The sequence below is a fragment of the Pleurodeles waltl genome, chromosome 2_2 (assembly GCF_031143425.1).
Source record: "Pleurodeles waltl isolate 20211129_DDA chromosome 2_2, aPleWal1.hap1.20221129, whole genome shotgun sequence".
Classification (NCBI taxonomy): Eukaryota; Metazoa; Chordata; class Amphibia; order Caudata; family Salamandridae; genus Pleurodeles; species Pleurodeles waltl.
This window is the reverse complement of record NC_090439.1, coordinates 899,502,718-899,574,806: the sequence shown is the minus strand read 5'-3', so window position 1 is coordinate 899,574,806 and position 72,089 is coordinate 899,502,718.

Below are 72,089 nucleotides of genomic sequence, written 5' to 3'. Positions count from 1 at the left end.
ACAGCATGGGCTGACTCACTTCCTGGTTGTGATATCATCAGGCTGTTCCGGTTTTTCATTTTCGCAATTTGCGATTTTCAGATACCGAATCGCATATGATTTGCGATTCGGTATACGCTAATTGCAAATTGTGTTTGCGAATTTTAAGAAATCGCAAATACCAACTCGCAATTTTGATACATCCCATTTTGCATTTCTAAAATAGCGATTTCTTAAAATTTGCTATTTAAGAAATGCAAACCAGGAGCTTGATACATCTGGCCCTTTATTGCTATGTTTTTCATTAATTGCACATATAAACGTGTTTAAATGTAACTTTTTGGAACTGCACATGTCGAACTTCTGCTAGCATACTGGCAAAATGTATGAATTGTCAAATTCTATTTCCTCATTGATCTAAATCAGGCATATGTGATCAAACACAACTAAGCTGAACGTAGCTGACTACGAATTAAAAAACTGACTGTCAATGGATTGTACCACTCTGGCCTTTTACAGTAGTCTCATTTCTACAAGGGCCTACATTGAGTATAAAAAGCATTGGGGCATATTTACTCTCTGTTTGCACCGAATTTGTGTCATTTTGTTTTTACGCAAATTCAGCACAAACTTAACTTCATATTTATATTTGGATGCTAGACACGTCAAGTGTCAAAATATTGCAGTTTGCACCATTTATTGGATATGAGATGCAAGGTAGGGGTTCCCATCTAAAAAATGGTGCTATCCCCACAGCCCCATATTTACCCCCTGTGCTAAAATAACGTGCGGGTGGGAGGAGGGGCTAAATAATGGTGCAAAGCTTGTTTTGCACCAGTATTTAACGCCTGGGTCAAACCAGGCTTTAGGAGACCCGTGGACCCATTTCCATGGCTAAGCGCCATGGAATGGGCCGAGAGGTGCCCACCCCAATTTCTAGGAACACCCCCATGCCCACCAAAGGGACACTGGAGGATGGGGGACCCTTTCCCAGGTAAGTAGGGTAAGTATTTTTTTTTTTTTGCCATCGGGGACCCTAATTTGGGGCCCCCTGCATTGCACAGGGAGCCATGGCAATGCCCAGGGGGCACTTGTCCCCTGTGCCGGCCACTCAGGTGGTGGGCATGACACCCTGTCTTCCTAAGACAGGAGTCATGTTTTTGGTGGTTGTGCACCAGGAAATGGCGCTAGTCTGGTTAGAGGCATATTTTTTTTGCCTCTAACCAGGCTAGCGTCATTATCTGACGCACAACCCCGTCCTTCCCTACCTACACCCCCACCAGGCTAGCATCTTTTTTTAAGATACTAGCCTAAGTTTAGCGCCAGCTTGCTCCATTCCTCTAGTATGGCGTTCAGCTGGCCCTGTGGAATGCTGCAAGCTGGCACTGTACTTTTTACCCCAAAATGCATTTGCGCAGTTTTACAGCAAAAAGTATGAATCAGGCCCTTAGATTTACATGTACCCAAAAGAAGAAAATGGGCCCAATTCACACAGGAATTTTCTGCCTCAAATATGTTTCTAACAGAAAATACCTCTAGTTACACATGTACGAATTCACAAAAGGATTCTTGGAAGGTGTAAATAGATTTAATATTGGAGATTTCACTCGGACAGTGAAATCAGCTGTAATAAACCCCACTGATGGGGTAGGAAATGGACGTTACCAGAGGTATATTCTTGTATGTTTGTTTGCAAACAAAAATGTATGCTTGTGGACATCCCCAAACTCAAATGTGACTCTCACGTCCTGTAAATGGTCAGAAATGGACTGTACATAAGGCGTTTGAGTAGACATGGCACGAATCACTCTCAGAATTGTGCTTAGACTGGCTTTCTCCAGCAGGAAATATGTTTTCCATTGGAGGTAAAAATGTGTGTTTGCACCGAGGGCTTAATTACCCCTGAGGCTGGAAGAACTAACATGACGTTCTCACTGGTATGTCTGGAAACTATAGTGTGTTGCGCAGCTTACCAAGGATAATACTGGGAGTGTTTGTGAATTCCTTTGTGAAGCAGTGAGTCTGACTCTATCTGCAAATATACCACTACGTGCAGTTACTACTTGTTTTTATAACCTCAGCGATTACAACTATTCAGAATACCATTGAAAAACAAAGTTGTGTTCCCAGTGGATCTATTCACAAAAGAAAAGCAGACATTTGCTACCATACATTTATGCCTAATTTTCAAGTAAATTTACATATTTTTCAAAATTCACAAACGACCACAGAAAATGTTGCCCTTTTCCAAGAATAGATATTAAGTTATTTTGTGAACTCCAGGTTTCTCAAGTACAAAAGCATTTTAAAATGTATAGATGTTATAGGTGTGTAATACTTTGCAAAAGTCCTTTTACACTTTAAAGTGGGGTTTTTCCACGGGGAAAATATTAGTTGTCCACATGAACAAACATCATAACCCCTAACGCTACCAGGTTTGGGGGTATCTCGCTGCCATTCCTAAACGAGAAAGAGATTCAATCCTCTTCTGGACAAGAGAAAATATCAAACCATAAATGAAGGAGATTGCCTGGCAAATTCCTGCTCAGGTACTTCCACAACATAGCCCAGGGAGCACATATGTTCAAAGTTGCATCCACTCATGAAGTTATTTGTGAAAACATCCTTTAGTGAGCATCAATTCACATTTTGGATTTAAAAAAACATGACTTTACGCTCATAATTGGAATTTGTATGTTCCTAAATTCAATTTAGCACAAATACCTCTGAGTGTATAGCTGAAGTAAGGATCTGTATAGGCCATGCGTTCGAAACTGGTAAAAGAGCCACTACGTGGCAAAGCATTCCTTCTGTCATTGTTTCTCTATTACATGCATTACTCTATTACTATGGGCCTCATTATAAGTTTGACGGGTGGCGAAGATTGCCTGCCAAACTCATAACGCCACTGCACCGCCATTGCAGGCTATACCCGCCGGCCCTAGTTTGAGTTTCCCGCAGGGCCGGTGGGCGGCCCACAAGCCCAGCAGGGAACAGGGCCATAACATTGCAGCCGGCTCGTAATCAAGCCAGCTGCAATGTGGCGGTTTGGCGGGTGCAGCAGCACCCATCGCGCATTCAATGGTCCGTAATTCAGGCATGGGCAGTGTAGGGGCCCCTGGGGGCCCACTGATGCCCCATCCCGCCAGCCTTTCCATAGCGGTGTAAACCACCATAGAAAGTCTGTTTTTTGGGGACTCATAATCCCCATGGCAGCGCTGCCCTGGCAGATTACAACTGCTGGGACCACCAGGCTGCAGGCTGTGGCAGCGGTGCAGCAGGTGCAGCAGCATCCATCGCGCATTCCACTGCCCGTAATTCAGGCAGTGGAATGCGTAACGGGGCTGTACATGGGGGCCCCTACACTGCCCATGCCAAGTGCAGGGGCCCACGACGACCCCATTTTGCCAGCCTTTCCATGGCGGTTTAAACCACCATGGAAAGGCTGGTGGATGGGGACTCATAATCCCCAGGGCAGCACTGCTTGGTGGATTACAACTGCTGGGACCACCAGGGCTGCAGGCTGGTGGCAGCCTGGCAGTGTCAGCGGTTTGACCGTGGTTGCTCCGCCACAGTCATAATAGGGTGGTCGGACTGCTCTGTCAGTGGCCCTTCGAACGCCATCGCGAGTGTGGCGGTCTTGAGACCGCCACACTCGTAATGATGGTCTATGTCCTTTAGATCACTGGGAAAACAAACGTTTAGAGAATATGTGCCAGATGTAAGTGATTTATCTGTCACAAACCCTACAAATTGTTAAATTACCAGTTTTCAGACACCTAAATTGTGTTTTCTTATGTTCCAGACACATTCCATCATTCAGAAAAGTTTTCCCAAATCACAAAATTGATTTAGAAATCCATACCGAATCGTAAATTGGAAGGAGCACATTTTGGGCATTCCTTTCAATCAGTAAGTCAGTAATGTGTGGATCAATGGCTTGCAATGGTAATTCTGGTTGCAAATCATTGATCAGTTAGCAACTCCCAAGCTGGGGAGTAACTGTTTTCAAAAGGGGAGGGGTTCAATGGACCACTGCAAGCTGTCACTGTTGTTTTTTAAATTGACAAAACTTGCTTTAAAAGCAGTCCTTTAAGGAAATTGGGAGGCTTTTGAAAAGCAGTTTTGCAATCATGAGGATGACTGGTGGCCTGCTGTCTCTTGCTGGGTCTGGTGGCTCAGTGGACTGATGTCCCTCCTGGAAGAGCCTGTGTTTGATCTCATTGTCACAAGTTCACATCCCAGCAGGTCCACTCAGACTTTTGTTCTTTTGAGGTCGATAAAATTAGTACCATTGAGTTGGGTATCAATATACATCTGTTATTCAGCACCAAGATACCCTTCTCAGTGAACGTGTGCTTTACATATACTTATGTTATGTTATCCCACTCATTGTAGATAGTCATAGGGGATCTCAAATTGCAACCTTCCTACTGAATAATAATTAGGTTGTTCCGAGATCACCTTGGAATTCTCCCTACTCCAGCAATTCCCTGTTGTGCAAACTAGCCTATGGTAAATCGAAAAGTCCACAGCTTTCCACAATTCAAAGTATTAACTCCAAAAAGATTAACAGTCAGGTTAATCCCATTCCATGTATTGAGTTTATTTCATGCTGGAAGTATGAATGATGTTGCCAGAGTATTTGTTCATCAAACTGTACAACAACAGGAAAAACTAGACATACGAACACATGGCATTGCCACCTTGGACAAATGCCCAAGGGGTGGCAATAAGACTCTATTCTTGAGACAACTGGAAAGCAGATGGATAGTCAAATTGCGCACTGTAGAGGAGCGGCTTAATTAAGACAAAGACCGCCATGTCTTCTTATAAGCACCGGCTCGCCGTTCATTACCTGTCCATGTTATTTGCAATTTCTCTCAGCAATATATGCCTAAAATGTCAACATATGTATGTTATCTATAACACATTCTCAATCATTATATTGGCATACGCCCCCTTTTGTAAACAGGTTTGACACATTACTGGTACTGTGCATTACTTAAATTTTTTCTTCTGTTATGTCTCTCAGCACGATGTGCCCGTGATATCAACATTAGGTTGTTTTGCAATTTGTTTCAATTCTCAAATTGGTATTATCTTTATTTTGGACAAATGTTTGTTGTGGTTAAATATCTCCTGACTTATGAGGATACTATTTAAAACATGCCCTCAATCATCGTATGGGCACACGCCCCCTTGTTAACATGATTGACATGTTACTAGCACTATGTACTGCCCGCATGTATTATTGACAACTTCTCTCATCACGATTTGTCCACAATGTCAACACGAGTGTCCGTTGTAATCTTTTTAGACTCACAAACGGTATTATCCCTATTTTGGATGCATGTTTGTTTTCGATAAACTTCTTCGGACTTACTAAAATGCTATCTATAGCATCCCCTCAACAATTGTTTTGGCACACGCCTCTTACTTTTTTGAACAGGTTTGACATGTCACTATTATTATGTATTGCCTACCTGTATTATTTGTAACTTTTTTCAGTATAATGTACCAACAATGTTAACATGTAGTGTCCTATGCATTCTTTCTCAATTCTCAAACTAAACTATCTCTACTTGGGATATATGTCGTCTAAGTTACATCTACAGCCTTGAAAAAAGTCAATGATGACGAAACACGTGTCGGCTGTTTCTCCACAAAGATGAAAGGTGTTTTGTGCTCTCAAATCACCTACCAAATGTGTTTCATGAAATCAGAGGATTTTTGTCCTGAGACATCATCAAAAAATAAATGGATTTCACCTTGAGCTTACGATGTGCCGTGGTTTCTTTCTTTTCATATATGGACTGTGACCTTGTCTAGGTAACAGCGTACACACCTTGTGGCTGGGTGTATAACCATTTGAGCACTCCCCTTCTCCAAATAAGACTGTTTCATTGAGAACTCTAGATATCCAATACCATCAAATACTCTGGAAGTGCGCACCATTCTCACACGGCCACAATTGTTGACACTATTGTTGATAGAAGAATCTGGCAACATGATTCATACTTTCACCATGGAATAAACTCAATACATGCACTGGGATTAACCTGACTGATTCTTCTTGGAGTTAATACTTTGAATTGTGGAGTTCTGTGGACTGTTCGATTTATTTACCTGCTCCTCTGGTAGCACATGTCTTGTTGCCCTGGGATAGTAGGGCACACTAACCATTCAGCACCCATTCAGCAATATATGGTATTTGTAATATTGTGACACGCACAGGATGTGCTGTTGATTATACCATTACTACCTGTTAGGGAGTCTCTTTACATACGCTATGGGTATATAAGTTGGTTCGCAAAATCAAATTGGATTAACAAAAGGTTGGTTTGCAATTTGTGACCACGTTTTGCAAATCCAATCTCAGTACATAATTTTTTTAAGCGTTAAATAGGACCTGATTGCAACTTTGTCACTCATACCTAATAATTACATTTGCAGAGGGTGCAGTAATTCGCAGTTTTCCAATTTGTGACCGATTTTGGGTTGCAAGTGCTTGTCTGAACTGTGCAGGATGGGATAATGCTCGGTTTACCACACCAACTTCTACAAGCCTTAGCTGTCAGAACTCAGGTGAACAGAAACAGTATTAGGTGCAATCCCCACCCTCTTTGTGATCCCGTTTTGGGTTCCCGGAGTGCTTTCTGCCTAAACAGGATTAGCCCATTTGTAATCATGGCCAGAGAGGGTTGGCCTATCACGTCTCCAAGTAATCTATTAATGCAATATGAGTTGACAATAGTACTATGATAATACTGGGAGAAAATAAGGTTACACTTCACAATATCGATATTTGCTTGGTGTAAAATCGATTCAAGAGCGATTTATATTTAAATCAGGATGTAAACTCCAGCCAGTTCGATCGTTGCACGAATAATAAGAATTTATATTTCCTTTCAGACAGGTTATGGAATAAAATGTGTTCACGCTGACCGGATGAAACTGAATATTCGCAACTAGTTATAAAGGCACGCGACCACGATGATACCCCTCCAATACAATATCTGAGACATACATCTACTGGATTGCTCTTCATGCTGAGAAGTGGGCAGATTGATTATGTACAGAAGATTAACGGCAGATAGATATGCGATAACCCAGTTTTTGACTGATGCTCTCAGTAGACGAAAGGGATGTATATATTGACCGCCTATAACAATTGTTTACATTGGATTAACGATGTCAGTCTATTGTACACTAGACACACTTCGATCTGGCTTTTCGTCACTCCCCTCCGTTCTCCATTTTTTCTCTCTTTCGCTCTCACCCTCCCATCATCTCTTCGTATCTCCCTTCCACTGTTGACACGTTTCTCCTGGCATTCTTCATTTCTTGTCTATGAATTGTTCGCTGCTCCATAGATCCTACATCCATAAGTTCTGCCTCTTTCTTTCTTTCTCACCTCAGCCCTTTCTTCATCTCTTTCTTCTTCCTCCCTGACAGTCTCGATCGCTTCTTCGACTTCTAGTCGACCCCTTTTATTTTCACATTCGATCGTTCTCCTTTAATTTAATCGTTAAATCATGATTTTGTTATTTTTCATTTCTTCCCCTCCTATCTTCTTCCCACAGACTCCATTTCCCTACTGGCCATCTTCACTCCCTCCCTTCAACATCTTTCCTTCCTTTCATTCTTTCATCCTTTATTCCCCTCCTCCTTTGTATTCAATTTCTTCGTTTTTCCCTTCCTTCTATCCATCCATTATCTCATCCTTTCTTTGCTTCCTTCTAACCTTCATTTCGGCGCGCGTAGAATCTATTTACTCCCTCTATTTGTGATGAGTCCGACCTTCCTTGTACCCTGTCTTTATCACCTTCCTTCCGTATTTACGGTCCTCTTTCCTCTCTTGTTTCCATTCTTTCTTCGTCAGTCGTTTCCCTTTTAATCATCGACCTCCTTTCACAGTTTTCCCTTCCTTGGTCCGTCCTTTCTCTCTACCCACCTTCCTTATTTGTAACTCATTTCCTACCTTCCACCTCTGAATCCTTTTCTTCAATCCATTCGCCGTCATTCCTTCCTTAATCCCTTCTTCCTTCCTATTGATACCTCAATACTTATTTTTCCACTCCTCCGATCTGTCCTGTTTTTCGTACATAGTACCTTCTCTTCTTTGTTTCTTCCTTCAATCATTCTACCTTTCTTTTCACCCCCTTATTTATCTGCTGCTCTGTTCCTTCCTTCTTTTTTGGCCCACTGCCCACCCTTTCCTTTATTCAGCATCCCTCCTTTTTTTCTTTCCCGTCTTTCGTACTTATTTTTTCTTCCTTTCCCTTCCTTATTGTCTTTTTTCTCCCTTCTTTTCTTCTTCCCCTTTCTTCTCTCATCCCCTCCTTCATTCCTTTCTTTCCACCTCTCTCCATTTTTTTCACTCCTTCATGTCCTCCTTTCTTCATTTTTTGATTGCTTTTATTCATCCCATTCTGTTTGCATCCTTCAGTGACTAATTCATTTTATATTATTATACAATGCTATAAATGGAGTTGCATGGATCATAGGTTTCTGCATAGATGTGGTTTGAATTTTGTATAATGCAGATGTGTGTGCACATTTTAATGCAATCTTATTTGTGTAAATTATGCATTACCGCAAAAGCTTACTTAAAGGAAATGTCAGATTGCTGGAAAGTAAACTAGCTTGGTATTCTCATTTCTTAACAATTCACACTAGAAAAAAGTGCTCGACTACAAGAGCACTGCTACATGACTGACTCAAGAGCCCCATCTAGTGAGTACATGTGAATTAACAGCACAGCTACACACTCCACCTTGAATTCCAAACTCTAATTCCGGTGTGTCCTTATTAAATATGCCTTTTGCAATAAATACTATTTGCAGCTTCTTTCCGTTATTGATTTACATATCAGTGTAGTCATTGCTGAGATTGTTACGAGAAAATTACATCGATAATTTAATACATTGAACATCAGTTTAAAGTGTAAATAATGAAATGCCATCAACATGCCCAGTACAGTCTTTTCTAAAACAGGTTTTCAAAACATGAGAGACGCAATCCTAGTGCGCAGTCCTATTGACACAGAGTTCGAGTCTATCTTTTCTTAGACTACTGTGCCACTCCAGAAAGAAAGCAAACATATGCAAATCTGACCTAGTACAGCCTAAACTACCGGGCCATGTCTGCTCTGAATGGGAACACAAACAACCACAACCCCGCTGCAGCCTTTCTGGGCCTCATCAGTGAGGTTTATATTATAATGAAGAACCAGAGGTAAGCGGCAGCTTCTTCAGTTGTTTCTTTATTTACAAGATGCGGGTTTCATGTAATGCGGCCCAGCCATCTGCCTAATACCTTAAACAGGCCGTCCTGACAGGCGCGGTGGGAGCGCACACGTCTCTTCTCCAACCTCCACTGCGTCTCACAGTTCATCTCCAACCTCCCATGATTCTAGAACATGTTTGTTCTAGAATACAATACATCCCCTCCCTACAACAACAACAAAACAACACAACACAGCAAAGTGTGAAGAATAAACTGTGAGAAAACAAACAAAGGGGAAAATAGAAATTATACGCAAATGTTTTTGAAATACGTAAGTTACACATAGGCGGTCATTCTGACCCTGGCGGTCAAAGACCGCCAGGGCGGAGGACCGCGGGAGCACCGCCGACAGGCCGGCGGTGCTCCAATGGGGATTCCGACCGCGGCGGTAAAGCCGCGGTCGGACCGGCAACACTGGCGGTCTCCCGCCAGTGTACCGCCGCCCCATTGAATCCTCCAAGGCGGCGCAGCTTGCTGCGCCGCCGAGGGGATTCCGACCCCCCCTACCGCCATCCAGATCCCGGCGGTCCGACCGCCGGGAACCGGATGGCGGTAGGGGGGGTCGCGGGGCCCCTGGGGGCCCCTGCAGTGCCCATGCCACTGGCATGGGCATTGCAGGGGCCCCCGTAAGAGGGCCCCTACAAGTATTTCACTGTCTGCTTGGCAGACAGTGAAATACGCGACGGGTGCCACTGCACCCGTCGCACAGCTTCCACTCCGCCGGCTCGATTCCGAGCCGGCTTCATCGTGGAAGCATCTTTCCCGCTGGGCTGGCGGGCGGCCTGAAGGCGGCCGCCCGCCAGCCCAGCGGGAAAGTCAGAATTACCGCGGCGGTCTTTTGACCGCGCAGCGGTATTCTGGCGGCCCCCGACAGGCCGGCGGCGACCGCCGCCGGTCAAAGTCGGAATGAGGGCCATAGTCTTTAAGATAGGCAGGACTCTGCAATTTCCTACGAGCCTTCCTCAGCAAAGTTTTATCTTCCAACTCTCTGTCTCCGGGATTGCCTTCAACCTTGGTCGGGTCTTATTGATCATCTTGATTTTCCTGTACCACTCCACCCTTATATAGATCAACTCTATTGAGATTCCACACCCGATGATCACAGGTTTTGACAGCATTGGTAAACATCTTAATGACTCTCACTGGTTTAGATAGCCTACTCCCACCAATAGACAGTCCAGGGCGTTTTATCATAACCAAATCCCTGACTTCCACTTTGGTCACCTTGACTGCATGATTACGATCAAAACGGAATTTGCTTTTCCTCACTTAGGAGAGTTCTCTCTCTTTCATATAGATATTTTTATTAAGGCGACCCCCATTATCCAAAAATGTGTTCACCCAACCTGGTTCTAGAACAGCGTTAGGACACCTCCTGCGAAACAAAACAAATGGAGGTACCCCAGTGGTACCCCAGTATGTGGAGTCAATCTATATACTCCAATTCTCTTAATGACTTCATCTTTCCAGTTCTTGTTGTCATTCTTGGCTAGCGCTATGGTCTCTTTCAAAGTCCTATTGAATCTCTCAACCATACCATTGGCTTCTGGATGGTACAATGCACATTTTTTGTATTTGATCCCACACAGCTGAAGAAAGTCCTCCATCTCTCTGGAAACAAGTTGAACACCATTGTCTGTAAGAAGGGTTTCAGGTAAGCCTTCCCTTAGAAATAAATCTTTGAGAAAACTTATCACACATTGAGTCTCAATACCTTTAGAGAAATGAATTTCTTGCCAATGAGAAAACATGTCAATTACAACAATAATATACATTTCCTGACCACTTCCATGTACAGGACCAAGTATATCCAAAGCAATATCCCTCCAAGGCTTTTCAGGCCGATTTCTCAACAACATGGGTTGGACTCTCGGTTTCATACTCTTCTCACTCTCTGCACATTGTACACGTTCCCTCACCAGACGTTCAACTTGGATATCCAAACCAGGCCACGAGTAACTAGATTGCAATCTCTCTTTCATCTTAGAGATCCCAGAGTGACCCTCATGAACTAAGTCCAGTAGCTCTTTTCTTAGTTTGGTTGGGGGTACTAGTCTAGTACCCCGTAACCGCAACCCATCTCTGGTTGCTAACTGGTCTTTAATAAACCAAAAATCTTTACACAGGTATCCATCTTGCTGCTTGTGTTCCCATCCACACAAGATGAGATTAATTACACCCTGTAGAGTAGAATCATCTTTCAATTCATGGTGCCATCTCTCCTCTGAAATCACCTCTTGATTTATCTCGCAAACAAAATCTACTCATCATCATCATCATCATCAAAATACTTTATTCGATTGAATTCAACAATCATAAAAGCAAAAAATACATACTGATAGCATTGATCAATAATCGAAAAAGATAAAAGAAGCAAAGAATAAATCAAACCTTACCTAAAAATGAGGGCCGGATAACAGGTTATATTACAGAAAGTTAAATGAATTCTCATGGGAGGCAATATAAAATCGGTAAAACAATGTGCTTAAAACGGAAGCTATTATCCTGGGTAAAATACTTGTAAAAATTAAAAGACCTCACTGAGTTACCTAATAATGTGGTCTAGCCTTGATCACTGCACATAAAAATTAAGCTAGTCCATTACAAATCATAATTGATGGGAGGGACAAGAGATAAATAAAGGCTGGGCGACATTGCTTAAAATGCATTGATTTTAAAAGTGGGATCACAAACACTTTCCTCAAATCTGAATAAAATTTACAGAAGAAAAGTATGTGCATTGTACTTTGATCAGACACTGAATCACAAGGACATTTTTCCAAAGCTAAAGTCCAGTCATTAATAAGCGGGAAGCTAACGAGACGATGAAAAATCTCTAGTCTTAAGCGCATAAGGACAAACCGATGCCTTGGGTACAATACATATCTTAAGTATGGTTCACTGCCATCTATTTGTTGCAACATAAGGTTCCTCCTTACGCCAGATTTCTTTACCTCGGTAGCCCATCTCAAATCAGCCAGATGGGTAAGACAAATGTATTTCAGGTGTTTCCTGGAGATTTTTTCTATTTTGTCCGGAGTAAAATATAGCTCAGAATAGCCCAACTCTGTGAGGAAAATCTTTATGTAATTCAGCCATGGAATTTTCGACGAGTAAGTTAATGCTAGTGCGTCTTCTATAATGGCCCTATTCAGCCTAGCAGAATCAGAAGTCCATACTTTATGCCATAATAAGATTGGTTGAGTGCGAATTAAATCTATAAGGTATGTTGCCCCCATTTATATATGGCATACCAATGTTGAGGTGGATTTTGGAACACTCAGAACAGCCTTTAAAATATCATTTTCAGCTAGCTGTAAAATATTACAGTTCCTATATCCCCAGAGTCCTGCCCCATACAATGCAACAGAAACACATTTTGCATTATACAATGTCATCATGTCCTTAGGGGTCGCTCTACCAACCTTTTTGGATTTTTTTTTTATAGCCATAATAGTTTTTGTAAATAACAATTTCCTCGATTTTATGGCTTGTGACCATAGACCTTTATTATCGAACATGATGCCTAAGTATGAAAAGGTTTCTGTGTCATCTAGTTTCGCGCCTTTTAGCATGATCTGGGGTTTCTTTGTGGGGTTACTACCGCATGTCATTGAGAAGGTTTTAGAATGGTTGATTCTAAGGCCTAAGGCTTCCATATAAATATCAAAAATTATTAGTAGCCGCTGCAAGGCTTCTGGAGTACAGGCCATCAGAACAGCGTCATCCGCATACAGGAGTGCTGGAACCTTTTCGAGAGCCGACTTGTGGGAGATCACTGCAAGCATCAGATAAGACCGCCTCTAGTTTGTTGATGTATAAAGCAAACAATAAGGGAGCTAGAACACAGCCTTGACGTACTCCCCGCTCAATGGGAAAAGCTGAAGTACATTCCTCCTGAGGCCCATAGCGCACCCTGGCACTAGCTCCGGCATATAGTTCCCTGATGAAATGGACTATAGTTATATCTACCCCCATGTCCAATGAAATGGGCCACAATTTGCTGTGAACCACACAGTCAAATGCTGAAGTCAGGTCAACAAACACAAGGTATAAGGCTCCTGCCTTAGCCCTCATGTATTTGCCAAGTATGATATCTAAGTTCAAAGCCTGCTCCATGGTCCCTATCCCAGCCCTAAAACCGTATTGCAAGTCCGAAAGAATGTTATTTTCTTCCGTCCAATCACGTAACCTATTTAGAACAATACGTCCAGCAATCTTTGCAAGAGTATCAAGCAAGGGAATTGGGCGATAACATGCAGGATTTTGACGATCTCCCTTTTTAAAGATTGGAACAATAATGGACTCGGCCCAGGTCGGGATAAAGGCTGTGGCACAGCAGGCACGTAAAACCTGTGTCAGTAATGGGCCCCATAGTGAAACATTGGACTTGTAGATGTCAATTGGGACTCCATGTGGGTCTGGTGCTTTCCCACTTTTACTAGCGTTAATAGCGTCAGTAACCTCGTTCACACTAAATGATGGAGTGATGGGGTGGAAATCTAGTCTAGGGGGATTTGATTCCAGGACCAAGTTTTTTAAGGAGTATACACTGGAAAAAAAAAATCTACTCCTTCTTCACACACTCCATCATCCAAAGAAACTGAGGTGTTCTCAGAAACTAATATCTGGATAAGGTGTCCGCTATCACATTCTCAACACCAGGAATGTATTTCACTTCAAAATTGAACTCTTGGAGATCCACCACCCACCTGGAAATTCTAGAGGAAATGGAATCCACACCTTTCTTATCGAAAACCTCACACAAAGGTTTATGGTCAGTTCTGACAATGAAAGTGGATCCCCACAACAAAATTCTTAGCTTCTTGATGGCCCAATGTACAGCAAGCGCTTCTCTCTCAATCACCGAATATTTGTTTTCAGCACCTTTGAGACTCCTCGATAAAAACATGATGGTATTTTGGGGCCCACAACCACCCTGCTGTAATACAGCTCCCAATCCTTTAAGACTGGCATCAGTTGTGATAATAGATTTTTTTTTGTATCAAAATTTCTGAGACAAGGAGCCAAAGATAATTTCTCCTTGATTAAATTAAATTCCTTTTCACACACCTCACTCCATACGAAGTCCACTCCTTTCCTTAAAAGGCCTCTCATATTATAGGTGATCTCAGCAAAATTCTTAACAAATTTATGGTAATATTCAACCATTCCCAAAAACCTCATGAGCTCTTCTTTTGTGGAAGGGGACACCATCGCCTGAATTGTGTTAACAAGATCAACTTTGGGGGCAAACACCCTCACCTGTTATGGTGTGGCCTAAGTAGTCAATAGTCTTGGTACCAAATTTGCACTTCTCCAATTTGACTGTTAAATTGTGATCACGTACGCTCTTTAACACTTGTCTGACTCTAATATCATGCTCAGCATGATCTCTCCCATAAACAAGAATATCATCCTGGTATACACAAACCCCCTCTAAACCTCTCAGGATCCTCTCTATGACCCTCTGGAATAGAGAAGCCGCCGAGATTAAACCAAACGGAAGTCTGGTATACCTAAACGTGCCAAATGGTGTTATGAAGGATGTGAGATCCATAGAAGCTTCAGTACATTGAATTTGATGATATGCGGAAGCTAGATCGATAGTGCTAAATACTTTAGCATCCCCTATCATCATTAGCAATTGGCCAATATTAGGTAAGGGATACCTATCTACAACCACACATTTGTTCAACTGTCTGAGGTCAACACATAACCTGAGTGAACCATTGGACTTCCTGGTGGTAACTACTGGGGCCAACCAAGCAGTGCTTTCAACTTCCTCAATGATGCCTTGCGACTTGAGCCTATTCAATTCACTTAACATTTCTTCTCTGACATTAACCAGAACATCTCTAACCTCACTGCAGAAAGGAATAGAATCTGGAACAAGTTTGATGTCATGGCGATAATCTTTTAAGCAACCCAACTCATCTCTGAGAACACACGGAAACTCTTGAGACAAGGCTTGTTGCAAATTGAAATCAGTGTCCTGATGTGACACAGACTCAACATAGGAGATGTCTTTCAATATAATAGGATCAACACTGTTAGGATCCAACATAACTCCAAGGTCCTTTTGATGCCACCAGCTAATGATACCGTCACCCTTTTTAGACACATAAATCTTACCAGACGTAAAACAACCTTTGTATTCAATTAGACCTATGAAGTATCCATGTAGATGAATTACTTCACCCCCATAAGCACATGGTTTGATGTCAGGTTTAAGAAGAGTGACATTACCTTTCAGACAACGAGAGAAAAAAATCACTGGAGACAATGGTGATTTTAGCCCCAGAATCAAACAAAACTTGTGTCTCCATTCCTTCCACTAAAATAAAGTCAAGAGGGCCTCTATTTCTACCCACCTGAAGAACAGTTTGTCCACAATCAAAATCTTTTGAGATCAGGCCTTCATCAACATCAGTGTGACCATCATAGATACTTGATTTAGCCTTTCGTAACCTGCAGACAGAAAAGAAATGTCCTTGCTTCTTACAAAATGTACATACTGCTCTGAGAGCTGGACATTTCTTATCATTAGCAAAGTGTCCCTGTTTGTCACACCGAAAACACCTTGTCTCTCTCACAGTAGTGGAAGACTCCAACATTTTTTTTTTAGTATTGAAGCCTTTCTTATTATTTTCTGTAACAGCACAAACCACTACACTAGGGGAATCCTTTTTATTCACGTTCACACATTTTAAGGTGTGCTCAATTCTTTTTGCAACCATCAGAACATCATCCAGAGAGGGTTCATCTCTAAGCCACAACTCCTCCCGAACCTTCTCGATGTTACAACCTAACATGAACTGGTCCCTTATTCTCTCATCAGTGAGCGAAGCAAATTTGCGTGAAGAAGAAAGCCGCCTGAGATCTGTCACATAGTCCTCAACTGATTCACCCTCCCTTTTCAGTCTTTTCCCAAAATAATAACGTTCCAAGATAATGCTCAATTTAGGAAGATAGTGGATGTCCAATTTACGTATGCAAATTTCAAATTCATTAAGATCTATTGCTTCACTGTCAGGGATATCAGGAAGATGATCAAATACTTCCTGGCCTTCTGATCCAAACAGTGAAGTAGTAAAGCAGTACGTCGTTCAGCACTTAATGATGTACTGCATACTTTAGCATACCTCTCAAATACTTTCTTCCATTTTGCCCATTTGATAGGCGGTTCCCCCGGAGAAGACAGAAAAAATGGAGGCGCTGTTACATTTAGCATTTTCACAACTAAAAGGGCTCACTGCACACAAGACTATACAACTTAATAACCAATAGGGAATAAGATGTACTTAAAATAATATAAGAAACAGTGTATATCAAAGTTGCGCAATTATGCTGTGCACATCAGCGAAAGAAGAATCCAAGATTGTGCATGTTCTTGAGCAGAGCTGTGTGCATCAGCGTTGTAAAACAAATAGTATTATCTGAAATGTACACATGAAAATCAGCAAGCTGTGTACATCAGCGTTGAAGAAAAGGAAATGATTAAAAAAATCGTTTTTCTTGATGTACGTTCGTGTCACACAAAACCTCAGTTGGAAAATAGTCGTTACAATGTCTAGAAGCACAGAAAAAGCATCTAAAAAGACATGTGTCTAAAGTACGAAGTCCGTTGCTATGTAAATACAGCAACAACCACAGGGCATTTTCTCCAGAAACACAAAAAAAAAAAAAGCGGCAGGCGTCTACAGGGGCATGTATCCAAGGTAGGAAGTCTCCGTTGCTATGTAAACAAAGCAACAAGTGTAGAACGGCGAGCTTCTGAAAGACGTGAAGTGGGAGGTCTCTGTTGGCAACAAACACAGAACGCTCTGACGCGTGCGTGATCTCCGTTGCTATGTAAATATAGCAACAAGCACGGAGCACGAACGCGCTGACGTGTGCATAAGTGAAACTCTCTCATGCACAAATTTTAAAAAAAAAACAACAGGGTGGTGCGTGAGCATCACACTCGGAGAAGTGTGAATAAAACTTAAAACCTCACCTCACCCCCGGAACAATTGAAACGCGTCAAACTGCCGTCAGGAGCAGACGCCTCACCGCCGGAACAATTGAAAAACACCAAACTGTCGTCAGGAGCAGACGGCAAACGTTGAGGATGTTGGGCCGGAAAACTGCTGTATCCCACCTTCGTCGCCGGTGTTATAATGAAGAACCAAAGATAAGCTGCAGCTTCCTCAGTTGTTTCTTTATTTACAAGATGCAGGTTTCATGTAATGCTGCCCAGCCCTCTGCCCAATACCTTAAACAGGCCGTCCTGACAGGCGCGGTGGGAGCACACACGTCTCCTCTCCAACCTCCACCGCGTCTCCCAGTTCATCTCCAACCTCCCATGATTCTAGAACATGTTTGTTCTAGAATACAACAGTTTACCTTATATCCTCTGTCACACTCAGCCTGGAAACAATGTCTGTACTAGCTTAAAAACTGTCCTTGAGGAGCCCCTCTCCGTTTGTGATTACATTTTTATCTTGGAATCATACATCATCATTCTCATTTTATACTTTGGGCACAGGAAGAAAACGCATGATGAGCGCCACAGTATTTTCTCATGTTACGATCACAACTGCATTGAAAGAGAAAGAGCGGTTGAATTGGTCTTTAACATAGTGCGGTGAAATGACGGGATTTAAACCGCAGTTTCTCAGTGCATTTTCTACTTCCCGACAAATATGTATGCCTGCTAGACACTCTGCAGTTTAGCACCAGGAGCGCATTTTTTGCCAGCATTCAGGTGGCAGAACTGAATTTAGATAGCAGCTTGCGTCTTTTCGTCTTTAAAAAAAAAAAAGATGAGCATCCCACAGCGACTCATGTAAGTGTGTATACCTGTGAGCATATTATCTATCTATCTATCTATCTATCTATCTATCTATCTATCTATCTATCTATCTATCTATCTATCTATCTATCTATCTATCTATCTATCTATCTATCTATCTATCTATCTATCTATCTATCTATCTGTCTATCTGTCTAACTATCTATCTATCTATCTATCTATCTATCTATCTATCTATCTATCTATCTATCTGTTAGAAATGGGGTCTTTGGTTGACAGTCAGGTTACCCCTGTTCAAGCAAGGACCCTCACTCTAGTCAGGGTAAAAGAGAATTATCCTCAGCTAACCCCTGCTTACCACCTTGGTAGTTTGGCAGAGCAGTAGGCTTAACTTCAGAGTGCTAGGTGTAAAGTATTTGTACCAACACACACAATAACTTAATGAAAACACTACAAAATGACACAACACCAGATTAGAAAAATAGAAAATATTTATCTAAACAAAACAAGCCCAAAACGACAAACATCCGACATACACAAGTCAAGTTATGAATTTTTAAATGTTAAACTCAAAAATAGAACTTAGAAACAAAAATGCTTTGATGAGGTGTTTCCAACAAGCCAAGAACAGCGGCGCCGGACACGGAGTCGCGTAGACCCCCAAGTACAGTACCTTTGGTGAAGAGTGAAAAAAAGTCGATGCGCGAAGTCGGGGATCGCGGCGTCGGTGCAAAATGTTGAATTCACGCACTTCGAGCGGCGTCGGTCACGACATGGTGCGGCGACTTCCACGGAGTCACGGACTTCAGTGGGGCTGCAGCAGTGTCGGGCCTGCGAAGAGCGTCACGTTCCAGTGAAGGTCACGGCGTCGGGTACAGGCGGCGTCCCTGGATTCAGCAGTGACGTCGGTCCGAAGACGTCCGAAATCGATTTTCTTGGATTTCCACCAGCTTTCCTTTCAAGGGCCCAGGGACTGGATAGGGCACCACTTGTCAAAGCAGGAGTCTCTCCAGAGACTCCAGGAGCTGGCAGAGAGAAGTCTTTGCTGTCCCTGAGACTTCAAACAACAGGAGGCAAGCTCTAAATCAAGCCCTTGGAGATTTCTTCACAAGATTGAAGGCACACAAAGTCCAGTCTTTGCCCTCTTACTCTGGCAGAAGCAGCAACTGCAGGATAGCTCCACAAAGCACAGTCACAGGCAGGGCAGCACTACTCCTCAGCTCTTCAGCTCTTCTCCAGGCAGAGGTTCCTCTTGTTTCCAGAAGTGTTCTAAAGTCTGTGGTTTTGGGTGCCCTTCTTATACCCAGTTTCTCCTTTGAAGTAGGCCTACTTCAAAGTAAAGTCTCTTTGGAATGTGAAATCCTGCCTTGCCCAGGCCAGGCCCCAGACACTCACCAGGGGGTTGAGACTGCATTGTGTGAGGGCAGGCACAGCCCTTTCAGGTGCGAGTAACCACTCCTCCCCTCCCTCCTAGTGCAGATGGCTCATCAGGATATGCAGGCTACACCCCAGCTCCCTTTGTGTCACTGTCTAGTGTGAGGTGCAACCAGCCCAACTGTCAAACTGACCCAGACAGGGAATCCACAAACAGGCAGAGTCACAGAAATTGTTTAAGCAAGAAAATGCTCACTTTCTAAAAGTGGTATTTTCAAACGCACAATCTTAAAATCAACTTTACTAAAGGATGTATTTTTAAACTATGAGCTCAGACACCCCAAACTCCACATGTCCATCCGCTCCCAAAGGGAATCTACACTTTGATCAGATTTAAAGGTAGCCCCCATGTTAACCTATGAGAGGGACAGGCCTTGCAACAATGAAAAACGAATTTAGCAATAGTTCACTGTCAGGACATATAAAACACATTAATATATGTCCTACCTTAACCATACACTGCACCCTGCCCCTGGGGCTACCTAGGGCCTACCTTAGGGGTGTCTGACATGTGAGTCATGATTACAGAGCTACTTATGTGGGTGGCACAACCAGTGCTGCAGGCCCACTAGTAGCATTTGATTTACAGGGCCTGGCACCTCTAGTGCACTTTACTAGGGACTTACTAGTAAATCAAATATGCCAATCATGGATAAACCAATCACATACACATTTTGTAAAGGAGCACCTGCACTTTAGCATGGGTTAGCAGTGGTAAAGGGCCCAGAGTAACAAAAACAGTAAAATCAGAGTCCAGCACACATCAACAACCTGAGGAACAGAGGCAAAAAGTTAAGGGAGACCACGCCAAGGATGACAAGTCCAACACGTGTCCGCCCCAGCTGCAAGTGGGGAGCAACTACCCAACCTCATGGGAGTTCTCATCACTAAGGTGGAAGAACCTGGACAGACCATCAGCATTGGCCTGTTCTGTACCAGGACGGTGTTCCACCGTAAAGTCCATCCCCTGTAGGGAAATGGACCACTTCAACAGTTTTGGATTATCACCCCTCATCTGCATCAACCATCTGAGGGGGCCTGTGGTCGGTCTGAACTCGGAAGTGAGTCCCAAACAAGTAGGGTCTTAGGGCCAGATGTATCATACAACCGATTTGCGATTCTCAAATAGCGATTTTTAAGAAATCGCTATTTCAGAAATGCAAAAGGGTATGTATGATTTTTGCGATTCGGCAATAGCGATTTCTTAAAAATCACAAATGCTATTACCGAATTGCAAATAGAGAATCTGTCCCCATTCGCACCTATGGGCCTGTTGGGCCAAATCTGCGAATTGTTTGCATTTCCAAAATTGCGATTTCTTAACCAGAAATCGCAATTTTGGAAATGCAAAACCCCAGGATGCTAGGGGCCTAAGGCCCCCTCTGCTGCACCCCAACATTTGTTTTTGGGACATGTAAGGTGCACACATGCCAAAAGGGCATTTGTGCTTTACATGTACATTTTAAAAATGCATTTTAAATGCATTTTTTAATTTTGCACATGGTTACCACCAGGTTCAACCTGGTGGTAAATAGCGATTCCTAAATGCCCAAATCGCATATAGGAATGGCTTCACACATGTGCTAAGAAATCGCAAATAAGGAGTCCTTATTTGCGATTTCCTATTTAGAGAGTCGCAATTTGCGACTCTCTAAACAGGGTCGCAATTTTAAGGAATTGCTATTTTTGCAATTCCTTAAAATTGCGTTCAGAATGTCTTTCATACATTCTGAACTGGCTTTTTGCATTCGCAAACGGGCATTCGCACCGTTTGCGAATGCAAAAAACCTTGATACATATGGCCCTTAGCTTCTTCAGTGCCCAGACCACAGCAAACGCTTTGCATTCTATGGCACTCCACCTACGTTCCCTGGGTAGTAACCTCCTGCTAAGGAAGGCTACGGGTTGATCTAGGCCCTCTTCATTAAGCTGTGAGAGTACTGCTCCAATACCATTCTCTGAGGCGTCTGTTTGCACAACAAACTCCTTGGAGTAGTCAGGTGCCTTCAGCACAGGTGCTGTGCACATGGCAGCCTTCAGGGCATCAAAAGCGTTCTGGCAAGCCTCTGTCCAGATCACTTTCCTGTGGGGCTTCTTAGAAGTCAACTCAGTTAAGGGGGTAACAATGGTACCATATCCCTTAACAAACATCCTGTAATATCCTGTGAGACCTAAAAAGACTCTCACTTCAGTCTGGTTCTTGGCAGGCTCCCAAGCCAGAATCGTGTCAATCCTAGGCTGTAAGGGTGCCACCTGGTCACTCCCCACCTGGTGTCCTAAGTACACCACAGAACCCTGCCCTATTAGGCACTTGCTTGCCTTACTAGTGAGGCCTGCCTTCTGCAGGGCCTCTGACACTCTCCAGAGGTGTTGCAGGTGTTCCTCCCATGTGGAACTAAACACTGCAATGTCATCCAGGTAGGTGACACTGAACTCATCCAGCCTAGCCAACACCTGGTTGACCAACCTCTGAAAGGTGGCAGGGGCATTCTTCATCCCAAATGGCATCATTTTGAATTGAAAGTGTCCATCTGGTGTGGAGAATGCTGACCTCTCCTTGGCACCCTCAGTTAAGGTAATCTGCCAGTAACCAGATGTTAAATCAAATGTACAGAGGTACTTTTCAGCTCCCAACCGGTCAATGAGCTCATCAGCTCGGGGGATGGGGTGTGCGTCAGTCTTGCTGACCGCATTGAGTCTCCGGTAGTCCACACAGAACCTGAGTTCTGGAGTGGCACCCGGTGCAGCAGCCTTTGGGACCAATACCACTGGGCTGTGTCAGAGTCACCAGATCCTCGGGGTCTGTGCACGTTCCCAACACTTCCACCACAAGACAGCTCCAATACTCTGATTAGAATTATCACAGAGTCTAAGAGAGTCAAAGTGGGGAAAAGGGGAATAGGAAGGGAACAGCTGGGAAGGAGACCTGTATGAAGCAAAAAGTTAAAACACACAATATCAAGATTATGGGGGTCATTCTGACCTCAGCCGTAAAAGGCGCTTACCGCCGGTCAGAAGACCGCCACAACACCGCCGCGGCCGCGGTAAACCGCCACGGTCATTCTGACCCGCAACTGCCAAACCGCCGAAAACCCGACATCCTCAATAATCCGCCACACCAAAGGTCAGCGAAAAAATGGCGCTGACCAAACCTCCACCGTCACGCCAACAGAAATACGCCCATACCATTCCGACCCACAAATCCACGCGGCGGTCTTTCAAACGCGGTATTCCATTGGCGGTACACACCGCCGCGGTCAAAATACACACACCCATAGAAAACTCTGCCACATTGGTCACTTCGATATACACACACCTGATACACATACTAACACCACTCCCACACACCCAACACAATATAAAACACACACCCACATCACCCACAAGCCCCTACCAGCCGAAATCATTGCCGAAGGCTAGAGACAGAGCACAGAATAGAGAATCCCACAACACAGAGGCACACAAAACCATCACCCACACAGAATCCACGCACCAAACACCACACGCACCACACTCATCACCACAAACGCCACCCCACACCTCAACCACACCACCCCATGGCACCCCAAAGACACCCCAGGTTCAGTGACGCCGAACTCAGGGTCATGGTGGAGGAAATAGTCCGTGTAGAGCCCCAGCTCTTCGGGGCACAGGTGCAGCACACCACAATTGCCAGGAAGATGGAGCTATGGCAAAGGATAGTGGACAGAGTCAACGCGGTGGGACAGCATCCACGCAATCGGGAGGACATCAGGAAGAGATGGAACGACCTACGGGGGAAGGTGCGTTCCATGGTATCAAGGCACAACACAGCGGTGCAGAAGACTGGCGGCGGAACCCCACCTACTCCCCCAGAATTTACCGCGTGGGAGGAGGAAGTCTTGCACATCCTGCATCCTGAGGGCCTCGCAGGAGTAGGCGGAGGAATGGACTCTGGTAAGTCAAATCTTCACTACTGCTTCCCACCCCCACCCCACCTGCATGCCAAATCATACCCCCACCCACAACCCCACCCCCATCACACCAACACCTAGCAAAAGACTCACCATCACAACCCACCCATCCCAACACCTAGCCCTGCATGCGACCCCAAAGCATGGCCACCCATCACCAAAGCCCCCACAAGGGAATGCCTGCACTTGGGTACAGGGACACCCACCCATCACACGAAATCCCACACACAGAAGCAATAACCATACCTTTATACCCCTGCAGGACCGGAACGCCACCACACCGCCACAGAGGGTCCAGAGATGTCCATCCCACCCCCAGAAGAGGCCCCCAGCGATGACAGCAGCTCTGTCTCCCTGGAGCCAGACGACCAGCCCGGCCCATCGGGGACCTCTGGACAGTCGGTTCCCCACAGACAGCCACAGGCTACACCAGACCCAACCCCCTCTGGGAACACAAGCACAGCTCCCACCCAGCGGGCCCATGCCTCTGTCTCCAGGGCACGTAAATCAGCGGTGTGTCCACCACTACAGGGCACCCAGGTTGACCCACCACCCCAACAACAACAGGGACCTGGGGGCAGTGGTAGTGGGCACACCGGCCAGGGGACAGAGGCCCAGGAACACAGGGGAACTGGGAGGGCTGCTGTGCGACAGGGGGGGGACAGGCCCGGGGAACCGACTCTCCAAGAGGCCCTCTCCACCATCATGGGAGCATACCACCGCTCCCAGGAGATGATGGCGACGGTACTGGCCCGGTTCCAGGAGATCCAGGAACTGCAGGAGGAACGGTACATGGGGTTCAGGGAGGAACTGAGGAACATCGGTTCCGCAATGGGGACCATCGTCCTGGCCCTTACCTAGATCGTCACCACATTGCGGGACCATGTGGCACCCCAAAGGGCCCCTGTCACTAGCCCAGGCCAGGAACAGCCTACCACCTCCGCCGGCGCCAGTGGACAGGAGGCCCCCACACAACGACAGGCCACCAGAACCCCACCCCCTGCAGAAGAAGAACCACCCCGCAAGCGGAACCTGAGATCTCACAAGAAGACAGAGTAGGATTGCAAGACCCCCGCCAGCCCAAGATACCCCCTGATGTCATCCCACAGTCCCACCTTCTCACCCTGTCCAACCTTGAACTGCCCCTGCTCCATCCTTCCACAGGCATATGGACAATGCACCTGTGCGACTGAGAACTGGACTCTGCCATGGACATTACTCCACCCCCACCCATCCCCGCTTCCCAATCATTTACCTATATCTAGCACTTTAAATAAACCACTTATTCCACTTAAATAAACAGGAGTCTGCTTGTATTCATAACAAATGTATTACACATAACGGTTCAATAATGTCCAGTTACTTTGTGATGACAACATACCAATTTCAATAAGCTTTAGTCCATGGGCAAACAAAGCTGATGTCAGGCAGTGGGTCATACAGCTCTGAAAAGGGGAGGGAAAGTCACAAATCAGTTTACAGGAACTGGGGGGAAACACAGACAGTGGAGACGCATGAGGCCTCAAGTAAATATAAATTGGGGTGGCTGTTTCTTACCTGTGTGCTACTGAAAGTATTGTTGTATGACTGTATCCCTGTTGTCCGTGTCATCCCCGTCGTCTTCCTCTTCTTCACTCTCCACAGGCTCCACAGCTGCAACAACACCACCATCTGGACCATCCTCCTGCAGAAAAGGCACCTGGCGTTGCAATGCAAGATTGTGAAGCATACAGCAGGCCACGATGATCTGGCACACCTTCTTTGGTGAGTACATGAGGGATCCCCCTGTCATATGCAGGCACCTAAACCTGGCCTTCAGGACCCCGAAGGTCCTTTCTATGATCCTCCTAGTTCGCCCATGGGCCTCATTGTAGCGTTCCTCTGCCCTTGTCCTGGGATTCCTCACTGGGGTCAGTAGCCACGACAGGTTGGGGTAACCAGAGTCACCAATTAGCCACACACGGTGTCTCTGTAGCTGTTCCATCACATAAGGGATGCTGCTATTTCGCATGACATACGCGTCATGCACTGACCCAGGGAACTTGGCATTTACATGGGAGATGTACTGGTCAGCCAAACAGACCACCTGGACATTCATCCAATGATAACTTTTCCTGTTTCGGTACACCTGCTCACTGTCTTTGGGGGGAACCAAAGCCACATGGGTCCCATCAATGGCCCCAATGATGTTGGGGATATGTCCAAGGGCATAGAAATCACCCTTCACTGTAGCCAATTCGCCCACCTCAGGGAAAATAATGTATCTCCACATGTATTTCATCAGGGCAGACAACACTCTGGACAAAACCTTGGAAAACATAGGCTGAGACATCCCAGATGATATGGCCACGGTTGTCTGAAACGACCCACTACACAAAAAATGGAGTACTGACAGAACCTGCACCAGAGGGGGAATCCCTGTGGGTTGGCGGATGGGGGACATCAGGTCTGGCTCCAGCTGGGCACATAGTTCATGTATAGTTGCTCTGTCAAGGCGGTATGTAAGTATGATATGTCGTTCTTCCATTGTCGACAGGTCCACCAGCGGTCGGTACACAGGAGGATTCATCCTTCTCCTCGCAAGTCTCAGCGGACGGTGCCTAGGAAGGACAACATGGAGCACAGAGTCAAGCAACCCACAGGTTCGTACACACAGCTTGCACAGTACACGATTCGCTATGCATGGAACGGCTTGTATGAGTGGCAATGCAAGGCCTAGGCCTGTGTGACGCAGTAGAAATCATGCCATGTGGGCCCTTGAAATGGCGGCTGCCTGACCTGTGAAGTGTGACAGTGGGATGTGAGGTCACTGCGCTGGCGTGGCACACCGTGGCAGTAGGCGGTCGAAGACCGCGGCGCAAAGCAGCATTGGTTAACATTGAACCCTATGGGTCTCAGGAGCCAATGACGATGTGCGCCGGCGGTCGCGGTATGCACCGCCGCGGTACGCACTGCCGCGGTACGCACCGCCGCGGGCGTGACCGCCATTTTCTATCTGATTAATCACTCGAGACCTGATCATCCACAGGAGAGAACCTATACTGCAAGTGCTGCTGTGACCTCGGTCTGGGAGATACAATGGCTGCTGCGACTGGGGAAAGGGCCCCTGCCTTCACTTCCGAAGAATTGGAGAAACTTGTTGATGGGGTCCTCCCCGAGTATGCGCTACTCTACGGTCCTCCAGACCAACAGGTTAGTACACAGGGTGTGTTGAGTGGGGTGTATGTAAGATGGTGGGGAGGGGAGCGAATGAGGAGTGCAACGCACAACAGATGGGAACATGTGCCACATGGCAAGGTTGGGGAGGGGGGGCCACTCACATCTACCATGCTGAAAAGTGATGATATTTCCTTTCCCACCCTGTACATGTCAAATAGGTCAGCGCCCATCAGAAGGTCGACATTTGGCGTGCCATCGCCAAGGACGTCCGGGCCCTGGGGGTCCACAACAGACGGGGCACCCACTGCCGAAAGAGGTGGGAGGACATCCGCCGCTGGACCAGAAAGACCGCAGAGTCTCTGCTGGGGATGGCCTCCCAACGTAGGAGGGGTGCCAGCCGCCAATTGACCCCACTGATGTCCCGGATCCTGGCGGTGGCCTACCCCGATTTGGATGGGCGCGTGAGGACATCACAGCAGACACAAGGGGGTGAGTATCAGCACATTCTGCTATCTTTGCGCGCAGTGGAGGTGGCTGGGTGGGGGAGGAGGGCTGTGGGTAACTCAAGTCCAGGGTGCTTTCTGTAGGCTAGTCCCCTCCGTTAGCCATGTCCGTGTGCCCCCGCCCCCCACCTCTGTAGGGTGCCAAGTACAGCTATCCATGGTCCTGCATCACCCATGTGTGCACTTGTCGTCCATAGACCTGTAGGCCTAGTCACAAGAACTGAGTAGTGTACCCCGATTGCGCAGCGTAGTTCAGGGGGCTTCTGTGTCTGTCCTCTCCGCCAACGGTGTTGCCAATGCATGCACTCAACCTGTCTTCATTTTTCCCCCCCCACCCATTTTCTTTTTCTCCCTGTGCATGTGTGCATTAGCATCATCAGGCGGAGGAGAAGTGGCATCGGCGCACGAGGGAGCTGCATCTCACATGGCCCCGGAGGGCCATGCAACGGACTCCGAGTTCAGCAGTGAGACGGAGGGCGAGGGGAGCTCCACAACGGGGACCTGTGGAGACGTCAGCGACACCGACACGTTCTCGGAAGGGAGCTCCCTTGCGGCGGCGGAAACATCCATGCCCACCGCAACTACAGGTACAGCCGCCACCCAGCGCACCAGCTCCGCCCTCCAAGCAGCCCCTCAGCGTTCGCCCCGTGCCCGCTCGCACACCAAGGCGGGCATCTCCTTCGCCCCAGGCACCTCAGGCCCTGCCCCAGTTACCCCTGCTGCCCTCAGTGAGGAGGTCATTGACCTCCTCCGGACGCTCATTGTTGGGCAGTCTACCCTTTTGAATGCCATCCAGGGGGTGGAAAGGGAGGTGCATCTGAGCAATGCATACCTGGAGGGCATTCATTCGGGTCAGGCTGCCCATCAGCGATCGTTCAACGCTCTGGCCTCAGCACTGACGGCAGCCATTGTCCCTGTCTCCAGCCTCCCTCTTCTAACTCCCTCCACCCAGTCCCAGTCTCCTGTTCCTCAGCCTATCCCATCCACACCATCAGACCAGCCTGCACACACCTCAACACCCAAGGGCAGCTCATCCAGACATAAGCACCACAGATCCCACAAGCATTCACACAAACAACATCCAGATGCAGACATGCCAACAGTCACTACCACCTCTGTGTCCCCCTCCACCTCGTCTCCCTCCTCCCTCCCTGTGACGTCTCCACTCACACCTGCATGCACACCACCATCAGCCAGTACTTCCATCACCAGCACACCCTCCATTAAAATCAGCACACGTGCAGTCACCACCCCCACTGCCATTTACACGTCCCCTGTGTCCTCTCCCACTGTGTCTGTCACCGCCTCTTCCAAAGCACACAAACGCAGGCAGCCACCCACCCAACAGCCATCCACCTCACAACAGCCTCCAGCCCATGCACCTGCACCCAAAGACAGCACACTTGACTCTCCTACAACCACATCCTCTTCCTCCACTCCCATACCCACTGCATCTACTGTTCCCATTGCTCCTAAAAAACTTTTCCTCTCCAAAATTAACCTCTTTGCATCACCTGACCCACCCCCTCCATCTCGTAAGAGTCCAAAGAGCACCTCAGCCACCACCAGCCCTGCATCTAGTGTCACCATAGTGCAGGGCTATTGGAGTCCACCAGCTCCTAGGGAAGGAACATCGGCCAGCAGCAAGGGGACAGCCAGCCCACCCCCTGGGAAGAGGACAAGAAAACTTAAGGGCCGGCGCGAAAAACCTGAGATGGCTGCCACCACGGAGAGTGGCCTTGCCACGTCACCTGCCACATCATCTAAGGGAGGCAAGGGCCCGAGAGCTGCAGCGAAGGAGGGCAAGGGCAGCAGGGCGGAGAAGACAGGCAGCAGCCGAGCGCACTAGGAGGGCCCCACCAGCCCCATACCGGGTGTGACGGACGACACCCACGGGCACAAGACTCCATCACAGGAGGGCCCCGCTACCGCAAGGTCGGAGGGCGACTAAGCGGGGAGTCTTGGCCAGGTCTGGCTCCCTTGAAAGACAGGACAAGCACCGCTGAAGAGGGCCCCGCCAAGACAGCCACCGCTGAAGAGGGCCCCGCCGTGAAGAGCACCGCTGAACAGGGCCCCGCCAAGACAGGCACCGCTGAACAGGGCCCCGCCGTCTCAAGCACCGCTGAACAGGGCCTCGCCAAGACAGCCACCGCTGAACAGGGCCCCTCCAAGACAGGCACCGCTGAAGAGGGCCCCGCCAAGACAGCCACCGCTGAACAGGGCCCCGCCAAGACAGCCACCGCTGAAGAGGGCCCCGCCGTGAAGAGCACCGCTGAACAGGGCCCCGCCAAGACAGGCACCGCTGAACAGGGCCCCGCCATGAAGAGCACCGCTGAAGAGGGCCGCGCCAAGACAGCCACCGCTGAAGAGGGCCCCGCCAAGACAGCCACCGCTGAAGAGGGCCCTGCCAAGACAGCCACCGCTGAACAGGGCCCCGCCAAGACAGGCACCGCTGAACAGGGCCCCGCCAAGACAGGCACTGCTGAACAGGGCCCCGCCAAGACAGCCACCGCTGAACAGGGCCCCGCCAAGACAGGCACCGCTGAACAGGGCCCCGCCGTGAAGAGCACCGCTGAAGAGGGCCCCGCCAAGACAGCCACTGCTGAAGAGGGCCCCGCCAAGACAGCCAGTGCTGAAGAGGGCCCCGCCAAGACAGCCACCGCTGAACAGGGCCCCGCCAAGACAGGCACCGCTGAACAGGGCCCGCCGTCTCAAGCACCGCTCCGCTGGGCCCTTCCTGTCAAGCACCGCTCCGCTGGGGCCTTCATCTCACGCACCGCTCCGCTGGGCCCTTCCTGTCAAGCACCGCTCCGCTGGGGCCTTCATCTCAAGCACCGCTCCGCTGGGCCCTTCCTGTCAAGCACCGCTCCGCTGGGGCCTTCATCTCAAGCACCGCTCCGCTGGGCCCTTCCTGTCAAGCACCGCTCCGCTGGGGCCTTCATCTCAAGCACCGCTCCGCTGGGGCCTTCATCTCAAGCACTGCTCCGCTGGGCCCTTCCTGTCAAGCACCGCTCCGCTGGGGCCTTCATCTCACGCACCGCTCCGCTGGGCCCTTCCTGTCAAGCACCGCTCCGCTGGGGCCTTCATCTCAAGCACCGCTCCGCTGGGCCCTTCCTGTCAAGCACCACTCCGCTGGGGCCTTCATCTCACGCACCGCTGGGCACCGCCGTCTCAAGCACTGCTCCGCTGGGCCCTTCCTGTCAAGCACCGCTCCGCTGGGGCCTTCATCTCACGCACCGCTCCGCTGGGCCCTTCCTGTCAAGCACCGCTCCGCTGGGGCCTTCATCTCAAGCACCGCTCCGCTGGGCCCTTCCTGTCAAGCACCGCTCCGCTGGGGCCTTCATCTCACGCACCGCTCCGCTGGGCACCGCCGTCTCACGCACCGCTCCGCTGGGCCCTTCCTGTCAAGCACCGCTCCGCTGGGGCCTTCATCTCAAGCACCGCTCCCTTGGGCCCTTCCTGTCAAGCACCGCTCCGCTGGGGCCTTCATCTCAAGCACCGCTCCGCTGGGGCCTTCATCTCAAGCACCGGTCCGCTGGGGCCTTCATCTCAAGCACCGCTACGCTGGGCACTGCCGTCTCAAGCACCGCTCCGCTGGGCACCGCCGTCTCAAGCACCGCTGGTCCATTGACAGTGCCGGTTTTGTGTCGAGCAGGTGATCACGAAGCACTCTGGGCACCATGCCTCCTCCAATGCCAGTGGAGTCGGTTATCCATCTGATGGACTGTGGCTTTGCACTCCCCAGGATGGTACAGTGGGCGTGGAGGCCCCTCGTGGATGTGGAGTCGTGGACTCATGTGGCTGAGGTGCCCCCCTTTCCCTTCCCCCTGAGGTGCCTGTTGTTTTCTCATCTGATGCCCCAGCAGTGTTCTCTCCAATGGTTTCCGGTCTCCTGTGTGGGCTTTGCCCATGGGTTTGTACACATTGGCCACAGGACTATGGATATTGAACGGACTGTGCCGGACTTATTGACTATGTTTATACTTTGCACTATGTTCATTTTTTCTTTTGTATATTTCATATGGCATATTTACCATGACTTAAATTAACCTATTTTATCCATAAATTTTAAACTTCATTTGAATTATGTCTTTGCATTCTTCCGGGGGGTTTGGGGGGTGTCACTCTGACTTGTTGCTCTGCATTGGTGTGTAGGTATTGGGGGGGGTTGGAGGGGTGGGTGTATCGCGTATGTGTGTGCCCGTAATCTTTTCTCCTCCCCTGTGTCGTAGGTGCAGTACTCACCGTTGTCGTCTGCGCCGGCGTTCGTTCTCCTGGTAGATGAGCAGGTAGACAATAGCCGGTAGGATGTGTAATTCGGGCTCCATGCTGTCCTCCTTCCTCGTGGAGTGTGTATAGGTGAGCGTTTTCCCGTTCGTAGTCTGTTTCCGCAGTGTTTTTATCGGCGGGGCTCCCGCCCCGGAAAAGATGGCGGATTGGTGAGTTGTGATAGGGTGGGCGGTACATTGTCTGCCGCCTGCCTGTTGGCGGTGACCGCCGCGCTGTTTGTCGGTCCCGCCGTGGCTGTCGGAGTGTTAATGTGGCGGGCTGTGTTGGCGGTTCCCGCCAGGGTCAGAATTCCATTTTTTGGACTGCCTGCCTGTTGGCGGGTTGGCCGCCGCTTTATCACCGACCGCCAGGGTTAGAATGACCCCCTATATCTTATTAATCAGTACTAGATTATAACTCTAAGCATTATTGTTCTAAAAATCATAAACAACCTATGAATGGACTTAAACAACTAGGCTTCAAGCTTACTGGATACCTGAGAGGAAATCAAGGAATGCTTAAATTAAATGCAATGTTCAGATTCAAAACATTATCTTTTGCATGAGGATCAAGAAAAAAACATCTGTATAATTTCTAAAACGTCATATCTAGAACTCTAGCATTTTGTTCTTTTAAAAATTGTCGGAAAGACATGAATTGTGCATATTGTATACTTTCACCAAGGTTGTAAATACCATAGGATGATTGTGTACCATGAATAACATAAGTTAGACTCGAGAAATGAATCACGCGTCTTGCTGACTAGAAAGCCACCTCGTAAATGCCATGAAGAGGGAGCATTATGAACACCGTGATATTAAAACACAAGAAAAGAATCGCGCTTCTTGCCGATTCAAAGATCACCATGAAAATGCCAGAAACAGTTAGCGCACAATGAATAACATAAATTACACACGAGAAATGAATCGCGCTTCTCGCCGATTAGAATGCCACCATGAAAATGCTAGAAAATGGTAGCGCACAATGAACAACATGAATTACACACGAGAAATGAATCGCGCATCTTGCCGATTCGAATGTCACCATATGAATGCCTGGAAATGGTAACGCACAATGAACAACATGAATTACACACGAGAAATGAATCGCGCTTCTCGCCGATTCGAATGTCACCATATGAATACCTGGAAATGGTAAGGCACAATGAATATCAAGGGCTAAAGCACGAGCAAAGAATCGCGCATCTTGCCGATTCGACTGTCACAATATGAATGCCTGGAAATGGTAACGCACAATGAATATCATGAATTAAACACGAGTAAAGAATCGAGCGTCTAGCCGATTCGAATACCAACATGGAAATGCCCAATAAACATCAAGCGCACTTTCACACTCGCAAGAGTCAAAAGATCTTATAATTGTAATTAGGCCCAAGAACTCGAAATCTTTCGAGAACGGGGTCGGGGGCCCAGCCCGACCTCCGTCTTACCGCCCTGATCAAGAATCACCAAGCGAAGTGAAAGGGCGAGTCCTGGAAGATCCAAGTAGGCCTCCGGAACAGGAGCTCACGAACATGCTGCTGCTCTGCACCGGGACCTCTGAATAGTGAGCACGTGGAGCTGGGCTGGCTCCCTTTTATAGAGTCTTAGCCTAGCCCACCAACCACACCTAGGCATGCTGCAGGGAAGCTTCTAGAAGGCCCTGGAAAGGGGACCACACCCTGACACAGTCTGAATGCCTGAAACAGTACATTACATATAAACAGTATTTATACGCATGCTGAACATAAGTCTTCAGGATGAAACTCTACAATGCAAAAAGTTAAACAACATTATATCAGCACAATGCAGAAATTATGTTAGCTTGAAATCATTAGGTTTTTGCATTCTGGTCGCCCGTAGAGCGCACACTGCCCTGAGATTGACAGGCTGGCCCAAGGACTGCTGGAGTGCTCAATAACCCCTAGGGTAAGCATTTTGGATACCTCATCCTTAATGCATGCCCTGACCCTGTCAGTCACCCTGTAAACCTTCTGTTTAATAGGTGTACTGTCCCCAGTGTCCATCATGTGTGCACAAGTGTGTGACTCCTGGGATCAGGTAAAACAGTGAGGAAAACTGTCCCAACATGTGGCGACAGTCAACTAGCTGCTTCTCAGTCAGGGAGGGGGAGAGGATCACTCCCTCCACTGACTCATCTTTCTCTCCTGCAGACAGGAGGTCAGGAAGAGGCTCACTCTCCTCCTCTACCCCATCATCTGTCGCAAGGAGCATGGACAGTTCAGTCCGCTCAAAGTGAGGTTTGAGGCGGTTGACATGCAGGACCCTTAAAGGGTTCCTTGGAGACCGCAAGTCCACCAGGTAGGTGATTTTGCTCTTGCGCTCCACTACCTCAAATGGCCCAGTCCACTTATCCTGGAGCACCCTAGGCTCCACTGGCGCCATCACCCACACTTCTGACCAGGTTGAAACTCGACCATAGTGGCATTCTTGTCATACCACCGTTTCATATCCTCCTGGCTTGCTTCCAGGTTCTCCTGAGCGAGACTCCTGAAGCGGGCAGTCCGGTTTCCCAAAGCCAGCATGTAACTGACTACATCCTGGGGGGGTTTACTAGGAGCTTTTTCCAAAGCTTCCTTAACCAGACTCAAGGGTCCCCCTCACAGGGTGGCCATAAATCAGCTCAAAGGGACTAAACCCAAGTCCCTTTTGAGGTACCTCCCTGTAGGTGAACAGAAGGCATGGCAAGAGGACGTCCCACTTCCGCCTCAAGGGCTCTGACAGGCCCATTATCATGCCTTTTAAGGTGCAGTTGAATCTCTCAACCAGACCATTACTTTGGGGGTGGTAAGGGGTGGTGAACTTGTAGGTTACCCCACACTCCTTCCACAGAGACTTCATATATCTGGATATAAAGTTGGTACCCCTATCGGATACCACTTCATTGGGGAACCCCATGCGGGTAAAAACCCCCATCAATGCACGACCCACCACAGGTGAAGCGATTGATCTCAAAGGAATGGCTTCTGGGTACCGGGTGGCATGGTCCACCAAGACCAGGATAAACCTGTTGCCCATGGCTGTCTTGGGATCCAGAGGCCCCACAATGCCTACCCTCTCAAAGGGAGTACTGACAACAGGCAAAGGCTGGAGGGTAGCTTTACATTTCCTCCCACTCTTGCCACTTGCCTGACAAGTCTGACAAGACCTGCAATGTGCATCTGAGTGCCTGCGCATTAGTGGCCATTAAAAATGGGTGACAAGCCTCTCAAAGGTCTTGTCCTGCCCCAAATGTCCAGCTAAAGGCACATCGTGAGCCAACCCCAGTAGGAAGGCCCTGAAGCACTGGGGTACCACCAGCACATGGGCTGACCCAGGCTCAGGAACCTCAGGCTCGCTATACAGGAGGTATTCCTCACAATAAATCAGGTGTGATCCTGGCTCCTTGCCAGCCTCCTGGTCTGCAGCCTGCTGCCGCAAACCTTCCAAAGTACAGCATGTCTTCTGTGCTGCACAGAATGCTTCCCTGGTGGGCCCCCTTCCTGCTGTCACTGCAACAGCTCAGGGACCTCCCCCAGTTCAGGCACCTGTTCCCCTGTAGGCTCCGGGGCGTCACCCTCAGGCGCCGCCTCCTCCAGGACTGTGGGAACGTCTGGGGTCAGTTTCCCGCACCCCCTGCCCTTCCTCTTCTTGGCGGTCCCCTGGGCCACTGTTTCAGGCTCCAGGGGCTCTTGATTACCCTGACGGGCTGCCATTGACTGGGTGGATACGCACACCCACCCAGGCAGACCCAACATCTCCAAGTGAAACCTGTGTTCCACCTCCTTCCAAGGGGAATCCTCCAGGTCATTGCCTAGCAAACAATCAACAGGCATGGTTGGACTCACAGCTACCTTCAAGGAACCTGAGACCCCCCCCATTCAAAGGGAACCTGCGCCACTCTGCACAGGCGTTCTGAGTTGTCCACTGCAACTACTTGGTGAAGTACCAGGGGATCAATCTGCTCTTCAGACACCAGATGACTCCTCACTGTAGTCGCACTGGCTCCTGTGTCTCTCAGAGCCTCAACCCTCTGTCCATTAATGGTCACCCACTGCCTGTACTTCTTAGTGTTTTCAGGTACTAGGGGTCTCTGGACCATCTCACTGTCCCCTAGTGAGACAAGGGTCATCTCAGCTGGTTCCCACCCACCTGAAACCAACTCCTCCCCAAGCGCTACACTGGCCAAACCCTGGGACAGCGCACCAGTCGGTGCCGGTGTACTTTTGGGGCATTTGGGGTCCCCCCTGACATGACCCAACTGGTCACATGCATAGCACTTAAGTGGGGGACCACCTGCCACTGGCTTCCCTTTGAAGAACCATGGCTTCTTTTCACTGGGGGGGTTGGGAATCCTTACCCTGGGAATCAGTTTGGGGCCCTTTAGAGAACTCCCCCTGTTTGCCCTTACCCCCCCTTTCTTCTGAGAGGGACCCTGCCCACCCTTGGTGTGGTCTCCCCCATACCTCTTTTGGACCCTGGTGCTCTCCCAGTGGTCCGCTTCCTTCGCAAGCTTCCTGGGGTCAGTCAGCTTGCTGTCAATCAGGTGTTGGCGCAGCTCTGGAAAACATAAACTGTACAAGTGCTCCCAAGCAATCAGATTGTAAAGCCCCTCATACGTAGTTACCTTACTGCCCTTCAACCAACCATCCAGTGACCTGCTATAAGAATCAATACATTCCAACCATATTTGGGATTCCTTCTTCTTGTAGGACCTAAACTTATCCTTGTACTGCTCAGGGGTAAGACCATACCTTGTAAGCAAGGCATCCTTCATGTTAGAGTAGGTGAGATTCTGAGCATCCCCTAAGGCTGTCAGTGTATCCCTCCCCTCTACCTCAAAGTGCTTCCACAGACCCGCCCCCCCAATGAGCTTCAGGGACCAGATTCATGTGGAGAGCAGACTCGTACCCCTTGAACCACAAGTATATGTTATCCTCCCTCTTGTAATCTTTCACAAGGTCTTTAGGAATGTGCACCCTCCTCTCAGGCTGCACTGTAGGGTTGCTGCCACCATCTCTACTGGACTGGCTTCTATGATCCATCTCTTTCAAGCTAAGCTCATGAGCCATCACTAACTTCCTCTCCTCAAGGGCTAGCCTTCTCTGCTCCAATTCGTACTCCCTTTCTGCCTGTCTGTCCTGTAACTCCTCAGGTGTCAGTCAGACCCTTGGATGAAACACTGCTACCTGCCCTGGAGACCTTCTCCCTGGACATAACAGGCCCACCCACAATACCATTGTGTACTGAACACTCTTCCTCCTCCTCATCTCACTCATCCTCTGTGTGCCCTTCAGTGCTCTTGGCTATCTCCCAGGCCCTCAGCGCCTTTTGCAGCTCCTCCTTCCTGGATGAGCTCTTAATAGGACAGTCAAAACCTTTACAGAATTGCTTCAACAGAGCTTTGGTATAACTCTCCAATTTCCCAAGGTCAAAGTCAGCTCCAACTGATGCATCTACAGCTTGGGACATGATGAAGATTCAAAAACAAGTGCAAAGTTCCAAAGGCAGACAAACAAGTTCCCAAATTAAGTTCCAAAGAAAGTCAATCAAGGAATCAGCAACAAAAAATGGAGTAGAACAAAAACAGTCCCAAAGAGAAAAATCAAAAGATCACCAAACAAGAAGTATGTGGTCACGTAGTGGTCTGAACTCAAACAGTAGTGTACACTTAATTACTGTATGTCAAGTACAAATACCAGTCCAAATCCCAACCGCTGATCACCAATGTTAGAAATGGGGTCTTTGGTTGATAGTCAGCTTACCCCCTGTTCAAGCAAGGACCCTCACTCTAGTCAAGGTAAAAGAGAATCACCCTCAGTTAACTCCTGCTCACCCCCTTGGTAGCTTGGCAGAGCAGTAGGCTTAACTTCAGAGTGCTGGGTGTAAAGTATTTGTACCAACACACACAGTAACTTAATGATAACACTACAAAATGACACAGCACCAGTTTACAAAAATAGGAAATATTTATCTAAACAAAACAAGACCAAAATGACAAAAATCCGACATACACAAGCGAAGTTATGAATCTTTAAAGGTTAAACTCAAAAATAGCACTTAGAAACAAAAATGCTTCGATGAGGTGTTAACACGGCGTTGTGACGGAGTCGTTCCCAACAAGCCGACACCATCGGTGCCGGACACGGAGTCGCATAGACCCCCAAGTACAGTACCTTTGGTGAAGAGTGAAAACAAGTCGATGTGCGAAATGTTGAATCCACGCACTTTGAGCGGCGTCGGTCACGACGTGGTGCGGGGACTTCCACGGAGTCGCGGACTTCAGCGGGGCGTTGCATACCAGCGAACGTCACGGCGTCGGGTGCAGGCGGCGTCCCCGGATTCAACAGCGGCGTCGGTCCGAAGTCGTCCGAAATCGATTTCATTGGATTTCCACCAGCTTTCCTTTCAAGGGCCCAGGGACTGGATAGGACACCACTTGTCAAATCAGGAGTCTCCCCAGAGACTCCAGGTGCTGGCAGAGAGAATTCTTTGCTGTCCCTGAGACTTCAAACAACAGGAGGCAAGCTCTAAATCAAGCTCTTGGAGATTTCTTCACAAGATGGAAGGCACACAAGTCCAGTCTTTGCCCTCTTACTCTTACATTTATCCAAGAAGCAGCAACTGCAGGATAGCTCCACAAAGCACAGTCACAGGCAGGTCAGCACTTCTCCTCAGCTCTTCAGCTCTTCTCCAGGCAGAGGTTCCTCTTGTTTCCAGAAGTGTTCTAAAGTCTGTGGTTCTAGGTGCCCTTCTTATACCCAGTTTCTCCTTTGAAATAGGCCTACTTCAAAGTAAAGTCTCTTTGGAATGTGAAATCCTTCCTTGCCCAGGCCAGGCCCCAGACACTCACCAGGGGGTTGGAGATAGCATTGTGCGAGGGCAGGCACAGCCCTTTCAGGTGTGAGTGAGCACACCTCTCCTCCCTCCTAGCACAGATGGCTCATCAGGATATGCAGGCTACACCCCAGCTCCCTTTGTGTCACTGTCTAGTGTGAGGTGCAACCAGCCCAACAGTCAAACTAACCCAGAGAGGAAATCCACAAACAGGCAGAGTCACAGGATTGGTATAAGCAAGAAAATGCTCACTTTCTAAAAGTGGCATTTTCAAACGCACAATCTTAAAATTAACTTTACTAAAAGATGTATTTTTAAATTGTGAGCTCAGAGACCCCAAACTCCACACTTTAATCAGATTTAAAGGTAGCCCCCATGTTATCCTATGAGAGGGACAGGCCTTGCAACAGTGAAAAACAAATTTAGCAATATTTCACTGTCAGGACATATAAAACACATTACTATGGGGGTCCAGGGCTGGGGACCGCGGAAGCACCGCCAACAGGCTGGTGGTGCTTCCAGGGCCATTCTGGTCAGAAAAGGGGAACCGGCGGTTTCCCGCCGGTTTTCCTCTGGCCCAGGGAATCCTTCATGCAGGGATTCCGACCCCCTTCCCGCCACCCTGTTCAGGATGGCGGGAACGGGTGTCGTGGGGCCCCTGGGGGCCCCTGCACTGCCCATGCCACTGGCATGGGCAGTGCAGGGGCCCCCTAACAGGGCCCCATGAAGATTTTCACTGTCTGCTTTGCAGACAGTGAAAATCGCGACAGGGGCAACTGCACCCGTCGCACCCCTGCAACTCCGCTGGCTCCATTCGGAGCCGGCTTCCTCGTTGCAGGGCCTTTCCCGCTGGGCCGGCCGGCGCCCTTTTGGCGGTCGCCTGCCGGCCCAGCGGGAAAGCCAGAATGGCATCCGCGGTCTCCTGAACGCGGAGCGGCCATTTGGCGGTGACCGCATGGCGGGCGGCGACCGCCGCCCGCCGCGGTCAGAACGACCGCCTATATGTCCTACCTTAACCATACACTGCACCCTGCCCTTGGGGTTACCTAGGGGTGTCTGACATGTAAGAAAAGTGAAAGTTTAGGCCTGGCAAGTGGGTACACTTGCCAAGTTGAGTTTACAGGTAAAACTGCACACACAGACACTGCAATGGCAGGTCTGAGTCATGATTACAGAGCTACTTATGTGGGTGGCACAGTGCTGCAGGCCCACTAGTAGCATTTGATTTACAGGCCCTGGCACCTCTAGTGCACTTTACTAGGGACTTACTAGTAAATCAGATATGCCAATCATGGATAAACCAATCACATACACATTTTGTAAAGGAGCACTTGCACTTTAGCACTGGTTAGCAGTGGTAAAGTGCCCAGAGTAACAAAAACAGTAAAATCAGAGTCCAGCACACATCAACAACCTGGGGAACAGAGGCAAGAAGATAAGGGAGACCACGCCAAGGATGAAAAGTCTAACACTATCTATCTATCTATCTATCTATCTATCTATCTGTCTATCTATCTATCTATCTATCTACTGGCAGTCGCTGGTAGGTAGTTAGGACCTAGTTTCCATACAAAAAGCGATGTTTGACTTGGCTATATCTTGACGAATCTTCATGAACTTTTTGAAAAAAAAGTGTGCCCACGCATTTTGTTGTGCATAGAAGGTTGTGGTGTGATCCGTCAAGTGGGGGCCGAGAAAAAGGTGGTCAAAAAAAGTGTGTTTCCCATGTTAACTCCCATAGACTCTTTAGACAGGCCTACAGCCCAGACCTTTAGACGGAATTACACCAAATTTAGCAAAAAGGTAGCTTTTGCTCCACAGATCACACTTTTGTTATTTGGTGTAAATTCATTCAGTAGTTTAAAAGAAATGAAAGGAAATCCAAATTTGTGTATCTAGGGTCAGGACGACTTTGCGAATCCTGACGATCTCGGGCTGAGATTTGATTGGCTCTCAACACTGCAACCAGGAAGTGTTTCCAGCTATTTGGGGCTCAGCTTTAGCTGAGTCCCAAACAAAAACCTAAAAAAAAGAAAAGGGGGCAAGGTACGATTTTCTTAACCCCTAGCCTTGGTCAAGGGGGCAAAAAACATTTTTTTTAATTCACAGCAGAATTTGCCAATATTTGCAATGTTTGCTGTGAATCTCGCACTTGTTATACTTGTAGTCCCCGAATGGGGAAGATCCAGGGGCATACAAGCTTCTGTTTTAAATAATGAGGGGGCCCCCTTCCAAGGGCTTAATAGTGCCCCAACAACCACCACCTCCCGAGGCTTATGCAAATATTGTAGGGGGGGCATGCAGGCCTCCACAGGTCCAGGACCACCACCTCCCCAGGGCTATAAATAGTAAATAAACTAGGGGGGCACGTGGGCACCCTGGGCCCCAGGGACCACCACCTCCCTGTGAGCTATATTTTAAAAAAAAGATGCAGGGTGTCTGCATGGACCCCCCAGACCCTGGAGACAGCCACCTCCCCTGGGCTGTATTTGAAAAAAAGATGCAGGGAGCTGCACGGACCCCCTGGGCTCCAGGGACCACCACTTCCCCAGGGCCAATATGGATTTTTAAAATATAAGAGGAGGGTTGCATGGTCCCCTTCTATATATATGGGCATATATGGTGCCCCATCTCCATATCAATTGTGGCTGGTCTCAGAGGAAGTGGTCCCCAGGGCAGAATTCGGCCCTCAGAGGAATGTGCCCGTCTCCCCCTTCAAAATGGTGTTAGGCCCCAGAGATGGTGTCTCCTGGGTCCAAAATCTTCCCAGGGAGGGGGCCACATGCCCCTTCTCCCTACAAATATCACCCGGTCCCAAGGAATGGGATCCCTGGTGCTGAAATTGTCCCGGGCGCCATCTGCACCCTTCCCCTTAAAAATTGCACCTGGACCCAGGAGATGGGGTACTCAGGCCAAAATCAGCCTGAGGAGGGGAGCCGAGTGCTCCTCCCATAAAACCTGCCCAGGGCCTTGGGAGATGGGGTCCCCAGGGCCAAAATCAGTTAGGGGAGGGGGGCCATGTGCCCCCCCCCTCCCGAAACAAGTACACCGGATCCCAGGGGATGGGGTTCCTAGGGTCAAAATCAGCCTGGGAACGGCCTTAATCAAAAAGAAAACAGCCCTGTGGGATTGGGTCCCCAGGGTCAGGCCCTAAGGCAAACCCCCCACTGTGCACAGATGAAGGCCGTGCACAGAGGTGAGGTTAGCTGTATGGGGTATTAGTTGCAGGGCCTGGCCACAGGCCAAACCTTGCAGCCAACCGCCAACTGCACATGCTCTTCAGAGGTTCAATTTCATATGGTAATTAATTATTACTTTACATAAAAAAAAAAAAAACCTAGAAGTTCACTGAAAACCCAAAGGTTAAAGTAACATTATAGTTTGATTAATTTGTCAGTGTCAACATTAATATTTTGAACTAACTCAACTGACCAAAGAGGATTAGGTTATACATTATACCTACTGGATTAAAACCTGGTGCTCGGACGCCTGCACTGAGGAACTAGTGGCTGCAGGACTGATTAGAAGAAGCTTTCTTAGCAGTCTGAAGCCAAATCCTTTGACAGAGACAGCCAGCTTGGTGTACCAACCTCAACTACACCACGGTCAGCTAGAAAATTGAGCTACGTCCAGGTCTACTGTGAACAGTGTTTTTTGTTCTTCTTTACTGCTTGTTTTATTTCTAGACACTTTTTGCCTTGAAACATTATTAAAAAATCACATCTCTGGTTCCCCTTAACCTATTTTAATTATCTGTGTGTCTTTTGTTCTTTAAAGTGTTCTTTATGTCTCTACATTATTTGGAAATGTTATTGTTTTATTGAGTTTAGTTTCAAATTGTTTACAGTTTGAACTTGACACATTCTACTTTGGGGATAGGGGTTTATTGAACTGTAAAGCACGCATTATGTCACATTTGCAGTTGACCAAACTAGGCTTGATTTCAGGCTGATCACAAAGGAGCAGAGGTCGCATACACCAAGTGGGTTGCCCTGGTAAATGTTTTTACCTTTTGACTTCTTTGTTATGGAAATGAGGTCCCTCTGACACTTTGGAGGTTTTGGAAGTGAAACAATATTCCAAATCCAAAATTTTCAAATATTCTGGAGCAGTTGCTCTTGTTTCTGTTAGGGCTCCCAGGACCTCAAGGACAGTGGTGAGGTCCAGAACTCATTCCAGCAAACTTGGTGCAGAGCTTGCCACAGTTGGCCTTCAGATCAAAGAGCCTCTCTTCCCCAGGTCATACTTTCCAATGAACTATGAATGGCTGTCAGGCCTGCATGTGCTCCAGTAAAGAACTCTTAAGCCAATCATCTGCCTTTTCAAGCACCAATATTTGTTGCAACCCCATAAGAATGTTTTACAGAGACCATTGCCTCTTTACAGAGCCCAATGCTTGTTGGGACCAATCCTTGTTTAAGACCAATGCTTGTTTAGGACACGTGTTGCTCAAGCCTCTAGCATCCCTATGACTCAGACTGGGTGTGGCCAGATGCAGCAGGTATTTAAACCACACCCGGCCTGATTGAACTGCTTGCTGTAAAGGTCACTGGCTGCAGAGAAGGAAACTCTGCTTCTCCACATTTGATCTTCACGTTCAGTCCTGTATCTTGGGTACCGCTTCTAGAGGAAGAGATTGAGAAAATTAACTACTAAAAAGGCGGTAATGAGCTGCTCACGCTCGAAAGGCATTTATTTGTGAAAACCTGGCATTTGCTGACTTGATGTTCGACAGTCGGATGGTTCGGAGTGTGTTGCACCTAAGAAGGCACATCATTGGCGTTTAAGGTCACTTGGATGTTCGCCGCTTGTCGCGTAATAACGCTTATTGTTATTGCTTGCTATATATTGCAGAGAGGAAATTCTTTTGTGCAGTTAATTTAAAAATGATGTATTGTTTAATATATTTGCATAATTCTAAGTTGATGCTGGTGATATGGAGCATTCTGTGTGCACTCTGAAAGTTTGTCATTGCTATGCTCAACTTACGGTGTGATGTAACAGTGATAAAACCCATTGCTTGTGTTTTTATATTAACCCTATGTTCCCAGAATGATGCAAATCTTGCACTGTGATCTTTTGATATTAACCCTATGTTCCCAGAGTGATGCAAATCTTGGGCTGTGATCTTTTGATATTAACCCTATGTTCCCAGAGTGATGCAAACCTTGCACTGTGATCTTTTGGTGTTAACCCTATGTTTTCAAATTGTGTTCCTTGGAATTCTATATACAGTGCTGTAATTAACCAATGAATATCTGCAAACCCTAATTACCAAAGAATTTGTTGTCATTATTTGTTATCTATTTAAAAGTCGAGTGAGTTGGCATACATGTTAGGAAGTTTGCAAAGTTTGCAATGTGAAACCCAGGTATTGTAGCAGCATTTGGATGCTCTTCAGCCCATGCTTGCAGCCCAATTGCCTCCTTTGGGTAGACCCTCGTTCTTTGGAGCAAGACCGCAACCATTTCTAGTGGGTGCTGCTCAGGAACAATCACCGAATAATGCCTCAGTAATCAGCTCACAACAACATGCTATGAAGGGGATCCTGCTAAGATTGCTATATTTTTAAATCAATGGCATCTTCATTTTTTATGCTGACTAACCTATTTCCCCGATGAGCAGTCTAAGGTGGCATTTGTTCTCTCGTATTTGGCCGGTACTGCTGCCTCGTGGTCTATTCCATTAGTGGAATGGGATGATCCGTCATTGTATGCCAATCAGGCTTTTCAAACAGAAATGAAAAAATTGTTCGATAAGCATACATTTATCCAAGTAGTATACTCAGAACTGCTCAATCTAAAGCAAGGTAGTAGGGATTTACTGACATACATAACTGCCTTTAATGGACTGGTGGCTGAGGCTGATTGGCTGACAGAGAAGAGGGGTCCTTGCATTATAGAGTGTTAAAAGATGAACCTAAGGATCTTTAAACTCAAGTAGTTAATACACCCTACTCTTGCAAAGAGCTAATTGATTTAGTGGTCAATTTGGATCACCAGTTGTCTAAGAGACGGAGTGACAAGGGTCGTACCGACCACAAGTTGCTGGTGATTAGAGATAAGAAACTAGACACCAGCAAAGGCACTAATAAAGGTGAACCGATGCAAATCTATATCATTAGGGGCCCACCTACTAATCAAGAATGGCAGCGAAGATGCGACCAAAAATTGTGTCTGTATAGTGGAAAAAAGGCTCACTTTTTGAAGGATTGTACTGTTAAGCCTAAGAAACAGTCCATAGGAGTCAAAAGCTCTGAAAGTGAAAAGTTTGAGGCAAACTAGAACACCCGACTACTGTGAAGACTAGTTTTTCGGGTGTGAAAAGATCAGTAGTCTCCCGTTTTTTGGCTCACATTGGTTCGGCCTCTGCAATGTCCCTGCTGCCTTCCAATATTTCATCAACGAGTCACTACGTGATTGTACTGCTGAGTGTCCTGTTGTCTACTGTATATTGACAACATTTTGATCTATTCCAACTCCTATGAAGAACATGTGGCTCCTGTCAAGGCCATTTTACAAGCCTTGTGACAAAATCATCTTTTTGCAAAACTAGAAAAGAGTAGTTTCCATGTTTTAGAAGTAGAATTCCTCGGGTGTATCTTAACTCCAAATGGGGTACAAACGGACCCTACGAAGATTGAAGCAATCGCTCAGTGGAAGGCTCCGCAAAGTGTCAAAGAAGTACAAAGCTTCCTAGCGTTTGCCAACTTCTATAGATATTTTATTGATCACTTTTCCGCCATTGTAGTTCCCACAATAAAGTTACTTCGTAAAGGAAAAAAGGTTTCAGTGGGGAGAAAAGACAGATAAGGCTTTTCATCAATTGAAAGACAAGTTTAGTACCGCCCCCATTTTATGACTCCAAGATCCTATGTAACCATTTGTAGTAGAAGCGGATGGTGCTCAAGTAGCGGTTGGTAGGGTCTTGTCTCAATACCACCATGGAACCGGCGAGCTTCATCCAGCAGCTTACTTCTCTCACAAATTCTCTTCACCACAGTTTTAGTTGTGGTAGATCATTTGACCAAATTGGCACACTTTATTCATCTAAAAGCTTTACTTTTGGCTATATAATCAGCCCATGTATTCCTACAATCAATAGACTGTTTACATGGTCTTCCTTCGGTAGTCATGTCCAATCGAGGGACATAATTTGTGTCCAAATTTTGGAAATGTCTTTGTCAGGATTTGGATGTGGATGTCCACCTGTCATCAAGTCATCATCCACAATCAGGTAGACAAACTGAAAGAGTTAACCAGTGTATGGAACAATATTTACGTTCTTATCTCCTAAGCTCAGAAGTGGATTGGGCTGAGTGCTTGTTGGCAACCAAATTTGCATATAACAATGTATTCCATTTATCCACTGTATATTCACCTTTTTACTGCACTTATGGCTATCACCCTCAAATGTTGGAATTGAGTGCAGTACCTCAGTTAACCACTCCCGTGGAACAAGACTTCTTACAACAACTGAGCGACATTCCAAAAAATGTAAAAGACAATCTAAAATTAGCAAAGAAAACGTACAAAATATATGTAGACCAAAAAAGACATCAGGGACAAAAATATGAAGAAGGACAAAAGGTTTAGTTTTCAACTGCACAATTAAATTTGAAAGGTGTGTGAAAGTTTCATCCAAGGTATGTGGGTCCTTTTACCATCATCAAAAGGATTAGCAAAGATGCAGTGAAACTTGAACTTCCCACTCTCTACCAATTGATCCAGTGTTCCACATCTCTTAATTAAAACAGTTAGCAGACTCTATGCATTGTCCAAAAAGACCTCTTTCAATCTTAGTGGATAATCATCTGGAGTACGAGGTCAGGGCCATACTAGACTCTAAACGAATACAGAACAAACTTTATTATTTATTGGACTGAAAAGCTTATGGGCAGGAAGATTGTTCATGGGAACCAGCAGGACATGTACATGTTCCCCGACTGGTTTGTCAGTTCCACCATCAATACCCCAACAAACTGAAACCAATTGCGAGGGGTGTACTGTCAGGCCTGCAAACCCAGATATGCCCCAGTAAAAAACTTCTGCGTTATCATTTGCCTTTGCAAGGACCAATGCTTGTTTGCAGAGACCAATGCTTGTTTGCAGAGCCAGTGCTTGTTGGAACTAATGCTTGTTAGAGATCGATGCTTGTTTGGGAACACGTGTCGCACAAGCCTCCAGCATCCCTATAACTCAGACTGGGTGTGGCTGGATATAGCAGGTAGTTAAACCACACACGGTCTGAGTGAATTGCTTGCTGTAAAGGTCACCGGCAGCAAAGAAGGAATCTCTGCTTCTCCGCTTTTGATCTTCATGTTCTGTTCTGTCCAGCATCTTGGAGGCTGCTTCTGGAAGAAGAAGAGACTGAGGTAATTAACCCTTACAAAGGCAGTAACACACTGCACATGATTTAAGGACATTTAGGGCCTGATTCTAACTTTGGAGGACGGTGTTAAACCGTCCCAAAAGTGGCGGATATACCACCTACCGTATTACGAGTCCATTATATCCTATGGAACTCGTAATACGGTAGGTGGTATATCCGCCACTTTTGGGACGGTTTAACTCCGTCCTCCAAAGTTAGAATCAGGCCCTTATTGTTAAAACCTGATACTTGTTGGCTTGAATCTTGATAAGCGAATGTTCCAGGATGTGATGCACCAAAAAGGGCACATAGTTGGTATTTAAAGTCATTGGGATGTTCGCTGCTTGTCATGCTATAACCCTTATTGTAGTTGCTTGCATTATACCACAGAAAGGAGTTTCTATTGAACAAGTATTAAGAAAACTATCTACTAAGAATACGTTTATTATCGCTGAGTTTAATGTGGCATTACTATTGTTGTTAGCGATACGATGTACTGTTAATGCGATTATTATTGCTGAGTTCAGGGTGACATTTGAATTATTTCAAATTGTTACTGATGATGCGGAACATTTTGTGTTTAGCGCTTAAACGAAGTGGAAACTTATCTTTGCCATGCTCAAAATTACTCTATGATGTAACAGTGATAAGCCGGTTGTTCATGAAGTTGAACGCTTTTGATTAACCCTATGATTTCATAGTAATACAACGTGAACCGTAATCCTTGATATTAACCCTGTGTTTTCAGTGTGATTTAAACACTGAATTGCTTCCCTCACAATACTTACACAGTACAATGATTAATCAATGAATATCTAGAGAATCTAATTCCCTGAGAGTTTGTGGTTATTATTGTTGCCTATGTAAATGTATATGAGTGGAGTGAGTCAGCATCTTGGGAAATTCCATCAAGGTGAAACACGCAAAATATCCACTGAACTTCAAGGAAAATCTAAGTAGGCTTAATTGAGGTGACGAGGGACTAATCTGGGATCACAGTGGGAGTAGTTATAGACAGTATAGGAGGTTCAAGGCTCTTATTTAATTACAGGTAATCCACATAATTTCCAAAATAATCCTAGAGAAAAGGACAGCCATCAAAAGTGGAAAAGGGGACCCCATCAGGTACATCTAGCTTCCACATCATAGTTTAACTGTAAATTATACATGGGTTATGAGATATTAGTTATTTCACTGATGTTTAATTTATCAAGAACCATCACGAGGCATCCGGATCCAGCCCTGTGACTCCAGGGTCTCTCTCCTTCTCTCATCCATCACCTTTCCCCCAGGACGGTGCAGTGCTGATAATGTGTAGTTAAGTAGGAGGCATGCAACGTTTAGGTGCAATTGAGAACACGTAACTCGGTCAACATTGTGTCTCCGTGGGACAAACGAGTTAGAGCTTGACACATGGTGAGCAAAAGAACGATGGATTTAACACAGATCTCTTCACTGGGGGTGAGTGTTTGAAAAGTTTCAGCACTCTGTCCATCATCTTGTTGTGTTTGCTATGTTCACCCTAAGTGGCCAAGGGTGTGCCCAGATGTGGGACCCATGCTCGCTGTGCCAGTGGATTCAAGCTAGCTTGGTTGATGAGGGGTGATACCACAAAACCAGTACCAGGATGCTTGTTTCCCATCAAGGGAAGACCTGACCTGGCCGTTCGGGCTGGACTGTTCCCATGGGGAGAAGGTTCAAGACTGATTTGCATATGGATGGGTACAAACTGAGGTGGCATGGTGAGTAAAAGAACTATGGATTTAACCCAGATCTCTTGACAGTGGGTGAGTGTTTGAAAAGTTCAGCACTCTGTCTATCATCTTGTTGTGTTTGCTATGTTCACCCTAAGTGGCCAAGGGTATGCCCAGATGTGGGACCCGTTCTCACTGTGCCAGTGGAATCAAGCTAGCCTGGTTGATGAGGGGTGATACCACAAAACCAGTACCAGGATGCTTGTTTCCCCATCAAGGGAGGACCTGGCCTGGCTGTTCGGGCTGGACTGTTCCCATGGGTCGAAGGTTCAAGACTGATTTGCATATGGCGTGGTACAAACTGAGTTGGCATGGTGAGTAAAAGAACTACGGATTTAACCCAGATCTCTTGACAGTAGGTGAGTGTTTGAAAAGTTTCAGCACTCAGTCCATCATCTTGTTGTGTTTGTTATGTTTGCCAGGGCCAAGGGTATGCCCAGGCATCAGTCCCTTGCTGCTTGTACCACTTGATTCAAGCTAGCCTGGCTGATGAGGGGTGATACCCCAAAACCGGTCCCAGGATCCTTGTTCCCGGTCTAGGGAGGACCTGACCTGGCAGTTCGGGCTGGACTGTTCCCATGGGGAGCAGGGTCAAGACTGTTTTCTATATGGCTGGGTCCAAACTGGGGTGTCATGGTGAGCAAAAGAACAATGGATTTAACCCAGATCTCTTCAATGGGGGTGAGTGTTTGAAAAGTTTCAGCACTCCATCCCTCATCTTGTTGTGTTTGCTACACACTCCCCTAGAAAATAATGGAGGTGGGGCCTTAAAACAAAACCACATAGGGAATACTGTTTAATCATAATACTTTATTTTAAATAGTTACATTCTGCATATAACTCAATCTGGGTTCTGTCTTAGGTTTAGTACTGAGATAGCACTATTAATGGTTTCAAAGTTTATAAAACCTAATTTAGACCAGGGAAAAAAGCTGTAGTGATTCTTTTAGATAGTCCAGCAGATTTTGATACAATCTCCCACACTATCTTGTTGGAGCATCTTGAGACAGATGGAATTGCCTGCACAATCAGATAATGGTTTTAATCCTTTTTAAAGGATCAGGTGCAGGCCATCCATCTTCTCCTGTTTACCTTAAGTTATAAAGAGCTGAGACAAGGTGCTCCTAAAGTTCAGCCCTTAGCCCTGCCTTATTAAATATCTATATTGTTCCTTTGACTTCTTTGAACATCATCTCCTTTGAACATCATCTGGGGCATCCCCCATGGATCCTCTCTCAGATCCACCCTTTTAAAACCTACATGACACCATTGGTAAACATTGCATGCAAACACGGGCTCTATGTCATCTGATACCCATTTGACACGCAACTCATCCTCTAATTCTCAGATGACCACGCCTCCCTGAGAAAGAACTTCAACAATGCCATGACCAATGTCGCAGAGTGGATTAGAGCCAACTGCCTGAAACTGAACACTGATTAGATGAAGGTGACAATTTTCCGAAACAACACATCCCCCTGGGATGACACACAGTGGCCCACTGCACTCAAGCAAGCCCAGACTACTACAGACCATGCCCATAACCTCGGCATCATCATCGACAGTGGACTCACCTTCAAACGTCAGATTAACACAGTGGCCACCTCTTGCTTCCTCCACCTCCACATGCTACAAAAGATTTTCAGATGGATCCCCATAGACACCAGGCAGATAGTGACCCAGGCCCTCATCACCAGTAGACTAGACTACGGCAAGGCACTCTACACCAGTCACCACTCAACTCCTCAACTGCCTCAAAACCATACAGAACTCTGCCGCAAAAACCATCCAAGACCTCCCCAGATGCACCAGCATCACCCTGCACCTCAGAAGCCTTCACTGGGTACCTGTGCAAATTCAAGATCCTGACCCTCGCCTTGAAGGCCCTCCACAACATCCAACCCAAACACATCAACCACTACTTGACTTTCCACCAACCCACTACAGGACTCCGATCAGCCTCCCTTACCCTTGCATACATCCCATAAATCAGACAAAGCCACTGCAGAGGTAGCTCCTTCTCCTGCATAGCCACCAAGACATGGAACAGCCTCCCCCTCCACCTGTGAAATACCCACACCCTCCCTGATTTCAGGAAGAAGCTAAATACCTGGGTCTTCAACGAGAGGCTGCCAGTATGAAATGTTGCTCCCCAGCACCTGGATCCTCTTGGGGTGATAAGTCATGCTTTATAAATGATTGATTGATTGTTTTGACTAAGATGATGGAACACTGGATTTTCATCAGTGAGTCAATGCAGATGATTTGCAGTCAATGCTTTCTTTTCTGCAGATTGATGACTCCCTGTAGACAGGTTTGGAGGCTGCCTTTCTGATGTGGCTACCTAGATGAAATCGATCTGTCTGAAGTTAAATGTCAATATGTCAGAGCTACTACCCTTCACTTGATTTCCTCTCTTCAATGGAACCTAACTCAGGGATCAAGTTTGACCAGGACCTTTCAATTCAAAAGCAAATTCGGACAATTACTGCAGGATGTTTCTCCACACTAAAATCTTGAAAAAAAAATCTTCTAGTGAATATGCGGAAAACAATTTTGTTGGCTCAAGTGACCTGAAGATTAGATGATCCTGATTTTTCATATCTAGGGACCCTGCCTATCTGCTCCATTTATAACAAGTGGTTCAAAACTATGCTGCCTGCTTGCCCCTTATTTAACCTAGGAAGCTGCCCATTTGTTAAGGTCTGAAGAAACTTCATTGGAAAGGATTACATTAAAGAGCTTGTAAATTAGCTTCAGAGCATTGCACAAGCAGGGTCCGCTCTATCTCAGGAACAGATTTTGAGAATACTCTCTAGCTAAAGAACTCCCTTCCTTGAATCAGGAACTGCTTTGAGTGCCTACAGTCCACAAACCTTGGCGGCACAGTCATTCTTTCTCCTTGTTAGAGGCTAAGCTGTGGCATAAACTGCCTCCAAAATTGAGATTGACCAATTCTGATGTGTTATTAAAAAAGAGACCAAAGACTTTTATTTTTAATGTGGTCTTATGCTAGGTCATTACCTGCTTGTTTACACTGGCATGCTTTCTTGGAAGTAGCTGTTTGTGCTTTACAAATGCAATTCATTCATTCTTTTGCTCGAATGTGAATTTACCTTAAAAAACAAAGGAAAAGAGGTGTCTGGCAAAACTGGAACAGTTTGTTTAATTATACATTATGGCCAGGAGAGCAGTCACAGAACTGGTGTCTGAGGACTGTCTCTCAATATAAGTCAGGTTGGAGTAGGTTTTTATACATTTCTCTGAGTACCATAAAGTAAAAAAAATACATTCCTTTCTTGGTTAAAAATGTGAACAGTTGTCATGGAGTCATAAATACAGTTCCAGATAATGAGTGCAGATAGATCTTGACCTTGCATGGACACTATATGGGCCAGTTAGTACATGTCCGGATGTCCGGCCTGAGAGGTGCATGGTTGCTTCACGTGCTGTGTTCTGGTTGGCTAAGTGTTCCTAACTACATGTGGCATCTAACTGTCTGGTGTTTTGGAAATGTATGCAGCCCACTGGCTATGTGTGTTTTGTTGGGGCCAATCTCAGAGGACTATTGTGGTGTCGCTGTGGGATCTGATCCAAGTTATCCGGTTTGTGTGTTTGTCTGCCAGCTAAGTGTTATCCCACCTGTGACCTGTCAGTCAGTAATCTCAGGCCTAGGTCTCAGAGCCTGCCTGATCACGTACCTACAAGCCGGGGTTGATGGAGAGTTCATGACGGGGAATCTAATAATGGTGATGTGACTTCATGCATGTATATGAATGTAGTGCTGTGTGCACCAACATTGATTACTCTAATATTAACACTTCATGCATTTGTAAAGCATTTATCATTTGAATCTAATTCAGGGGCTGGTGAAATTGTCACAGAGAAACAAAGAAAGCATGAAACTGCTAGAGAAAATTATATTATAGCAAATGAGTACCCCTTTGCCATTGGTCTATCACGAGTCAAGCTCACACACTGTTTCAGTGGTTTGGACCAATTTTGTTTTTTGTGGACCTGAGTATATCTATGGTACCTGCAGACACTGGGACTTTGTCAGCAGTAAAAAAGAAAATATATACAGGAGTCATACTTTCTTCATCTGAGTTACATTGTTTGTATTAGGTGTCACCACATAAATACTAATGTTTTAAACATTCATTCCAATCAACTAAGCGCCCAGTAAATACTTGAAAAGAACAGAGGTAATGTCATGGAGAGATGGGGGGAGTCATGAAAACTGTTTCCAAGAATGAAAAAAGACCAGAACACATAAGCAATTAGAAGATAAAGGAACACTCTCTGTCAATGGAACATTCTTTAAGTAAACGTTCAGGGAGTGTACAGTCATCTGATGATAATTCAAAACTGGACTCCCTCCTTGCCCCAGTAATGGATTTATCTCAGATCCCAACAGGGAGAAAATCTAGAGTAGAGAGAGAATAGATCTGTGACAAAGCAAACTCACCACTCAAACAATCCATATTTATGGAAGAACTGCCCCCTGCTAAACTGCCACTGCACAATTCTGAAGAGAATCAACTGCAACACAAAATAAGGCTTTAGCAAGATCATTATATCTTTTGCCACAGACAACATTCTTGAGGGCAGAATCACCTAAACATTACATCAGTTTAGAGACTATTGTAAATTGCATAAATTAAAAAGAAAAAAGATTTAAAAACTTGAAACATGTAGATGGGGTGGTGCGGGCAAAACAACAGCTAACATGTTATGTAGATTGCAAGATCAATGTGTGGTATCTCTGATTAACCACTTTCTAGTTGATATTAAAACCATTATTGTTTTTCTAAGACAATTTCATTGCACCTTTAATTTATATAATGGAACTTCTGGACAACCAAGGCAGAAGGATTTCTTACTATGTTGAGGAAGGCAGAACAAAAAAGTGTCATAAATCAATGTATTGTCCAAAAATATAACTGCTTTTAAAATGAAACAGGAACATTTTGGGAACATATCACAAAAATATAATTTAACTTTAGTGGACATTCTGGAGTTACATAAAACAAAAAGATAACGATATGAAACATTTAGTGGAGACACCTATCCATAAGAATGTATTATGAAATTATCAAGGTGATCTCATTGTTAGCAGAGCCTACAGATTCCTGTTTGCTTTGGGAAGATTAAGCATATGTCCCAGAAAAAGAAGGGCCTCATTATGTGTTTGATGGTCTCACGACCGCCATGATATGCCTGGCAGCCGTACCGCCAACAGGCTGGTGGAGAAGACCGCCAAATTAGTACCATGGCAGTATTCAGAACAGAATACATCGAAAGCACTGCCGGCACCACCACAGCGGTTTGGCCACCACAAACGACGGTAGCCACCTGCCAGACAGATTATGAGGTTGCACACCGTCAAGGTTTCTGCTGCGGTCGCACCACCACAGAAACCCAGGCGGAAACAAACTGCATGAAAGGAGACACTCACCTTAGGAAGCTATACTTGTCTGAAGCCACCATGGAACCAGAACTACATGTCATCCTGCTGCTCCTACTCTCCCTGAGACTCAGAAGAATATGACAGCAACCGTAACTACACACACATACCTGTCACAGTTGTAAATTGCAAACGTTCGTATGCTCACACAACGTAGCATCAGGAAGCGGGGCCAAGGTTGACACACACGTACCCCGACACTGAAATGCACACTCACAGACAGCCACATTCTGTGAGTGCCCTCCAGGAACACATTACTCTGTTGCATGTGAGTTGTCAACCCCTGGATGGCAATAATGATGGTCGATTGACCCACAGAAATCGACTCCAGGAGGCCAATAGCCTCCTCACTGTGGGCAGCAGGGCTAACAGGGGCGGGGCAGAGGTGCCTGCGGCAAAGGAAACACCCACCCTCTTGGGTGAGCGGTCACGGCCAACTGGGTGGGGAGCTACAGGGAGGGCAGTGGTAGTAAGGGGGAGGCGGACATAGATGGTGCTGGGGTGGTCCCAGATGGGTCCGCCACCACAGGGGAGTGTCCACTGGAGGAGCATTTCAAAGATGAAGAACTGGATCTTGTCTCCTCCATGGCACTCCCCTCGCCCTTCGAGCCACTGAGTCCCTCAGTGCCGGTGGTATCATGACTTCGGCCCCCGTGGCCAGCAACGTCCCCACTCGGCTGTGTCCTGTCTCCTTAGCCTACCAATGCTGATGCTGAGAAACAGAGAGAAAGGTAGGGTCATCACATTCTTTAGATACACACACATAACACCATACACAACAGTAATGTCACATCTATGTATAAAACACCCCCAGATAGGAACCATTTTGAGTCAACATCATGTCACAAGAACATACTTTCCACAACCCTATATGACAACAATGTCACACACAACATAAGCCAACTATCTGACCACTACATAACCATCCTACCAGTACAGCTATAACGCAAGCTATACCAGCACAAGATGATTTGTGAACATAAAAAGTGTGTCCCAATACAGAGCATCACTGTGAAACAACAATCCACAATGGTCCTGCTCAGTCCATTACCAGATGTCATGTCCTATGAAAGTTGCCTCATCACATTCCAATTACTACACAGCATTGTTGCTTAGCAATCACATTCTTAACTTGTAAATGTGTCCATGATATTCACAATTGCAAATACCACGGATACACCTACTACATTTGGCATATCCAAAGTTGGGGCATAATAGAAGTCAAAACCATTTCAACAACACATGTATCAATAGTGTTTTTGCAAAGGTCAATACATACTTTGTGGACCTACTCATCGTAATCATTCTCAGATAGTCAACAAAGTCCTGTACAGCAATAGGGGCCTACTCAGCACACAGCATATACCCACAGACAACCTCAGTGACCACACAAACACCTTCAATACAATGGACACCTGTCATGTGCATGAAGGGCACATATAGTTGTAGTAATCCTGATGATTATTAACCTGAAATCAACAATATCAAAAAGCCAACATCACTATCAGCACTTCAGTAATGAGTAACCTTACATCTTTGGAGTAAGGTTACACTTACATAAACAACTTCTAAAGTGACCATGATTGAGACATACACCTAGAGTCCAGGAAATTGACTGATAACATTCAACCAACATGTGAATGTCAACTGTAAAACCAGCAACACAATGAAGTCAGTGTGAATTGAGGTTAGTCATCCTAACATCCTTCTAAACAGATTCAGAATAGTATGCCAAACGTGGATCCCAAATCAAAAAAATGGCAGGAATTACCAATGTACACATGGTATTGGCAAAACAACAGTGTATATTGTACCATATAGGAGATGTCCTGCTTTATGTAGCATGCCCACAATATTTTAGCAAAGGGAATAGCAGGCTAGTCACTTACCTTCACAATACCATGTGTATGGTACAAGTAGTCTGAACTCACATTTCAATGATATGTCTTACACTAGGAATGTAGTAATACCACTGCCATGACAACATCCACCGGCAGAGTTAGGTCACTTCCTCATGTCCAGAACAGTAGATCAGGCAGCTGCCATTTTGTTGCAATAATATGTATGCAACAGTAAAGGAATGTGTGTCATTTACAATTCCCTATATAGGGCCTCATTATGACCCTGGCGGGCGGCGGAGGCCGCCCGCCAGGATGCCGCCCTCCAAAATACCGCGCCGCGGTCAAAAGACCGCGGCGGGTATTACAAGTTTTCCCCTGGGCTGGCGGGCGGTTGCTGAAAAACCGCCCGCCAGCCCAGGGGAAAACGACCTTCCCACAAGGATGCCGGCTCGTAATCGAGCCGGCGGAGTGGGAAGGTGCGACAGGTGCAGTGGCACCCGTCGCGTATTTCAGTGTCTGCAAGGCAGACACTGAAATACTTTGCGGGGCCCTCTTACGGGGGCCCCGCGACCCCCCCTACCACCATCCTGTTCATGGCGGCTTTCCCGCCATGAACAGGATGGCGGTAGGGGGGGTCGGAATCCGCTCCGCAGCCATGGAGGATTCACACGAGCAGCGGAAAGTCAGCGGGAGACCGCTGACTTTCCGCTTCTGACCGCGGCTGAACCGCCGCGGTCAGAATGCTCGTTGGAGCACCGCCAGCCTGTTGGCGGTGCTCCCGTGGTCGGTGGCCCTGGCGGCCACCGGCCGCCAGGGTCAGAATGACCCTCATAGTGTGCAAATTATATTAAGTGCTGCCTTCATGTTTAGTAGTCTCATTGTGCATGTGAGTAGTAAAAGCTGTGTAACAGAGATATGGGCGGTAATCAACATGATAACCTTTTCTCAACATTCTATGTGCAACGTCAATGGAGTATAGGTGATATAAATATGTTTCGCAAGTAAATCAGGTAGGACTATCAAATACTGGCAGTCATAGATATACATTTGCATGTAAAGTACATCAGAGGGGATAGGGAATCTGAATCAAAGGAACTGTATGCATAGCAATATGCTGCACATCAAATGTCATATGGTGCATCTGACATCATATGAAGTTATGTGTGACTTGTATATTAACAAATTCATAATGTGTACTTTGTGCATTCAACTACATTCTCTTTTGGTCCCACATAGTTACCTTAGCATGAGGAGAGGAAGACAACCTCCAGTGTACCGCCCACTGGTAGACCTGTACACCATGGAGGAGAGACACATTATGCAGATATATTGCCTGCATAGGCAGACTGTCATGGATCTCCGTGATCAGTTGAAACCAGATCTGATGTCTGCCATTCTCAATCTCAATAGCATTTCTCCCATTGTTAAAGTCATGTCAGTGCTACACTACCTAGCCACTGGGTCCTTTCAGAATACAGTGGCCTAAACTGCAGGGATGCCTCAGCCCATGTTCAGTCTGGTTCTGAAGACTGTGCTGTCTGCATTGTTAAAACACCTGGACAGCTACATCAGGTTTCCCAAAAGTGTGGATTTGGCCTATGTGAAGGCAGAGTATTATGCTTTAGGACACATTCCACATGTGATTGGAGTCACAGATGGCACCCATGTACCATTAGTTCTCCTCAGTGCCAATGAACATATATATATATTGAAATAGGAAAAAATACCACTGCATCAATGTCCAAGTGTGAGTTTGGCAGACCATTATATTTCACAAGTATGTGTCAAGTATCCTAGATCAGTCCATGATTCCTTCATCATGTGGAACAGCAATATCCCACTGATGATGACACAACTCCACACAGAGAGGGCCTGGCTGGTTGGTAAGTCACATATGACAGGTGTGTCTACAAACATTTTCTCCTGCTATCACAAATTTGCATGTCCACGATATATATATATGTGTATGTTGTTATACCTATTCCTTATAGGTGACTCTGGCTATCCAAACCGTCCATGGTTATTGACACCAGTAAGGTATACAACCACAACAGGGGAAGTCTGCTTCAATGAGGCCCATGGAAGGACAAGGTGTGTCGTGGAGCAGACTTTTGGGCTCCTAAAGGCAAGATTTCTCAGTCTGAATAAATCTAGAGGAGCCCTCCTCTACTCACCTAACAAGGTATGTCTATTTATTGCTATTCATTGCAAGAATCTAGTGCAAAGCCGATTGCTGGTACACTTCAGAAATTTGATTCTGCTTTGGGCTATAAGTCTGCTGAAGTGCTAAAAGAAGTATTTAATGCAAAAATAGTTACTCTGTTGCTCTATGGTTACGAGGTTCTGCTAGAAAAACAGGTGAAGCATTTGCAAATTATAGAAACAACCATTTGGAAAAGATGGCAAGGACTGCCCACAGAATCTGTGAGTAGTGCCTTGAGGATAGAGATGGACCTTACCAACATTCTTTTTAAATATAGACAATTGGTGCTCAACTTTTAGACTGGGCTATTAAAATCTGAAGAAGGCTCTTGGAGGCATCCCATCAAACTTAGTTTACAAGGGAAGCACTCAGGTAAATGGGTAAATAACATACAGGTTATCGAAGCTTCCCTTAATCTGCCTGCTGGGTATACTCCATTAAATATTTAGGTGCTCCAACAGAAACAAGCACTAAAAGGCTTAATAAAAGAATGACAGTAAAATAGCAACGTTGTTGATGTTCACAAGAGAATCACCTTGCAGCATCCATGGCAAGCAGATTACAGGGTTCTAATCCGGCCCTAAAGAGCAGATCTGTTAGACAGTGGGCTGTGAAGGTCAGGTTGGGTCAAGTCCCCTCTTTTATGAGGTGAATGGGGAATAGTCAGGTGGGGTCGGTTAGGGATACCTGCCCTCTTTGTAAGCTGAAAGCACTGTCACTTGCACACATTACTGCCTTTTGGGACTCCTTAGTCAAAATAAGATGTAGCCTGCTACTACAGGTTTTTAGAAAGTTGCAGGTACGCTGCATTAGAGATTTGGTGAGGATAATTATGCAATGTAATAATATGTTGGTGTACTGGGCTATGGCTATATGTTGGTGTACTGGGCTATGGCTACATTTGTGTCCATGATATCTGCAAAGCTAGCTATAATGCCCTGGTTTACAAGATAATGTAATTTGCTCTTTGCACAATACTTCCAATTGTGGGCATGTAAGCACCTTATTAGGTTGCCAACTTAAATGGATTTGCACACTTTGCGTCCTTTGCACAATTAGTTTTTTAAAGTCTAACATTTTAAATTGTCAAATTTTATAACATAGTAAACAACCGCTATCTCTTGCGTTTTAGGTTGGATGGTTTATAAAGCCCTGTGGTCAATACTGGGGATTGGGTGGGTTTAGTAACTACATTTTTTTTTTGTATTATGTGTATGTATTTTTTAAATTAGAATACAGGTGTGTATCACCATTGTTGGAGGCCTGGATCTGTATGTGGCTATTAATTGTTTTATTGATATTTCAATGAATCTCATGCTTACTGTATTTTTAATTTATATGCTATGAGATGTCTGATTTTTATGGCCTAATTGGCATGATATCAGTGCCAAAAAATATGGAGGGTGTAAAGTGAATAACAAAAATATTTTTATTGAATTCTTAAAGGGAAATCCTTCCATCAGATCTTGAAGTTAACACTAACCTCCCACCAAAAACATATCTAAGGGTTAATTTCTCAAAAAACCCTGCAGATTGATATCAGAATAAAATATATTTCCATGGTATGTAATCTTTGTGATAAATTAGCAAGAATGCATCATATTCCTTTATTCATAATTGATAATATTTCTGCTATTAAATGTCAGGATTGTCTCTTCATTTCCTTTCAGTGCCATGCCTTGTTTCTGTTCTTTGCATTTAATAAACTCAAAAGTAAATACATTTATTTCATTTGATCAAATCAAGTCCTGAAACTGAGTATTTCGAGACAGACCTTTTTTGTTACAGTTTGTATAGCACATTAACCCAGACTATGCAAACTGGTTTGAAAATACTCTGTAGACACAGCTATCAATCTCCCTTGTCTTATTAAAACCTTTAGAACTCTTAGAACAATTTAGAAGTCTGAATACACTTGCTAACAAAAAGCAGCACCATTCAATCTGCCAAATGCACAATATTCCTACTAAAATCACTAAAAAATATTGAATACCTCTAGGATTATTAAAAAATAATTTTGCAGGTAAATATTGAGAAACTCAGTCTGTCAGTAGAGCAGGGTCTTTTTTTTATAATCATGAGGGTTTAAGGATCTTCATAAGCTCTTAACATAGGAATGGTAAGAAAAGAATTATAGTGGTACATTACGCAAGCCAACTCAGATGCCACAGCCAGGATGCCCAAGATTTATACGACCCAGAAATTAATAAAAAGAGGATGGCTTGATGGAATACTTGGCTGCGGGACCATAGTATAAAGCCAGGAGAGCAGTTTTTTCAAAAATGAAAAGTAGAATACATAATAGAAATTACAGAAGTAGAATGGAAAAGACCTTCTCTTATGTTTTCAGTAATAACAGATAATCATTTAAGATGGATGCAATGTTTTAGTATTTGGTTGATAAATTACACTCCAGAATATTTGATAAAATAAATAAAAATATCTCAACCTTCTGCCCAAGACGTGAAAATGATTTTGTCAGCGCAAGGCAGCGTATGTTTTGGTAATACAGTCAACTCACCATATTGGGGTGACATTTTAAAATATTACAAAAGCTTTCAAAAAGGTTATGACTCCTTTAGCTGAATCAGCTTTATTAGGGAGTGATAGAACTGCCCCGGCAGGTCCAGAATACACCAGTTCAGGATGTTTTTTTAGTATTGCTTTTTACTCAGTTATTATTAACCACAAATTGGAAATCAAGCCCCCCCCCAACATTTGATTTGAAACAAATGAGATAACATTGAGGAATTGGAAAAGTTGTATAATTTTGTAACTTATTTATGAAAAAATGTGTTCAAATTTGGAATATTTATGAGAAGTTTAGTACATATGGATTGTAGAAATGTAAGCTGTTATTACGAAAAATCTTGTTTTAGGAATTCAATTTGCCTACATTTATTAATGTTTTTTTCCAAACTAAAATAAAATCAAGCAAATGATAAAAGGCTAATTGCAACAGATGTATAAACTATGAGAATCAATTTGAACATGTTATTTAATTTGATAGGTTTGCATCCTTAATGATTTCAATAAACAGTAAAAACAGAAAAGTCACACTGCCATGGTTCTTTAGGTTTTATAATACCATCGTTCCTTCTCAGAAGCTAGCACAAGAGTCACAACAATTGTGCCTTGAGAATTTGATGCTTAAACCCCCCCCCCGGAGCACTGAGCCATTTTTTGGCTACTTGGGGTAGTTCACGCTGCATAACTGTTTGTCCACATAAGCTATCCATGCCAAATTTGCATCCTTTTTTCCCAATATCCTAGGGATTCTAAAGGTACCCAGAATTTGTGGGTTCCCCTGGATGAGACAAAGAAATTAGCCAAAATACAGCTAAAATGTAGTTTTTTTCAGAACTGACCAATAGGGATTTGGGGGATAGTTTAGGTAACTTTGACTGCACAAAGGGAAAAGGGTAATTCTGAGAGAAGATAGCTTACTGTCCATTTTTCCTGACAGAGAGTTTACTACTTTTTTATGTGTCTTGACTAGAGACGTGCTTAACTTTAATGCTTAAAGACTTTGCCTTTTAAATTCTGAGGCTGAACCCTGATGCCTTGCTGATCAACTGATGTCCTGAGAACGAAGACTGGTTCTGCTTTACTGATCCACCCTAAGGATAGGTATATCCAGATTGTGATTATTATGCATATTTGCTTTTACTTTCTAGATACCGACTGCACTATTTTGATAGAGCCATAGTTAGATGTTTTTCAAAATTTGTTTTACTAAATTGTTTTGCATGAAGCCCAACATGCTGATGTTAATCTGACATTAGTTAAGGATCCTCTCTAATGAGTTATGATAACAGGGATTAATGCTTGATGAATTTCTCTGCTAAACTTCATGTACTTCATTTAATTGTTGCAGTTGACTATGCCATTGATTTGCACCATAACCTTAGAGTGTGTTGTAGTTCAAGTTTTGATTAGATTGCGTTTCGTCCGCCGTTTTGGACAACCAGTATTGTTTCTGTATGTGTTTCATCTGATTTTGAGATTATTCTACATGACCTTAGCATTGTTAATATAGGGAAATAAACATTGTAAACTTTTACTAAAGGTGTGGTTACTCATGACTGAAAGGTCATGGTGTGTGACAATTACTGACTCCATTCATTGTTGATCTCTAATGATTGTTGATTATTGTGTATTGATTATTGATGATGTACTGGATTTATCGTAAGGACACCTTAATTGTGAGGCAAAAGGTTCATTGACCTATTCGCGTGCCCTTGTAAGTTTACATATTAAGGTCAGACGTGCTAACAGTACTCAGAGCCAATAAAGGAGCTGCACCTTGCTATGGGTTTTCATTGTATACCAGGTGTACAGCAATTCATTTGGTAAAATATAAAGATTGATAAATAAGTATCAAGAAAACCTTTGTATTTACAAAATGGGCACAAGATAAGGTGTTGAGAAGCAGTGGTTATTTTCATATCTCTGAATTCCGCGGTGCCCATCCTAGCAAGTGAACAACAGGGCATTTCTCAAATAGATGTCTTTTTTACACACTGTCTTACATTTGGAAGGAAAACATGTAGAGAAAGACAAGGGGCAATAACACTTGTGTTGCTATTCCGTGTTTCCCCAAGTCTCCCGATAAAAATGGTACCTCACTTGCGTGGGTAGTTCTAATGCCCGTGACAGGAAACGCAACATGGACACATCACATTTTTACATTGAAATCTGACGTGTTTTTTGGAAAGTGCTTAGCTGTGGCTTTTGGCCTCTAGCTCAGCCGGCACATAGGAAAACCTACCAAACCTGTGCATGATTGAAAACTAGGCACCTAGGGGAATCCAGGATGGGGTGACTTGTGGGGCTCTCACCAGGTTCTGTTATCCAGAATCCGTTGCAAACCTCAATATTTGGCCAAAAAACACTTTTTCTTCACATTTCGGTGATAGAAACTTCTGGAATCTGAGAGGAGCCACAAATTTCCTTCCACCCAGCATTCCCCCAAATCTCCCAATAAAAATGGTACCTCACTTGTGCGGGTAGGCCTAGTGCCCGTGACAGGAAATGTCCCAAAACACAACATGAACCCATCACATTTTCCTAAAGAAAACTAATCTGTTTTTTGCAAAGTGCCGAGCTGTGGTCTTTGGCCTCTAGCTCAGCCGGCACCTAGGGAAACTTAGCAAACCCATACATTTTTTAAAACTTGACATCAAGGCGAATTCAGAATCGGGTGACTTCTAGGGCTCTCACCAGGTTCTGTTACCCAGAATCATTTGCAAACCTCAAAATTTAATCAAAAAAACACTTTTTCCTCACATTTCGGTGATGGAAAGTTCTGGAATCTGGGAGGAGCCACAAATTTACATCCACTCAGCATTCCCTCAAGTCTCCCAATAAAAATGGTACCTCATATGTGTAAGTAGGCCTAGTGCCCGCCACAGGACCGCCTCAAAACGCAACATGGACACATCAAATTTTTACATTGAAAACTGACATCTTTTTTGGAAAGTGTTAAGCAGTGGATTTTGGTCTCCAGCTCAGCTGGTATCTAGGAAAACCTAACAAACCTGTGCATTTTTTAAAAGTAGACACCTAGGGGAACCCAGGATGGGGTAACTTGTGGCGCTCTCACCAGGTTCTGTTACCCAGAATCCTTTGCAAACCTCAATATTTGGTAAAAAAAAAATGTTTCCTCACATTTCGGTGATAGAAAGTTCTGGAATCTGCAAGGAGGCACACATTTTCTTCCACCCAGCATTCCCCCAAGTCTCCTGATAAAAGTGGTACCTCACCTGTGTGGGTAGGCCTAGTGCCTGTGACAGAAGTAGATTACACAACGATCAATGTTGGTCCTTACATGAGGGCAAATGTTGACCATGGGGTGGTCCATTCTTGACGAAGGCACTAGGTACCGGCACTCAAGTGGGGTAGCTTTTTTATCAGGACAGGTGGGTAAACACTGGGTGGTAGGAATTTTGTGGATCCCAGCATATTCCTGTAGTTTGTGTGACAGAAATGCAAGACAAAATTGAGTTTCCATTCAACATTTCTCATTTGCAGGGTATTCTGGGTAAGAACACTTTGGGGAATCAATACAAGTCACACCTCTGTGGACTCCCCCGGATGTCTAGTTTCCAGAAATGTCTGGGTTTGGTATGTTTCCCTATATGTCCGCCGATCCCAGGACAAAAAACACAGGTTCCGCCTTACAAAACCAGATTGATTTGTGATAGATAATTTTGATGTCTCCACAATACGATTTGGGTGGTGAAATTTGGGGCTGAACTAAATTGGGGAGCTCCCAAGAGAGCACTCTCTCTGTACTTGCCACTGCATACACCTGTTCTCTGGGTTGGGCTAACCCGCTATTGTCCCGCTGCACAGACTGTGCTTGTGAAGGGACAACAGAACTGTCCTCATCACCTCCCTCATAATCAATGGAAGAGGAGTTATCGAATGGGACTCCTCCGACTGAAAAATCATTCTTAGAGTATGTGCCATTGTCCTATCACTCAGATGCTGTCTCAGTTTCTGCTGTCTCAGTCTCTGGTACTACGTCAGAGCTATCCTCTATACCCCAATTGAGGGCTTGAGCAGCAGTCATCCAGCAAGATGCCATCTCTGCTACTGGCTAAACTGTTGCTCTAAAACACTAGCCTACGTAGACAGTCACAAAATTGCTGGTGGGTGTGTTTGTGATACGTGCAACAATAGAGGTCACCTTACTTCACTTCTTCCCTCAATTAGCAAGTTCTTTCAAGACACTCAAAAAAAGACACACCATTACTTCACCTTGTCACATACCAATCGTCACAGTCTTTAGCGGCTGTGGCGCCCAGCCCAACAATCATTAATGGTTCTCTCCCATGACCTCATCCTCCTCAGATTCCCTCACTACCACCCAGCAAAAGTGCCCTTCATCTCTCCATAGCCCCCCGCACATACATTTCATTTGTTTTATAGCAAAAGTTATGGCTGACTTTACTAATCTACTCAGCTAGTTACATTAAATACAGATTTGATCTTTGCAGTAGGCAGATGAACTTTCTGAGCTACTTTATGGCATCAAAACTGCCACTAGACAAAAGTCAGATTCTTTTGTAGCAGAAACATAATCATAAGACTTACTTGACTTTTTTATTGCTGCCTAAAAGCTACAGTTGAAACGTGTCAGTTGAGGTATGTGCTTTGCTTTGAAAACGCAAGCTGCAACTGCAAGAAAATCACTTTTATATGTGGGTGTGGTTTTCCTGGGGGCCGAATGCTGCTGCCCCTCAGGGAAACCACACACGTGTTGACAAAAGTGATATATATATATATATATATATATATATATATATATAGAGAGAGAGAGATAGATATAGATGTAGATAAAGACAGATATAGATAGATACATATAGATCTAAATATAGACATCAATACATATATACATATCTATATATAGATATATCTATCTATATATAAATAGATGTATTTACATATATATGTATATATATAAATATTTATATATATAGATCTCTATATATTTTTAATAGTTGTATTGTTTCCTTGGGGGCCATAGTGGCCCCAAGGGAAACCATACATCTATTAAAAAAGTATTGCCCCCACAGGGGGTCGCCCTCCTCACTGGTCACCCAGTGTCACTTCCCTTTTTTTTAATGATTTTTTAAAACAATTTAAGCCCCAGAGGGGCGTGATCTGGCGTGATCGCGCCCCCCAGGAGTAAATCTACTTTTTTTTTAAGTGCCCCCGGGGCCAGCCCATTTGCTGAAAGGGCCAGCCCCCCCAAGCCAAATCCCTGGTGTCTAGTGGGGTTTCCTAGCCCTCGATCGCAGCGCAGCTGTGATTGAGGGCCAGGAAACCTGTTCAGGAAGGCCTCGTTTGAAAGGGGAGAATCTCCCCTTTCAAACGAGGCCTTCTTGAATGTCGGGGAGGCCAGTTTGGACCTGTTTTCCTGCACGCCACGGGTCGCAAAGGGATGGGCGGGGGAGACACGGAAGATCTTCTGTGTCTCCCAGGGGTTTTTTAATTAAAAAAAAATCCTCCGATGCAATGCATCGGAGGATTTTTTAACCCCCTCTCTGGTATCAGCCACTGGTCCTGAACCGCACCAGGGAGGTATCACCTGCTCCGTATAAAATGAGGGAAAAAATTGAAAGGTAACTTTTTGGACCACTTTTGCCTATTTAAGGGCAATAGTCTTACCACATTTAAGTTCTTCATGAACTCAACATTGTCTGGTGTCTTAACTCAATTTGTATTGCTCTATTTGGATCCTATGACAAGGGCTCAAGTTACCTTAGGGCATGAGTTATAGTTACTTGAAAGAACTATAACCATAACTGATGAATTTCTATGGTTTTGCACACATAAATTCATAACCTAATTATAACATCCCTTTAACCTTTGTGTTTTTTTCAGTGAATAGATATATAACTCACGCCCTACGGTAACTATAACTCAAGCCCCCGCCTTTCACTGTTTTTTCTTCAATAATTTCACTGCTAATGTTTCATTGATATTTTTAATAACGGTATAAAAGTTGTTATGAGTGCTGTAATATTTGGGGTGATTAGCAGTGCTTGGCGATGATGTGAGTTATAGCTACCTTAGGGCATAAGTTACCTTAGGGCCCTACGCCAACCCCTACAACCTACCAATCCCACATGCACACTGCTTTGAGCAGGGGTTGGCACAGAGCCTGTCTCTCCTGGTGTGAGAATAGGTGAGAGGGTGTCCCTTGGTGTGAGAGTGTCTGGGTGTGAGAGGGTCTATGTGGGTTTGAGAGTGGGTGTGGGAGTATCTTCGTGTGAGAGTAGGTATGAGAGGGTGTCTCTGGGTGTGAGCCTGAGTGTGAGAGTGTCTCTGTGAATAGGTGTGTGAGAGTCTGACTGGGTCTGTGAGAGTCTGAGTGGGTCTGTGAGTCAGTGCGTGAGGGTCTGAGTGGATGTGTGGGTGTCTGACTGGGTCTGTGAGTGGGTGCGTGAGTCACTGAGTGGGTCTCTCAGTGGGTGCATGAGTGTCTGTGTGTGTGAGTAAGTGTGTGAGAGTCTGACTGGGTTTGTGAATGGGTGTGTGAGTGAGTCTGGGAGTGGGTGCATGAGTCATTGAGTGGGTCTGTGAGTGGGTCTGGGTGTGGGAGTGTCTGAGTGGGGCTGTGAGTGGGGGAGTGAGTCTCTCTGTAGATCTGTGAGTGGGTGTGTTAGTGTCTGAATGGTCTGTGAGTGGCTGCGTGAGTGTCTGAGTGGATCTGTGACTGGGTGCATGAGAGAGGCTGAGTAGGACTGTGAGTGTGTGCATTAGTGTGTGAATGAGTGTGTGAATGTATACTTTTTTATCCATCGCAGCATTATACAGGGGGATGGGCTGAGCCTAGCGGCGGGGTCAAGACTCCACACGTTAAAAAAACAGATTTTAGTCATTTTAAAACTCAGAAGGGTTCCCTCAGGCACTCCTGAAATGCTCCCATGGAGTCATGGTATCTCTACTATACTATTTAGCCTCAAAGGTCATCCCCTGAGAAATGGTTACGGTCTAAAAGATGGCAGCTGCAACTTTCTTCACAGGTTGCGGGCTGCCATTCACAGCACTTTTCCTGGTGCAGGGGTTCATGAAGCTCCGCGTAGGTATTGCAAAGGATCCGCGTCCCTACATATACAAATTTGGTTTTCCTTAATTAACTAGAAAACTATTCAATAGATTTATACCAAATAACAAAAAGGGCATTTTCTGGACCAACAGCTACCTTTCTGACGGTTTTGGAGTAATTCGTTCCTGCGGTTCGGACTACAGTCATGTTCAAAAACCCCATGGGAATTAACATGGGTAAAACACATTTTGGGACTCACCCTCTTTCTCAGCCCCCACTTGATGGATCACCCCAAAACTTTCCAGACAGCAGCTGAAGTGAGATAAATTTTGTGAAGATTCATCAACGGACACCAAAGATATAGGCAAGTAAAAAAAAAGCTTTTTCTATAGAAACTATGGCCCTCATTCTGACCTTGGCGGGCGGCGGAGGCCGCCCGCCAAAGTCCCGCCGTCAGGTTACCGTTCCACGGTCGAAAGACCGCGGCGGTAATTCTGACTTTCCCGCTGGGCTGGCGGGCGGTCGCCTTCAGGCCGCCCGCCAGCCCAGCGGGAAAGAGGCTTCCACGATGAAGCCGGCTCGGAATCGAGCCGGCGGAGTGGAAGCTGTGCGACGGGTGCAGTTGTACCCGTCGCGTATTTCACTGTCTGCGCAGCAGACAGTGAAATACATTTAGGGGCCCTCTTACGGGGGCCCCTGCAGTGCCCATGCCAGTGGCATGGGCACTGCAGGGGCCCCCAGGGGCCCCGCGACCCCCCCTACCGCCATCCGATTCCCGGCGGGCGGACCGCCGGGAACTGGATGGCGGTAGGGGGGGTCGGAATCCCCTCGGCGGCGCAGCTAGCTGCGCCGCCTTGGAGGATTCAAAAGGGCGGCGGTACACTGGCGGGAGCCCGCCAGTGCTGCCGGTCCGACCGCGGCTTTACTGCCGCGGTCGGAATGCCCTTGGGAGCACCGCCGGCCTGTCGGCGGTGCTCCCGCGGTCCTCCAACCCGGCGGTCATGGACCGCCAGGGTTGGAATGACCACCTATGTCCTAACCATAACTACATAGTGGTGACTGCAGCTATGTAATATAATACCTGGGATTCTGCAATCCCTGTATAAACACCTGTCTATATTTTCTCTAGAATCGGTGACTTGTGATGCATCCAGTCACTGTTTATAAAGAAAAGATGTCAGAACTCAATTGTAATAAGTTATTGCAGTTGAGTTCTGATATCACAGTGTCTGCTGCCAGAGCCAGCAGCCGAGCTGAAAGGCAGGTCAGGTCATGGAACGGCTGTTTAAAGCAACAGAATGAAACATTGCTTTTTTTTTCTGCTCTATCTTTCTAGCTTACACTGACTTGCAGAAAGAACATGATTATTTTTTGCATTCCTTAGATAATTACAGAAAAGCTAGAAACTTTCTGCAGTCTTCTATATATTCTGAGGTACTGCAGCTTTTTTTAAACTGACTTGTATTGAACTGTTTCAAATATATTTTTGTAACAATGATCTGACAGGTTTTTGATATGCTTAATTTTGAACTAGAGGTTCTATTTTTTTATTCTTAATTTTTGCAGACATGCTCTTTCTTTCATAAGAAAGAGCTATGCATCAAGGTTTTAAGGGGTTTGTGGAAAACGTGATGGTTTGACCATGTATTAAATGGGATAAAGTACCCCCTGCCATACATAATAAGGATATTGCAAGTCAATTCGGCGTTCCATAACCCTATAAAGAAACTCGGCCTTCAGCTTTGTTCCTCTATATGGTTATGGAACTCCTCAGTGACACGCAATTTCCTTATAATGTAAAGCTGGAGACACTATGGGACAGATGTTTCAAACTTTTTTGCATTCGCAAATTGTGAGAATCACAAAATTCAGACGTTTACGAATGTAAAAATGCCTTCCACGATGTATGAAAGGCATTCGCAGTGTGAAAATAAGGAATCACTAAAATAGCGATTTTTTGCGACTGTGACATGGTTTTGCGTGTCGCAAACAGCGTATCGCAAATAGCGACTTGATTTACCGAATCGCTATTTGCATGACGCAAACTGCGACACAGATTTGCGAATCACAGATAGCGATCCACAAAATCCTGACACAATTTGCAATATGCAAAACCATGTCACAATGCGATGCATCAAAAATGTGCAATTTGCAAATATTCACAGAATGGCCTTTTGCACATGCAGTTTACCACAAATTTAAATCAGGTGGTAACAAGGTGCAACCTATATAAAGAGGCCCAGAATGACTCAGCCTCTTTTCCACAATGGCTGCACTCTACGTGATGGGGAGGAGAATGAGGATCTTGGCAGATTTGAGGAAAGGGAGGAGGAGACAGTAGCGCATTTTCAGAGTGTGCATAACCCTTTTTGACCAGACAGAGGAGGAAATTTATGAGAAGTACAGGTTAAGCTCAGCAATGATACTTGGCCTGATAGCATATCTACGACCCATACTGCAGCACACCACACTCAGGACCAATAGTATACCCACCCATGTGCAGGTATTATGCTCCCTGCACCTATTAGCCTCAGGGAGCTATCAAGGGGTCATAGCAGCAGTAGGAGGGGTCTCACAGAGTGCTCTCTCACGCTTCTTCAGCGCATTTCTCAATGCCATGCTGAGCAAAATACAAGAGCACATAAGATTCCCTAACACCCCACAGGAATTACAACAGACCAAAATACATTTCTATCCGATTGCACAATTCCTACATGTCATAGGTGCCATCGATGGGACACATGTAGCAATCTGTCCATCATCGGCCACCAAGCATGTGTATCGTAACCGTAAGAACCATCATTCCATGAACATACAGGTGATTAGCAATGCCTCTAATATCATAACCGATCTCGTGGCCAGATACCCAGGTAGCACGCATGTCTCGTACATATTTGCCACAGCCGGATTCACACAAGACTGCTAGCTGGGGAGTTTGGCGAAGGATACCTACTGGGTAAAGTAATAGCTGACAATGTTGCATTGATGTTATTGTGACATCAGATATCAACAGTGCTCATTTTACTCTCTGTTCATTCCAGGAGACAGAAGACAGTGACTACGCAGTGCGGACCTATATACTGACTCCCTACCTGAGCCCTGCAACGCCAGCAGAGAGGAGGTACAATGCTGCACAGAGGGCAACCCGCAGTGTGGTGGAGCGGACCTTCAGACTGCTGAAGAGCCGCTTCAGGTGCATCCATAAAGAATGGAGGCGCAATACAGTACAGCCCAGAGACGACTTGCAAAATTGTGGCTACATGTGCAATGTTGCACAACATTGCAACGAGAAGGGGCATACCAGTTGAACCAATGGAGCCATACTCAGATGAAGATGGCAATCCCTTACCACCCCATCACCCAGTAGACAGGACCAGTGCAGCAGAGGGCAGGCAAAGACGTGCTGACATCCCGCGCAACCATTTATGATGTAAGTAATGACAACACCACCTCAATATTGTGTATTTCTTTAGTTAGCAACTTCATTACCTTGACTTCAGGTAACGTATGTGTCAATAGGACATAGCCATGCACTATAGGCAAACATGTGTGATTAACAGTGTCACACTACTAGCATCATAGTATCCTGCTGAATCTCAGTGCAGAGGTCCCTAATGGCGTTTGTCAACTCCTTTGTGTTTTCTGCTGCTGTTTGCTGTCCCTCATTCAGAGACTCAATTGCTTGTGCATTGATCCAACGTTTTAATTGAGTGCATGCATCTGCTTGTGCAATACTCCCATATTGTCATTGTGAGACTCAAACTGCCTGTGCATTGAGCCCATGTTATGATCGATTGACACAAACTGCCTGTGCATTGACCCCATGTGTATGCATTGCAGGTGCTGCACTTTCAGCATGGAAGCTTCAAGGCCGCCAAAGATTGATGGGCCCTCTCCTTCAGCTGTGCACTGTCTGCCTGGTTCATGACGCCTCCCGAGGGGAGTTGACTGATGCTGGGGCAGGGACTGCTGTCTTCCTGTGGATCTAGCCTCTGGGGGTGGTTTGGGGACTTCATCCGGCATTTCATCTCAGTCCAGGTTATTCTCTGGGAGAGGTAACACCCTTGCCCTGCATCTAGTTGGTGCAATACTGAAAGACTCACTGGTGTTTGAGTCAGACTGTGGCTGTGTTTCAACATCCCCACATTTCCACATTCTGCTGCAGCAGGGCCCGGGACATCTGCAACGACAATGTGCAGTATGTCATTTATGAATATATCAGAAGAGGTTGCACAATAGTAATGAATGTGCACTAACATCATATCACTGTGAGTTGTGTGTGTTGTTTCTCTATGTGGCTGAACACTAACTTGCTAGTTATGTGGTATTTTGACTTTAGGGTTGTGCACTACCACTCCCATAAGGCATAGTTGTGTTGTATGTAAGATGTGGCATGAACTACTTATCACAATACATCTAGCTAATAGCTATTTTCTAAGGGGCATTTGTACATGCACATATGGGGATACACATCATTGCTGGCCTTACCTTTGCTGGGTGTCCTTGAGATGTCAATGTCAGTGACACCATTGATCGCTTCAGGAAGCAGTGTGGACTCCACAATGTCTTCCATTGGTGTGGACGGTGTCTGGGTGGGTGGTCCTCCTCTGGTGCTCCTTCCCTCCTTTAGCCTGCTAGCTACCCTCTCTTTGGCACAGAAACACAAGTCAT